Below are 60948 nucleotides of genomic sequence, written 5' to 3'. Positions count from 1 at the left end.
ATTCTGGGGCAATTTGGGATGAGGCAACAAATGCTGGTCTTGCCAGTGGCACTCATGTCCAGTGGGGAGAGAATTCCAGGTCAACCCACTGTTCCTCTCAAATTTGTCCCAATTACATTGGCCCAAGCCCTTCAGCCAATGATAGGGGTCCCAGTGCTGGTGGGGCTGCATAGAGCCCCTGCCCTCCTCGATGCTGCTTCCTCCAATTCCTCCTGAAGAAGGGCTCATGCCTGAAACGTCGATTCTCCTGTCCTTGGATGCTGCCTGACCTGCTGCGCTTTCCCAGCAACACATTTTCAGCTCTGATCTCCAGCATCTGCAGTCCTCACTTTCTCCTAGAAGATTTTAGCCTACTGTGAATCCTCTTGCAAGGATGCCTTCCTTGAAGAAGCTCTCTTCCTCCTTCTACAAGGATTTCAGTGAGTCCCTCTCTCATTGCACACCCCAGGTCATCTCCTCTGCCCAGAAGCTCTTCAGCTACGTTCTCAAACAATTCCTGAGGGAGGGCTCATACCCAACACGTCGATTCTCCTGCTCCTTGGATGCTGCCTGACCTGCTGTGCTTTTCCAGCAACACATTTTCACCTCCAATTTATCCCCCAGCCAAGGTTCAGTTCAGTTCAGTTCTTGACCAATGGGACAGGTAACTCAATGAATGCCTACTTAAGATAAAAAAATTCCTTGAGGTTGTGTTAAAATGTAATTTACTTTTACAAATGTTTTTATTGTAAATGTGAAAATGTGCCTATTATATAATACATAGCATAGTCATAGCATTTGAATAAAAATAGTACAAATCTTTTACACGTATAAAATTCTCTGGATTATTTGAAAATAAAACAGTTCAATATTTACAGAAATCTCACTTTTCAATGCACATCCTTTAACACTGACACCTGCTCCCTCACCTCCCTCAGCATTAACACAAAGAAAGAATAAACAGCAACCTAAATTGCTTTTAGAAAATATTTATAAAAGACATTTGGCAACCTATCTAACAAACAGCCATACCCTCATTACTGATGAATCTTTCTTGGGATCAGGATCTGAATATACAGCATAGCAAAGGATGCTGACAAACAATTCATAAGTAATAGTAAGTTAGAGTATGAGAGAAAGCTAGCTATAATTTTTTAAGAACACCCAAGAGCTTTTATAGATATTTAAAATGGAAACAAGTTAACAAAATGAATAATGGTGAATAAAGAGATGGCAATGAATCAACAAGTATTTGGCATCAGTAACATCCTAGAAATAAATCACAAACTGGAAAGGTGGCATGAACTCTAGAAAATTGCCATCACAAGAGAAGTGAGCAAATCATTGAAGGTGGAGATTGACAAGACCCCAAGTCCTGATAGACTTCATCCCGTGGGCTTTGAAAGAAATGGTTAGTGAGATAATTGGTGCATTTATACCATCCACCATAGGGAAGATACTGGAAGCTATTATTAAATACGTTGTGTCAGAGCACATAGAAAAATTCAAGGTAATCAGGCAAAGGAAACATGGTTCGGAGGAAGAAAAGTTATGTTTAACTAATTCATTAGAGTTCTCGGAGGCAGTAATGTGCAATGGAACAGGGCGCTAGTGGATGTACTATAATTAGAATTCCAAGTGGCATTTGATAAAGTGCCACATCAAAGGTTATTTAAGAAAGAAATGCTCACTATGTAGAGGGTAACATATTGGCATTGATATAAGATTGGCTAGCTAACAGGAAGCAGATATTGGGTATAAATGGGTTATTTTCTGGTTGGTAAGATGTGATGAATGATGTGCCACTGGGGTCAGTGCTGCAAACTCAACTGTTTATAATTTCTATAAATAAACAGATGGAAGAGATTGAATGGAGATAAATTTGTTGATGACACAAAGAACAGGTAAGAAAGAAAACAAAGCTGACATAAGGAGGCTAAAAAGGGGCATTGAGAGGTTAAGTGAGCAGGCAAGGATCTGGCAAATGGAACATGATATGGTTAATGTGAAAGGTCTATTTTAGCAGGAAAAATAAAAAGGAAGCATACTTTCTAAACAGAGATTGCAGAGCTGTGAGGTGTACAGGGATCTGGATGGCCTAGAGCATGAAGTATATTGGTTAGTATGCAGGTACAGCAAGTAAGTATGAAGCTAATAAGAACATTACAATAAGAACATCTTCTCAAAACTCAAGAACATTACAGTTTATTGCAAGACAAATCAAATGCAAAATTAGGAAGATTATGCTTAAGTTATACAGGGCACTGGAGAGTACTGTGTACTGTCAAGGCCTTATTTACAGAAATATGCAAATTTGTTGGCAGTATTTCAGAGAAGGTTTACTAAATTAATGCCCGGAAATGGGTGGGTTACTTTCTGAGGAAAGGTTGGACAGGCTCGGCCTATATCAGTGGAAGTTTGGAAAATATTTTAATGTTGCGTCCTGTGCACTGTGACATGGAATGGCAGGAGGAGGATCCAGTGATTTAGGCTCTGCACAAGGGATGGGAAGCTACAGCAGGGTGAAGAGTCAGAGCAACAAACAATCCTCAGCCAATACCTACCTCCAGAAGAGACTGAGTTGAAGAAAATAAATTGAAAAAAAGAAAATTGGATAGAAAGATGCAGAGGAAGGAAGTGAAAATTTGCTCTTGGTGCAATTCACATCGTGACGAAAATCTCCCAATCTGGAACTTTATAAATAACTAATTCTCAGAATGTGGGTGATAGGCTGCTTTCTTAAACATTGCAGTCCAAATGCAGTTCCTCTATCAGTCAATTGTAGGAGGGGCATCATGAGGGAATCGCATTGGTATAGCTCTGGAGTCATGCATCACCCAGACTGAGTGACATTTGCAGGTTTCCTTCCCTAAAGGACATGAATTGGCAAGTTGGGTTTTTCCAATTGGGTTATTGTTTCACGGTTCCGAGACCAGCTCTTTATTTCCAAATTTACTAAAAGCAAATTAAATTTTTAAACTGACCTGATGGAATTTAACCTTCAGGCCAAAGGGCCTATTTCCACACTGTAGGGATTTGATCTGGATCATAACAACTGCACTCCCTGATTTTCTCCATAGATTTACCAATAAATATTGACAGTCCAAGGTTTACACTCATGTTGAGCTGCTGTAGATTGGGGTTAGACTGTGAAATCTACACAAAATCCAGTGTGTGCAACATCATGAGCTTCATCAAAACAGTAAAGAACAGAAGGGAAATGGAATCTGAAATGCTCTCTCTCTCTACAACAGGTAAAGAGATGTGTGGTTCGGGTTTAGAATTTTGCTTCTTCTCTTGTTAAAATCAAACTTGGTTCAGAAATTGACCTGGAAAGTAAAATAAATTTTAGATTTCACAACAAACAGTCTGACTGAATTGTAGCTTTATTATTGCCTCCAGCACTATCACATTGACCTAGCAACAAACTCTGTTCTCCCATGACAGCAGAATCATAGGAACACCACTCTTCGCATATTCCCCTCCCAAGTCACTCACCATCCTGACTTGGAAATATATCATCATTCTTTCACAGTCTCTGGGTCAAAATGCTAGAATTCCAGCCCTAACAGCACTGTGTGCACTTGTACCTCAAACAATGCAGTGGTTCAAGAAAGGAACTCACCACCACCACCTTCTCAGGGGCAATTAGGGATGACCCCAGCAGCAGTGTCTATTTGATGTGAATCAACATTCTTCACGTTTTCACTCTACACACAACCTTCATGCCTGCACTCATTAGGATTTTCACATCCCTCTCACTTCCTGCTGCTCCAAAGACTAAACTTTCCTTCAAGTTGCCATTTTGCCTGTGAAGGCCAAAACTCCACTCCAACCACAGAATCCAATCTCAGCAACTGGGCAGGAACCGGGAGACGCACCCAAAATAAGTAGCAACGTGGCATTGCCTCAGCACTCAACCTCCGACAGTGCGGCGCTCCCTCAGCGCTGACCCTCCGACAGCGCGGCGCTCCCTCAGCGCTGACCCTCCGACAGTGCGGCGCGCCCTCAGCGCTGACCCTCCGACAGCGCGGCGCGCCCTCAGCGCTGACCCTCCGACAGCGCGGCGCGCCCTCAGCGCTGACCCTCCGACAGCGCGGCGCGCCCTCAGCGCTGACCCTCCGACAGCACGGCGCGCCCTCAGCGCTGACCCTCCGACAGCGCGGCGCTCCCTCAGCGCTGACCCTCCGACAGTGCCCACTCCCTCAGCGCTGACCCTCCGACAGCGCGGCGCTCCCTTTGAAAGTATTAGCCTAAATTTTGTATTTGACTCTCTAGAATGGATCCCGTACCCAGAACCATTCCATCACAGAGTGTACAATGACTGAGTCACATGGAGGGGAATGTTTGTTGCTGGAATGTAGTTTTCACATTGAGTCAGGTACCTTCCTGGTGCGGTTTGTCAGGAGACTGCTGCTGTCTCGGATCCTTCCATCAGAGGCTCTGGTTCATAGTCTGATTTCTGTAGTTCCATCCTGTAACAGAGGGAGATGAAGGTGAGGGTCGGAGAGCTGAGATCCTCATTCATGAAATGACTGTGGCACAGAATACGGAGCTTAGGCTGATGGCTTTGGGGGTCAGTGAGATCACGTTATTTTGAAAGTTCCTTCTCGAGATTTCCCTGAGCACTACTTATCGATTCTCATTCCCATTCCCTTGGTTGTTCACTGACGCAATCATGTAGCAACAGTAGACTCAGAGCTATACAGCATGGAAATAGACCCTTCAGTCCAATTTGCCCACACGGATATCCTAAATTAATCTAGTCTCATTTGCTAGCATTTGGCCCATAACACTCTTAAACTCTTCCAACGCATTGCATCCCAGCAATGATCTTCTACAACCTCTTCCATCAGGCAGAAGATACAGAAGCCTGAACGCACTCACCAGTAGGTTCAGGGACAGCTTCTTCCTGGCCATTATTAGACTATTGAATGGACTGTCTAGCCTCAAATAATACTGACCTTGCTAACGTTGATCTCTTGTACGCCCTGTGCAATGTTACCTGTATGCCTCCGTCAAAATGTTTTGTTCTGTACATCCTTGCTTACTATCATCTGCCTGTAATGCTCATAAACAAAGCTTTTCACTGTACGTCGGTACAAGCGACAATAAATAAATCTATCATACATACATCCAAATGCCTTTTAAATTTTGTAGCTTCTATATTTCTGATGACAGATTGAAATTTGGATACAAATTGAAACCATGTGAGAAGGATTCATCAATATCCTCATTTAGGAGCTTGCTATTAAACCCAAAGCTGCCAATACAAAGAAAACATTATTTTCTCAGACAGCATTATATATAAATTGGTCCAAAAGAACTGACATAAATTAGCAACAAATACTTTAAAGAAAACCCAACATTCACTTTGACACACAAAAAACCAGCTCCAAAACATATACTGGTGAGATTACATTTTAATGTCCACCTCTGACTTAGTCCCTGCATCATTCCATGATTTGGGAAATTGTGATCAGATAACATAAACATAATTTTTAAATTATCCAATCGACAATGTCAACTGCATGTACTGCAAGTAACTGCAGGTAGCAGCTTCTGAACTCCTGCAGACTTAAGCTAGTGATTCTACATTCATTTGTAAACGATTCAGTTGTCCAGTTAACTGATTATTCTGTTGTTTAGACCAGTCTCTCTCCCTTTGCAGCCTCACCCCCTCCAACTCCCAACCCTCCCACTTCACGCTCCTTACACCCAGACTCCCCCCCCCCCCCCCAAGTCACCTCCACCTCTGAGTGGGTCTTTCTGCAGCAAGTAAATGCTCGAACCTGCCTGTGAGTGGTGGAGCCGTCTGTCAGAGATTCTGACAGCCCCACGTTTAGAGGAGATAGATTTCTGATTGGTTGGCCTGGTGATTAAGACCAGAAAGCATAGGATCAGAAATAGGCCATTCGGCCTATTGAGGGAGTAAGTGAGGACTGCAGATGTGTGGTGCTGGAAAAGCACAGCAGGTCAGGCAACATCGAGGAGCAGGAGAATCAACATTTCGGGTACAAGCCCTTCATCAGGAAGGGGGCTTGTCAGCCAAGGGGGTGGAGAGATAAATGGAAAGGGGAGTGAGGCTTGGGGAGGGGAACGTAGCTGACAGCGTAGCTGAAGGTGGGGGAGAAGGTGATAAGTCAGAGAGGAGGACAGAACAGACAAATGGGAAGGAAAATGGACAGGTAGGACAGGTCAAGAGGGTGGTGTTGAGTTGAAAGTTGGATCTAGGATAAGAGGGGGGTGGGGGGGGAGGGGAAATGAGGAAACTGGTGATATCCACAATAATCCCATGTGGTTGGAGGGTCCCAAAGTGGAAGATGAGGTGTTTTTCCTCCAGGCATCGGGTGGTTAGGGTTTGGCGATGGAGGAGGTCCAGGATCTGCATGTCCTCGGCAGAGTGGCAGGGGAAGTTGAAGTGTTCAACCATGGGGTGGTGGGGTTGTTTTGCGCATGTCCCGAAGATGTTCTCTGAAGCACTCTTCAAGGAGGCATCCCTGTCTCCCCAGTGTAGAGGAGATCTCATCAGAAGCGACGGATACAGTAAATGACATGTGGAATGGAAGGCTAAAATTCTGACGGAAGTGGAAGGCTCCTTTGGGTCCTTGGACGGAGGTGAGGTTGGGGTTGGGGGGGGGGGGGGGGGGGGGGTTGCAGGTTTTGCAATTCCTGAGGGTGGCAGGGGAAGGTGCTGAGAGGGGAGGGTGGATTGGTGGGGGGTGTGGATCTGAGAAGGAAGTTGTGGAGGGAATGGTCTTTACGGAATGTGGATAAGAATAGGGAGAGAAATATATCCCTGGTGGTGGGGTCCGTTTGTTAGTGGAGGATGATGCGATGTATCCAGAGGTTGGTGGGGTGGAAGGTAAGGACCGGGGGATTCTGTCCTTGTTGTGATTGGAGGGGTGGGGTTTGAGGGCAGAGGTATGGGAAGTGGAGGAGATGCACTGGAGAGCATCATCAACCACGTGAGAGGGGAAATTGCAGTCTTTAAAGAAGGAGGCTATCAGGTGTGTACTGTGGTGGAACTGGTCCTCCTGGGAACGGATGCGGCAGAGGCGGAGGAAATTGGGAATGCAGGATGGTGTTTTTACTGGAGGGAGCGTGGGGAGGAGATGTAGTCCATTCGGCCTATCGAGCCTGCTCCATCCTTCAATAACATGGTGGCTGAGCTGATGTTCCTAACTCCACTTTCCTGCCTTTCCTCCATAATCCTCAATTTATTTACTGATTACGAACCTATCTCTCTCAGATCTAAATATACTGAATCACCCAGCCTCCACAGCCCTCTGTGGTAAAGATTTCCCCACATTCACTCCCCTCCTCATCGGTCTTAAATTTGCGACCCCTCATTCTGAGATTGTTCCCTCTGGGGAAAACCAGTCTGTCCACACCTATCTTAAAGAATCTTGAACTATGGGATATAGGAGCAGAATTAGGCCATTGAATGACGGAGCAGATTCAATTGTGGTTGATATTTTTTATCATTCTCTTGCTTTCTCCCTGTAACCTTTGATCTCCTCACTCATCAAGAACCTATCTATCTCTGTCATAAATACACACACTGACTTAGCCTCCACTGCTCTCTGTAGCAATGAGTCCAACAGATTCCCCATCCTGTGGCTGAAGAAATTCCCCCTCATCTCAATTCTAAAGGGTTGTCCCTCCACTCTGAAACTGTGCCCTCAGGTCCTAGTCTCTTCTACTCATGGAAACATCTTCCCACGTCCACTTTACCCAGGCCCCTCAGTATTCTGTAAGTTTCAATCAGATTCCATCCACCTCCCCCACCCACCCCACAATATCCTTCTAAACTCCACTGAGTACAGACCTAGAGTCCTCAACCACTCCTCATATGGTAAGCCCTTTATCCCTGGGATCATTCTTACAAACTTCCTCTTAACCCCCTCCAAGGCCATCACATCCTTCCTTAGATACAGGGAACAAAACTGCTCACTGTACACCGAATGCAGCCTAACCAAAGTGGTATGTAGCCTCAGCAGTACATACCTGATCGTGTATTCTAGCCTCCTTGAAATAAATGCCAACATTGTATTTGCCTTCCTGGCTGCCAACTGAAGCTGCATATTAAACTTGAGTGTCCTAAACGAGAACTCCCAAATCTCTTTGTGCTTCAGATTTCCAAAGCCTCACCCCATTTAGAAAATAATCTACACCTTTATTCTTAAGGTTATAAGAGCAGGAATCAGACCATTCGGCCCTTTGAGTCTGTTTTCAATCCCATTCTCCTTGTTTCTCCCTGTAACTTTTGATCCCCTTGACAATCAAGAACCTATCTATCTCAGTCTTAAATATACTCAATGACCTGGCCTCCACAGCCTTCTGAGGCAATGAATCCCATAGATAGATTCACCGCTCTCTGGCTGAAGAACTTTCTCCTTACCTTTGTTCTAAAGGGTTTTCCCTTTACTATGAGGCTGTGCACTTGGGTCCTAATCTTCCTATCAAAGTGTATAATGTCACACTTTCCCATATTATATTCCATCTCTTGTAGTGATCCAATCCTTCTGCAGCCTCCCTCCTCAACACTGTCCCTACATCCTTCTCGTATGTTTAAATCAGATCACCTCACATTCTTCTACATTCTAAAAAGGACAGGTCTAATCTACTCAACCTCTCCTCATCAGAGTATCCCTCCATAACTACTACCAGCCAAGTGAACCTTCTCCAATGCCAGCGTATCTTTCCTTAGGTCAGAGGCCCAAGGGGGAAATTGGGGGAAGTAGGTAGGGTGGAGTGGGGTGGGGAAGGGGTGGTGGGAAGGTGAAGGAGAGGGGCCCCTGCTCTCTCTGAGCTTCACTTCCTTTGGGTAGCTTCCTACCCACAGCAATAAAGAGGTTAAAGTTCCTTCCACAGTACCAACCCCTTACAACATCCCCCCCCCCTTACCCGTTCTGATGTTCGTAATTGAGTTCCTTCTCCTCCACATACTCCATCTCTTCCTCCTCCTGCTGCGCCCGGTTCTTACGGAGAAGTTGAATACCAACCACAGCAATAACAATCAGCACGACCAGGCCAGTGGCACAGCCAATCACAATCCCCAGGATCATCATCTCCGAGTACGTGACTGCAACATGAAACATGGAGAGAGAGAGGTTAAACCCAGCAACTGAGCGATATCTCACTTCCCAACAACACAGAAAGATCCCAGTATCCATCCTCAAATGAAGGGTGGGGTAGCCAAGTGACAGGATGAGCCACGGAAATGGTTGGAGACAGGGATATTGAGGATGTGATCAGTCAGGTCTCCCCAACAGTTCCATAGGTCACTATCACGCCCACACACACACACATTACACCATATAACCAAAAACAACGAGGTTTCACAACACTTTACAATGATCTCCTAGAAAGAGATCCAATCACAGCCAAGGGGGCAGGGATATAGAGAGTGGGGCAGAGGAGAGGGGAAGAGGGTGAGCAGAGAGGCTGGGGAGGGTCTGTAGAGGGGACAAGGAGAGACAGGTCAGGACTCTGGGCTCAGACACATTCACTTTTCATTTCATTAATTGTCCTTATGAGGAAGTGTATAAAGGATCAGGTTTAAGGAAAGGTGCTGGGTGCTCGGTGTTGCTGGACGAGACAATCACTGACCGAGATGGTGATCTAAGTCTCTCCTTCAGAGACTTCAGGACAATAATCTTGGCAGGACAGAGGGAGTGCCGCACTGTCGGAGGGTCAGTGCTGAGGGAGTGCCGCAATGTTGGAGGGTCAGCGCCGAGGGAGCGACGCACTGTCGGAGGGTCAGTGCTGAGGGAGCGACGCATTGTCGGAGGGTCAGTGCTGAGGGAGCGCCGCATTGTTGGAGGGTCAGCGCCGAGGGAGTGCCGCACTGTCGGAGGGTCAATGCTGAGGGAGTGGGCACTGTTGGAGTGTCAGTGCTGAGGGAGTGCCGCACTGTCGGAGGGTCAGTGCTGAGGGAGTGCCGCACTGTCGGAGTGCCGCACTGTCGGAATTATTGTCTTTTTGTTCAGTTGTTAAGTGGAGGACTGAGCTGTCTCCTCAGGTACAATCCAAGATAAAATCTCTATGGTACTGTTCCAAATCTGAGCAGCAGCTTCTTTCTGGAGACCTTGGCCAATATTTAACTCCAAGCAACAATATTAAACCAAGGTTAAAGGTACTTATCACATAATTACTTGTAGGAATATTTTGCCAGTTGTAAATGTCGCTCCCATACAGCAACAGTGGTTACAATGTTAAAATACTCCACTGGATATAAAGCACTTTGGAAGCTCAGAAATGGTGGAAGGTAGTATTTAAATTCCAATTTTCATTTTGTAATTGTGACGTGAATCCCACAGCTGAGATATTGCTGAATAAAACCAGCTGTAGGAGCCCTTCCCCATCTCAACAACTTCAACAAACCTTTATGGACAACACTCAGTTTGATTTCTCCAGCGACACCATGTACATCTGGGGGATTCTTCACACTGCACAAAAACGTTCCATTGTCTGTGAATTGCAGGTTACTGATCGTGATCGATCCATCCTTTTTCCAAATGTTGCCAGACCAGGATATACGATCCTTAAAACGACCTCCAGAAGGTGGAAATGGCTCCTCATGATAGTAAAAGACCTGTGTAAGGGAGAGGGTTTTACAGGATTCACACTTCATTCCATCTTCATGTATGGAGCTGTCCCTGTCCTGGGAGTGTTTGATAAGGACAGTGTATAGGAAGCTTTATTCTGTATCTAACCCTGTGGTGGAAGGACCTTATTGCTCTACAAAAATGTCAGAGGAGATTTACACGAACATTGCCAGATTGAAAGTTGGAAAGATTGGATAGGCTCAGGTTGTTTGTACTGTCATTGAATCCTCCACTACCAACATCCTGGGCTACCACTGTTGAGAAATTGAATTGGACCAGCCAAATAATCATAGTGGCTGTAGGAGCAGGTCAGGAGCTAGGAATTCAAGGCTCAGTGTAGGGACCACAACTTCTCACTTTATACATTAACGATCTAGATGGAGAAACTGAGGGCATTCTGGCTAAGTTTGCAAATGATACAAAAATAGGTAGAGGGACAGGTCATATTGAGTAGGTAGGGAGCTACAGAAGGATTTGGTCAGGTTAGGGGAGTGGGCAAAGAAGTGGCAGATGGAGTACAATGTGAGAAAGTGTGAAGTCATGCACTTTGGAAGGAAGAATACAGGCATGGACTATTTTCTAAATGGGGAGAGAATTCAGAAATCCGAACTGCAAAGTGACTTGGGAGTTCTCGTCCAGGATTCTGTCAAGGTAGACTTGCAGGTTGAGTCAGTAGTTGGGAAGGCAAATACAATGTTGTCATTCATCTCAAGAGGACTAGAATATAAAAGTAGGGATATACTTCTGAGGCTTGAAAAGGCTCTGGTCAGACCATATTTAGGAGAATGGGGGGGTGGGGGGGGGGGGAAAGAGGGGATCTTATAGAAACATATAAAATTATGAAGGGAATGGATAAGATAGAAGTATAGAGGATGTTTCCACTGGTTGGTGAAGCTAGGACAAGAGGGCATGGCCTCAAGATTAGAGGGAGCAGACTTAGGACTGAATTGGGAAGGAAATTCTTCACTCAGAGGGTTGTGAATCCATAGAATTCCTTATCCATGGAAGTGGTTGACGCTACTTCAGTAAATGTTTTTAAAACGAAGGTAGATTTTGTTTGAACAATGAATGAACTAAGGGATACGGTGAGAGGGTGGGTCGGTGGAGCTGAGTCCATGAAAAGATCAGTCACGATCTTATTGAGTGATGGGGAAGGCTCAAAAGGGCCAGACAGCCAATTCCTGCTCCTAGTTCTTACGGTCTTACGTATTGTGTGCAGTTTCGGGTTCCATACCTCAGAAAGAATGTACTGACTCTGGTGCAGGTCCAAAGGAGGTTCACGAGAACGGTACCAGGAATAAAAAGCTTAACTGATGAGAAACATTTGAGGACTCTGGGTCTATACTCAATGGAGTTTAGAAGGATGAGTGGAGATCTAATTGACACATACAGAATACTGAACAGTCTGGACAGAGTAGATGTTGGGAAGATATTTCCATTGGTAAGAGAGACTAGGACCCGAGGACACAGCCTCACAGTAAAGGGAAGAACAGAGATAAGGAAAAACTTCTTCAGCCAGAGTGGTGAAGTTCTTTCATCTGTAAATCGCAAAACTTTTTTTAAAAAAGTTACATTCTCAAATGAACTTTAACAATTGGTCCATGTCAGCCCAGATATTGTATTGAAGGTGTTAGCTCCTTGTGTGAGGCTGTGTGTGCCACAATGGTCAGACTGATTCTAATCTAAAAACGGATTTACAGAGTCTTACAAGGATTCATGCAGTTTTTGAGCACAGTAAAATGTAATTCTCCAAGTACAAATTCACCCCATAAACTTGTAGGTGTGTGTGTGTGTGTGTGTGTGTGGGGAGGGGGATGTGGGGGGAGGGGGATGTGGGGGGGGGGGGTGGGTGGGCATCATGAGTGTAAAGGGGTGTGTGTGTGTGTGTGTGTGTGTGTGTGTGTGAGAGTGAGTGTAAAGGGGTGTGTGTGTGTGTGTGTGTGTGTGAGAGTGAGTGTAAAGGGGTGTGTGTGTGTGTGTGTGTGTGTGTGAGAGTGAGTGTAAAGGGGTGTGTGTGTGTGTGTGTGTGTGTGTGTGTGTGAGTGAGTGTAAAGGGGTGTGTGTGTGTGTGTGTGTGTGTGTGTGTGAGTGAGTGTAAAGGGGTGTGTGTGTGTGTGTGTGTGTGTGTGTGTGTGTGTGTGTGTGTGTGTGTGTGTGTGTGTGTGTGTGTGTGTGTGTGTGTGTGTGTGTGTGTGTGTGTGTGTGTGTGTCTGTCTGTGTGGTGCAGTGGGGTCACCTGTAGTGTGACATGAACCCAAGGTCCCGGTTGAGACCATCCCCATGGGGACCGCACTTGGCTATCAGCCTCTGCTCAGTCACGTTTCGTTGTTGCCGGTCCCGAAATCTGCCTTGGAGGACAGTCATCAGAAGGTCTGAGGTCAAATAGCGGGGTCTGGGGCATTCAACCTCGGACCTTAGGGGTACCATCCTCCAAGGCAGACTTCGGGACAGGCAACAATGAAAAGTGGCCGAGCAGAAGCTGATAGCCAAGTTTGGTCCTCATGGGGATGGTCTCAACCGGGACTTTGGGTTCATGTCACACTACAGGTGACCCCACTATACTACACACGGACACAAATAGACAGACAGACACACACACAAAATCCTACAGACACTCACTCACACTCCACACACATAGACCTCCCCCCCGCCCCGCCCCCACACACACATATACGTTTGTGGGGTGAATTTGTATTTGCAGAATTACATTTTACTTTGCTCAAAAAATGCATGAATCCATGTAAGACTCTGTAAATCCATTTTTTAAGATTAGAATCAGTCTGACCATTGTGGCACAGACAGCCTCACACAGGGAGCTAACACCTTCAATATATTATCTGGGCCGACATGACACGAATTATTAAGTTCATTTGAGAATGTAACTTTTTAAAATGGTTTTGCGATTTACAGATGAAAGAACTGAAACCAACATGATCATTTAAAAAGATGAGAGACTTAACAAACAATCCAGGTCTTTTTCAATATATAATTTCAGTTCTCTCACACTGTAAACTTTTGCTATAAATTCTGTGTCTTACAATCTTATTCTCCACAACCACCTGAAGGAGCAGCGCTCCCAAATAAACTATAAACTGGTGTTGTTTGACTTTTTTTAAACTTTGTAACTCCCCAAGGCCCGTCCACCATCCAGAAGGCACACGTCAGGAATGTGACGCAATAAGCCCACTTGCCTGAATGGGTGCAGTTCCAACAATATTTGAGGAGCTTGACATCATCCAGGAGATAGCAGCCTGCTTAACGGAAACCATGTCCACAAGTATCCACTCCCACCACCACTGATGCTGAGTATTAGTGTGTACCGGTTACAAGATGCACTGCAGAAACTCTGCAAGGCTCCTTCAATAGCACATTCCAAACCCATAACCACTTCCATCCAGAAGGACAAGGGCAGCAGATACATGGGAACACCAGCCAGTTCCTCTCTAAGCCACTCACCACCCTAACTTGGAAAGGTTTTGCTGTTCCTTCACTGTCGCTGGGACAATCCCTGAGGGCATTGTGGGTCAACCCATAGCACATGGACTGTAGTGGTTTAAGAAAGCAGGTCCCAAGGGCAACAAGGAATGGGCAATAAATACTGACCAAACTATACCCACATTTCAGGACAGCAGTAAAAAAGTCAACTTTCCACCTTAAAATGCTTTTCGTGTCCACACAGTGGGTTTTTGCTACTCATAAATAAATCAGTTCTCCTCGGGTCACTGTATTCTTGTGATGTTGATTGATAGTCAATAGGGAGAAATCAAACTCTTCATTTATGTTAATGTCTCTATTCAATCCCGTCTTAACCTTCCCGGCTCAAACTAATCCAACTTCACCAGTCTCTCCACATTCACTGAACTTCCCTATTTTGCTGACTAATGTGCTGCCTGTTCTTCAGGCACTGGCAGGTTTCTCTTTCCGATTTGGGCCTGTTACAGGGCAGGACCACGAACTGGGTCAGGGGCACCAGCCCAACACTATGGTGACTTTCCTCCTCAATGTTTAGTTCAGGCAAGCCCTCGTAGCCCCCGCACCACGTGTCGTCACAGTCAGGATTCAGTGACTTTTGATTGAGAGTGACTGAGGTTCTCCATCTTCATTGGCCACAGATCATGGCAATGTGAAGCCCACATGTTTAAATAAAAACAGCATTGCTGTCCTGCCTCTCAATGTGACAGACAGTGCAGGGGTGAAAGGAATGTAATCGTTTTTCACAGCTGCAGAATGTTGAAATTTACTCAAGAAGAAGCTGAATCATTGCTCGGTGCAAGTTCCAGTTGAACATTTCACCAGCAATGAGCCAATACTGTGAACCCTTTCACATGATCCAGGCATTCTGATATTTAGAGCACTGTCATGGAAACTGTTTCATATCTACATCAATGGGAAATTGGATTTCAAAATAGGGACAAGTGGGTGTTGGTTACTTCTGTGAGGCTTTTTCCATTTAAACAAAGTTCAAAATGTCCTCCTGGATCAGTGATTTGAATCCAGTATTTATTAAAAGGACAGGAAACTTGTGGACCCCTGGGGTATGAATGGAAAGATGTTTATACTTTTGGCTGTACACAGTTATTGGTAGAGTAAACATGTAAAGCTTTGGTTTCAACTCAAAAGAATCTGGGAATAGCTAGTCTTAATTCAGTTCAGAGGACATAAGGGTTGAGTTCAGAAGCAAGAATAGTTTTTCTCAGGGAACAAGACAACTTTAGTTTGCAAAACTTCCAAACTGGGCAAATTCAGTCAGAAATGTCCAAATTATTAGAACTGAGAAAATTCCAGCTCTCAGGTTTATGTAAAGATCATGTTGGAAAGTACTCATCGACCTATCTCCATAGCCCACAGGAAAAATACTGTAATAAATGGAACCTTAAAGGGTTGAGATAGTGATAGAACTTTCCTGAAATTGATCTTTGAAAAGAATATTGATTGGAGACATGTTTTAACTCTGTTTTGTTGTGTGTGTATATTTAGACTACTTTGTTTTCTTATTTCTACCAATCTGCAAATCAAAGAAAACTGTAGCCTTGAGTGAATATGTTTCAGTGACCACTTTAATTGACTAAACAAAAAAGAAAATTTGATTGGTCAAGCCAGGTTTCACTTGGAGATCTGACTTATCTCCCATTGTCTGGGACCCTAACAGCAATGAATGAGTGAGTAATGAGGGTTGAGTGAGTTAGAGTGGTGAGATTCCAGGTTAGGGACTGCTGGTGGGTTTAAGGGAACTTAGTTGGCTTTGTTAAACCTGTGCAAATGCAAGTGACCTGTACCTGACAGGAGAAGCCCAGGGAATTTCACAAGATACTTACAGACTCCTCATTGCTGCTGTCAGGGTGTCGAAAGTGCCAGGTGACAGTAGTTCGCTTGCTGACAGGAGAACTGGACTGAAAGGTGCATTTCAAACGTTTCTCTGTGCCATTCCGAGCTTCAACATTCCCACTGGTGTAAATATCAACAGCAGCAACACCACTGATACCTGCACAGAAACCACTACATTTATTCCTCATTATCTCATTGACGGGTGTTCAGCAGGAGAAATTTGCAGTCTCTAATCAATTCAAAAAGGGTGATATACTGAATAAACTCTGTACAGTTACACTGTGAGTGACCCTGGACCTGCTGAATAAACACTGACTCTGTACATGACTTGGAGGTGCCAGTGTTGGACTGGGGTGGCATAAAGTTAAAAATCACACAACACCAGGTTATAGTCTAACAGTGCTGCTCTGAAAGCTAGTGCTTTCAAATAACAAATGTTGAACTATAATCTGGTGTTGTGTGATTTTTGATTGACTCCGTACAGGTACCCTTATCAATAATGTCAAGAAATACAAAAACCAGCCCGAGAAACTGTGGCAGACATTTATGCAGATATTTCAATGTTCAGCAAAAACTTAGAGGCAAAAAGAAGTCAGTCATCGATGAGAAGAATGAACCAGAACATGACTCCAGACCCAGTCACATGGTCCATTCTTAACGGATTGGCCTCTCAAGTGACCGAGCCAACCCCTCAGCAGTGGGGCAGTTAGGGATGGCAACAATTGCAATGTTTGTTAGAGAACAAGATCCCAAGGAACTGATTTGGCCATTTAGTAGATTTCCTGCACATTCTGCAGCAGTGTGCCCTCTTAGTTTAGTGTCCAATAGGAATGATTAGCCTCAGGGATTGCCATGGTGACAGAATTGTAACATGCACTTATTGTCCTGGTCAGCACTGGTTTTCAGGAAATGAAGACGTTAAACATGGGCAGTTACACAGCAAACAAGGTTCAACCTGAGACCTGCAAAGCTTGATTGACGAAGTTGGCAAACTCTTTCCAGATCTTAGTGTGTTAGTTACTAACGCACTGTTTACCACATCACTGGAAGGTGGGTTAACGGTCAGAACAGTTCCCAGGTTCTTGCTGTCTGTGTGCATGAGACTGGGGACTTAAGGAGGATGGGCAAAGTGACCATGGCATGGAACAAGGAATCATTCAGATGGGGTGAGGAAGTAGGAGGACTGTTGTGGTAGGGGACAGTATAATGATGGGAATAGGGACTGTTCCCGAGGAGTTAATTGTGTGGCTCAGATACTAGTGTGGGTGGAATGGGTTTCAGATAATGGGTCTCTCTGGCACCAGGACTGGGGTAGAAGGGAGCTGTTCTGCTAGGAGGGGCTTCACTTGAACTGTGTCAGGACCAAATTCCTGGTGAATCCAGAACTAGGGACGTAGAGAAGGCTTCAAATTAATTAGAGGGGAGGGTGGGTTTGGGAGAGAAGACTATGGCAGATTTTCAAGGTAGATATTCAAACACTGATACCCAAAGGGACAGAGTGTACAAGCACAGAAAAACAACAATAAATAGGGTCTACAGGGGAAAATGACAAAAGGCAAAATTAATCATTCTTTACTTGAATGCTTATCAAATGCAAAACAAAATAAATGAAGAGTCCAGAGAAAGTATATCCCTGTCAGGGTGAAAGGAAAGAATGGTAGGTATAGGGAATGCTGGATGACTAAAGAAATTGAGGTTTTGGTTAAGGAGGAAGTATGTGTCAGGTACCGACAGGATAGATCGAGTGAATCCTTAGAAGAGTATAAAGGCAGTAGGAGTATACTTAAGACAGACGTCAGAAGGGCAAAAAGGGGACATAAGATAGCTTTGGCAAATAGAATAAAGGAGAATTCAAAGGGTTTTTACAAATACATTGAGGACAAAAGGGTAACTAGGGAGTGAATAGGGCCCCTCAAAGATCAGAGTGGTGGTGGAAAAGTACAGCAGGTCAGGCAGCATCCGAGGAGCAGGAAAATCGACGTTTTGGGCAAAAGCCCTTCATCAGGCATTCCTGATGAAGGGCTTTTACCCGAAACATTGATTTTTCTGCTCAGAAGATGCTGCCTGACCTGCTGTACTTTTCCAGCATCACTCTGATCTAAACTCTGGTTTCCAGCATCTGCAGGCCTCACTTTTGCCCCATAAAGATCAGCAAGGCGGCCTTTGTGTGGAGCCGCAGGAGATGGGAGAAGATATTAAACCGGTATTTTGCATCAGTATTTACTGTAGAAAAGGACATGGAAGACATAGAATGTAAGGAAACAGCTGGTGACATCTTGAAAAATGTCCATATTACAGAGGAGGAAGTGCTGGATGTCTTGAAACACATAAAAGTGGATAAATCCCCAGGACCTGATCAGGTGTACCCTAGAACTCTGTGGGAAGCTAGAGAAGTGGTTGCTGGGCCTCTTGCTGAGATATTTGTATCATCAATAGTCACAGGTGCGGTGCCGGAAGACTGGAGGTTGGCTAATGTGGTGCCACTGTTTAAGAAGGGCAGTAAAGACAAGCCAGGGAACTATAGACCAGGGAGCCTGATGTCAGTGGTGGGCAAGTTGTTGGAGGGAATCCTGAGGGACGGGATGTACACGAATTTGGAAAGGCAAGGACTGATTAGGAATAGTCAACATGGCTTTGTGCGTGGGAAATCATATCTCACAAACTTGACTGAGTTTTTTTGAAGAAGTAACAAGAGGATTGATGAGGGCAGAACAGTGGACATGATCTATATGGAATTCAGTGAGGTATTTGACAAGGTTCCCCATGGGAGACTGGTTAGCAAGATTAGATCTCATGGAATACAGGGAGAACTAGTCATTTGGATACAGAACTGGCTCAATAGGTAGAAGACAGAGGGTGGTGGTGGAGGGTCGTTTTTCAGACTGGAGGCCTATGACCAGTGGAGTGCCACAAGGATCAGTGCTGGGTCCACTACTTTTCATCACTTATATAAATGATTAGGATGTGAGCATAAAAGGTATAGTTAGTAAGTTTGCAGGTGACACCAAAATTGGAGGTGTAGTGGACAGTGAAGAAGGTTACCTCAGGTTACAACAGGATCTTAAATCAGATGGGCCAATGGGCTGCGAAGTGGCAGATGGAGTTTAATTCAGATAAATGTGATGTGCTGCATTTTGGGAAAGCAAATCTTAGCAGGACTTATACACTTAATGGTAAGGTCCTAGGGAGTGTTGCTGAACAAAGAGACCTTGGAGTGCAGGTTCATAGCTCCTTGAAAGTGGAGTTGCAGTAGATAGGATAGTGAAGGTGGTGTTTGGTATGCTTTCCTTTATTGGTCAGAGTATTGAGTACAGGAGTTGGGAGGTCATGTTTCAGCTGTACAGGACATTGGTTAGGCCACTGTTGGAATATTGCGTGCAATTCTGGTCTCCTTCCTATCGGAAAGATGTTGTGAAACTTGAAAGGGTTCAGAAAAGATTTACCAGGATGTTGTCAGGATTGGAGGATATGAGCTACAGGGAGAGGTTGAATAGGCTGGGACTGTTTTCCCTAGCAGCTGAGGGGTGACCTTATAGAGGTTTATAAAGTCATGAGGGGCATGGATAGGATAAATAGACAAAATCTTTTCCCTGGGATGGGGAAGTCCAGAATGAGAGGGCATAGGTTTAGGGTGAGAGGGAAAAGATATAAAAGAGACCAACGGGGCAACCTTTTCACACAGAGGGTGGTATGTGTATGGAATGAGCTGCCAGAGGAAGTGGTGGAGGCTGGTACAATTGCAACATTTAAGAGGCATTTGGATGGGTATATGAATAGGAAGGGTTTGGAGGGATATGGGACAGGTTCTGGCAGGTGGGACTAGATTGGCTTGGGACATCTGGTCAGCATGGACGGGTTGGACCGAAGGGTCTGTTTCCATGCTGTACATCTCTATGACTCTATGACTCTAATTCATGGCAAAAATACAGGTTAGTGGGTATGATCTTATAGCCAGTACAGAGACATGGTTCTAATGAGATCAAATTCGTAGATGGAAAGATAAGTTGTGATAGGGATATAAAGAGATTACAGAGAGATGCTGATTGGTTTAGTGGGCCAAAAGTTGGCAAATGGAGTGGAATATGGGAAAATGTGAAGTTGTTCATCTTGAAAAGAACAATATTCTTTAAAATGAAGAAATACTGCAGAAAACCGCAAGGACACCAAGTTAAGACTCAGAACAGGAGGACTTTTTCCTCTCAGAGTTGAGAGCCTTTGGAACTCCTTGTGACAGAGAGCTGTGGGGGCAGAGTCCTTATGTATATTTAAGACTGAGGTAGATTCTCGATCAGTCAGGGAAATCAATGGTTGCAGGGAAAAGGCAGGAAAGTGGACATGGAGTATCGATCAGCCATGATCCAATTGAATAGCAGAGCAGACTCAAGGGGCTGAAAGGCCTACTCCTTCTTATTGATATGTAATGTTTTGAAAGGATATGCAGGAAAGAAACGGTGGAATAGAAGTCTTGTTAATTCAGGATGGAATATGTATGAAAGCAAGAAATTATCTTGAATTGAAAGATGCAAGAGTCCAAGTGGGTGCAGGGCATAGAGTCATAGAGATGTACAGCATGAAAACAGACCCTTCAGTCCAACTCGTCCATGCCAACCAGATATCCTAACCTATTCCAGTCCCATTTGCCAACACTTGGCCCATATCTTTCCAAACCCTTCCTATCCATATGCTCATCCAGATGCCTTTTAAAATGTTGTAATTGTACCAGCCTCCACCACTTCCTCTGGCGGCTCATTCCATACACGTACCACACTCTGTGTGAAAAAGTTGCCCCTTAGATCGCTTTTATATCTTTCCCCTCTCACCCTAAACCTATGCCCTCTAGTTCTGGACTCCCCAAACCAGGGAAAAGATCTTGTCTATTTACCCTATCCATACCCCTCTTGATTTTATGAACCGCTATAAAGGTCACCCCTCAGCCTCTGACGCTCCAGAGAAAACAGCCCCAGCCTATTCGATCTCTCCCTACAGTTTGAACCTTGTCAACACACTTGTAAATTTTTTCTGAACCCTTTCAAGTTTCACAACATCCTTCCAAAGAAGGAAAACCAGAATTGCATGCAATATTCCAAAAGTGACCTCACCAGTGTCCTGTACAGCCACAACGTGACCTCCTAACTCCTCTACTCAATGCACTGATCAATAAAGGAGACCAGAATTACACGCAATATTCCAACAGTGGCCTAACCAATGTCCTGTACAGCCGCAACATGACCTCCCAACTCCTGTACTCAATACTCTGACCAATAAAGGAAAGTATACCAAACACCACCTTCACTACCCTATCTACCTGCGACTCCACTTTCAAGGAGCTATGAACCTGCACTCCAAGGTCCCTTTGTTCAGCAATACTCCCTAGGACCTTATCATTAAGTGTATACATCCTGCTCTGATTTGCCTTTCCAAAATGCAGCACCTCACATTTATCTGAATTAAACAAGAAATAACAAACAAGACAAAGCTCTTGGTAGGAGTAGACTGGAGGTCCTTCAACAGTAGATATACTGTAAGACAAAGAATAAATCAGGAGATAATGTAGAAAGACAGTACATTAAATATGGGTGAATTTAATCTTCATGTAGTTTGGGAAAATCAAATTGGTGGAGATACAAGGAAGCATACAAGGAATGTTCAGGACAGTTTCCTTAAACAATATGCTATTGATTCAACTAGGGTCAGGCTATTATGAGGTAGGTTTAAAAACAATCTCAGAGTAAAAGACCCCTTGGAAACAGTGACCATAACATGGTGGAATTTAATGTTCAGTTTGAAAGTGAGAAATTTGGGTTGGGAACAACTGTGTTCAGCTTAAATAAGAGCAATTACAAAAGAAGGATGGTAAAGTTGGCCAAAGGGAACTGGGAAAGGAGTTTGGCAGGAAAGGTGGTTGAGGAAAAATGGCAGACATTTAAGAAATTCGTTTATGACTCACAGCAAAGTTATGTTCCAGTGAGGAAGTTTCTACAGAGATAGTAGATGCCCTGGTCATAATTTCCCAGGAATTCTTAGATTCTGGAAATGTCCTGGAGGATTGGAAAACAGCTATTGTAACACGTAAAAATGGGAGGGAGATTGAAAAAAAAAAACACACAGGTAACTATAGACGAGGTAACACAATGTCTATCATTGGGAAAATGGTCAGGTCTATTATAAACAATTAATAGCAGAACATTTAGAAATACAAGATACAATCAATCAGAGACAACTTTGCGTCATAAAGGGGCAATCATGCCTGAAACATTTATTAGAATTCTTTGAGGAACTAACAAGCCAGATAGATAAAGAGGAACAAATACATTTAATGTATTTATATTTCCAAAAGGCATTTGATAAGGTACCACACATTAGGCTGCTTAATAAAGCAAGGCCCAAGGTATGTGTTAGTATATTAGCATGGACAGAGGATTGGCAAACTTATCGGAAATCGGGGTATGGGTTAAAAAGAGGGCATTTTCATGCTGTCAACCTGTAACAATTAGTTACAATATACTGTATATGAATGACTTGGATAAGGAAAGTGAATGTTTTATAGTCAGGTTTGTGGGTGATACAAAAACAGGTGGAGAGGCAAGTGGAGAGGATAACATCAAGTCAACACAGGGATAGAGATAGATTAAGTAAGTGGATAAAAGATTTTAGCAGATGGAATATAATGTGGAAAGTACAAGATTATGAACTTTGGTAGGAAGAATGGAGGCGTAAATAGAGAAAGACTGCAGAAAGCTGTTGCTGTGCATAAATCACAAAAAAACTAGCATACAATTCCAGTTGGTAAGGATAGGTAACTGGAACGTTGGTCTTTATTTCAAAGAGCTTATGCCTGAAGAAGGGCTGATGCCCGAAACGTCGATTCTCCTGCTCCTTGGATGCTGCCTGACCTGCTGCACTTTTCCAGCAACACATTTTCAGCTCTGATCTCCAGCATCTGCAGTCCTCACTTTCTCCTCAAAGAATTTATTTCAAAGAGAATGGATTATAAAAATAGGGACAGCTCACTCAAACACCACGAACAGACCACAGCTGGATTACTGTGAACAGTTTTGGGGGCTCTTACCTAAGGAAAGGTGTCCAGGCATTGGAAGCAGGTCCAGAGAAGGTTTATTCCACTGATCCCAGGTATTGGAGAGACTGTCTAATGAGGAGATGTTAAGTAGATTCAGCTTGTACTCATTGGAGCTTAGAATAATGAGAGACAACCTTATTGGAACATGCAAGATTCTTAGGAGGCCTGATAGGGTAGATATGGACAGGCTGTTTCGCCTCGTGAGAGAGGCTAGAACCAGAGGGCATTGTCTCAGAGTGAGGGGTCATACATTTAAAAAGATGAGGAGGAAAGTCTTCTCTCAAAGAAGTTTGTGAATCTGTGGAATCCTTTACTGCAGAGGGCTTTCAAGGCTGAGTCATTCCAGGCTGATAGAGATGGATGTTTTAATCAGGAAGGGGAATTCAAGGCTTATAGGGAAAAGGCAGGAAAGTGGAGTTGACAATTGTCAGATCAGGCATCACTGAAGACGGAATAGATTTGAGGGGTTGAATGGCCTACTTATGCTCTCACGTCTTGGAGGACACAACATTGAGATTATCACATCTGACCTCATTTGTACCTTTTTCCTGAATCCATACAATTCCTCTCAGCCAGAATCATCCCCACTGTAATTACTGACCATTGACCACACTGCCTTGATATAGTTCAATGTGCTAGCCACTAGCCACAAACACATTGGGTACTGAGTCGATCACATTGCTCTGGGTCTGGAGTCACATAGAGGCCAGACTAGGGAAGAGCAGTAGATTTCCCAAAAAGACATTAGTGAAACAGCTGGGGTTTTACGACAATCCAACAGTTCAGTCACCGAGTTGTTTAGTTGCAGATTTATTTACCAAATCCCCCGATAGAGTTTGTACACTTATCTCTTTATTTGTTTTTGCTACAAGTCTAGACACAACCACTGTCCTGAAGCTCGAACACATGCAATTTAAAACCAAATGCAATGAGATCGTGGTGATCTGCATCTGAACAATACGCCTCCCTTATTTTCTGTAATTCTTTAGATACAAGAAGCAGCTGATGATTTAACTTTCTGGAATGTTAGAGAAATGATTCCCCGGACTGGGAGCTTGGTTTAACACGGCCAGGGAGGGAGAGAATTTTACTGAGTAAGGGCGGGGGTCTCCTTTAACACTCCAGCAAAATCCAGTCAGAGGACCAAAACTTCAACATTCCCTCTCCCTCCAACAGCCAGCTCAATAAAAACCCACCAACTGCTGAGGCACGTTTTAAAGAAACCCTTTACTCATTAGGACTGACTGCCCCCTCCCCTGAAACTGACAGAGAATGGTTCCTGCTGGATCCCAAAATGGAGTAGATTCCTAGCTCCCAGTCCTGGTGCCACCACTTCCTGGTCCCGAACCTGTGCCACACACTCACCTGGGAATATCAGTGCCAAGGCCAGCATCCAGATTGGGTTCTGGGAATACATGGGGAGCTGCAAATCCCGGGCCCCTCTCACGATCAATCCCGGTTAGAGACGTAGAAAACAGCAGGTGAGAGTCAGAACAGGACAGTACATTATAGAGGCTGGTCTCAAGCCTAACTCCAGGGCACTCCGCCAATAGGAGGGACCACCCATTCAAAAGGTTAATACACAACATCACTGCCACCCTCTGTTTCACTACAGACACTGCTCCCTTTACACTGAACTTGGCTTTAAGATCCACGTCATCTTTGATTCCTCTTGTAAAAAAATAAAAATAATGTTGTACGCTATAAATTATAATTAATTTTAATCAGAGAAAAAACATTGAATAAAGAAGAGCAGAACTCAGACTGAACAAATTAAACTGTTAGAAATGAACATGGCGTTAAAGGGACTATGAAAGGAATATATTTTAGCTAGAAATCGATTTCTAGAGACTAATATTGTCGAGAAAGCGGGTAGCATGGTTTGGAGATTAAGGGTCAGCCATGAGACAGACACTGTTGGTTGAATCGGAGTTAAATTCCACTGTTCATCAGGCCAAGTTGAGTTGTGCGTCTTAAAGGGTCAAATTTGGGTTGCTACATGCAATAATGTTGACATTATTGTTTTAGTGCTTGATTGTGAGATTTCTTCATATATCATTGAATTAAAAGGAACTTGTGGTGATTTACCCACAAAAAATCCCACTCTGGCTATGCAAACCCACGCCCACCCTGCCAGCTCTGTGGGTGGGTGTGGGTGTGAGAGTGTCTGAGTGTGTGCCCAGTGCTCTGGATGTGCCCAGTAATGGGTATGATATCTGTATCTTTAAGGCAATAAGAGCATTCACACCCAGAAAGTGCAGTGTCTGAGAGTTGATTGTAAACACAGCGCCTTATGGTGAGTCACCACTTCAATGACTTATCCAAAAGAGTGTGAGAGAAACTTTGTGCATACCAGTGTATAAGTGTATGTGTGTGTCAGCGAGTGAGGGTGTGTGAGGTGTCCCTGTTCAGTTGGAGCTGTCTTTATTTTTAAAAATGCAGCAGTCAGTGTCCCAGTGACAATGACTTGGATTAGAATTTCTTATTCTTCGTCCCCCGTATGATCCAGGGCAACGTCACAACTTGTTACTGACAGAAACACCTCAAAATAAATCAGCAAATACCAAAATACCAGCCCAGGATCCACCCCATATCAATAACCAATATCAGCCCAGGATCCACTCTGATCAATAAGTGATATCATGATGTGAATCTCTGCAGTCAAGTACCTCATTATGTTCAGATTTTGGGACGACGTGTAAATAAAATTTACTGGGATAACGGTATCTGAGGGCCCAAAATCACTTTCTCATCCATACCTCCTCATATGATAAACTATCATATAAATAGTGATTACAAGAACAAGTTAGAGGCTAGGATACTGCAATAGATAATTCACTTCCTGTCTCCCCAAAGCCTGTCTACCATTTACAAGGTGTAAGTCAGGAGTGTGATGGAATACTCCCCACTTGCCTGGACTGGGGCAGCTCTAACAAACACTCAAGAAGCTTGACACCATGCAAGACAAAGCATCCCACTTCATTGACACCACGTCCACCACTTCAACATCCACTCCCTTCACCACCGACACTCAGTAGCAGCAGTGTGCACTCTCTACAAGATGCACTGCAGAAGTTCACCAAAGATCCAACATCATCCAAACCAATGACCACTTCCATCTTGAAGGGCAAGAGCAGCAGATACATGGGAAGACCTGCCACTGCACATTCCACTCCAAGCCACTCCCCATCCTCACTTGGAAATATATTGCCTTTCCTTCACTGTTGCTGGGTCAAAATCCTGGAATTCCCTCCCAAACGGCATTGTGGGTCAACCCACAGCATATGGACTGCAGTGGTTCAAGAAAGCAGCTCACCTCCCACTTTCTCAAGGGCAACTAGGGACGGACAATAAATGCTGACCAGCCAGCAATGCCCACATTCACAAACAAATAAAAAGGAAACCTCTAGCTCTGCGGACCCTGCTCCCCCATCCCTATTCACCCTTCCTCCTGCTCACTGTTGGGATATGTCACCTCAATTCAGTCTTCAGCCACACTCTATATGAGCTGTTGGAATCTTGGCCAAAGTGAGTTACTGCCAGCTCTGTCCTTCAAAATGAAGGTTGTAATAAGACCAGCACATAAAGACCAGTCCATACACCTCAGTGGTGGAGAAGCTTCTAGGAACGATTATTTGGGATAGAATTAATTGTCACAAAGAAGAAAAGCTTAGTTGATTAAAGGGAAATCACATTTTAATGAACAGGCTGAAGGTTTTTGGGGAGGCATCAGAAAGGCTCGATGAGGGTAATGCAGTTGATGTGGACGTAGACTATCACAAAGTGTTTGTTACAATACCGTACAATCATTATTGAGGCTCTGGTCAAGAAAGAGAAGGAGATAGATGTCAGGTATACGCAGCTGGGATGAAGTGAATCTCTTGTCGAGTATGGGGGGGGGGCGTGCAGGAACAGACTTAAGAGGGAAATCAGGAGGGCAAAAAGGGGGCAAAAAGAGAATCCAAAGAGATTCTACAAGTACATTAAGGACAAAAGATCCACGAGACCAAGTTTAAGGGCATTTAACTGGTCATTGGATAAACATATGGATGAAAATGGACTAGTGTAGGTCAGATGGGCTTCAGATGGGGTTCACAGGTCGGCGCAACATCAAGGGCCGAAGGGCCTGTACTGTGCTATAGTGTTCTGTTTCTATAACTTTACACCCTTATTCTGTGCCCCCACACACTTGTCCTGAGGTGTGACCTTATAAAGGGGTGACGGGAAAACTATGTGTGGATGAAACCAAACTTGGTGGTATAGTGGACAATGAAGAAGGTTATCTAAGAGTACAATGGTATCTTGATCAAAATACACGGTTAATGGTAGGACCCTGGGAGGTGTTGTTGAACAAAGAGATCTAGGGGTGTAAGAACACAGTTCCCTGAAAGTGGTGTCCCAGGGAGACATTTGGCACACTTGCCTTCATCAGTCAGAGCATTGAGTACAGGAGCTGGGGCATCATGTTTTGCCTGTACAAGATACCGGCAAGTTACATTTGGAGTACCCTGCTCTAGGAAGGATGTAATTAAACTGCAAAAGATGCAAAAAAAAGATTTACAAGGATGTTACCGAGACAGAAGGGTTTGAGTTATACAGTCATAGAGTTATACAGCATGGAAACAGACCCTTCAGTCAAACTTGTCCATGCCAACCAGAAATCCTAAACTAATTGAGTCCCGTTTGCCAGCATTTGGCCCATATCCCTTTAAACCCTTTCTATTCACATCCCCATTCAGATGCCTTTTAAATGCTGTAATTGTACCAGCCTCCACCACTTCCTCTGGCGGCTCATTCCATACACGCACCACCCTCTGTGTGAAAAAGTTGCCCCTTAGGTCCCTTTTATATCTTTCCCCTCTCACCCGCAACCTATGCCCTCTAGTTCTGGATTCCCCCATCTACCCCAGCGAAAAGAGCTTGTCTATTTACCCTATCCATGCCCCTCATGATTTTATAAACCTCTATAAGATCACCACTTAGCCTCCCGTCACCCCTCTATAAGGTCACGCCTCAGGACAAGTGTGTGGGGGCACAGAATAAAGGTGTAAAGTTATAGAAACAGAACACTATAGCACAGTACAGGCCCTTTGGCCCTCGACATTGTGCCAACCTGTGAACCCAATCTGAAGCCCATCTAACCCACACTGTTCCCATTCTCATCCATGTGTTTATCCAATGACCATTTAAATGCCCTTAAAATTGGTGAGTCTACTACTGTTGCAGGCAGGGTGTTCCTCACCCCTACTGCTCTCTGATTAAAGAAACTACCTCTGACATCTGTCCTATATCTATTGTCTCTCAATTTAAAGCTATGCCTCTTATGCTAGCCATCACCATCTGTGGAAACAGGCTCTCCCTGTCCACCCTATCTAACCCTCTGATTATCTTATATGTCTCTATTAAGTCACCTCTCAACCTCCTTCTCTCTAACAAAAACAGTCTCAAGTCCCTCAACTTTTCCTCATAAGACCTTCCCTCCATACCAGGCAACATCCTGGGAAATCTCCTCTGAACTCTTTCCAGTGCTTCCACCTCCTTCCTATAATGCGGTGACCAGAACTGTACACAATACTCCAAGTGCGGCTGCACCAGAGTTTTGTACAGCTCCAACATGACCTCATGGTTCTGAAATTCAGTCCCTCTACCAATAAAAGCTAACACACCATATGCCTTTTTAACAACCCTATCAACCTGGATGGCAACTTTGAGGGGTCCATGTACATGGACTCTGTTATTAAACTCAATATTGAGTCCAGAAGACTGCAGGGTCCCAAAGTGGATAATGAGGTGTTTTTTTTTTCAAGCTTTTACTGCCCTTCAGTGGAGGACTGCAGCAACAGGGAACAGGACGGGGTGTTACAGTGGCCGGCCAGGGAACAGGACGGGGTGTTACAGTGGCCGGCCAGGGAACAGGACAGGGTGTTACTGTGGCCGGCAACTGGAAGCTCAGGGTATTATTTGCAGACAGAATGAATGTGGTCTGCAAAGTATTCACCCAGTCTGTATTTCATCTCCCTACTGTGGAGGAGATCACACTGTGAACAGCGAATGCAGTAGACGGGATTGTGAGAAGTGCAGGTAAACCGCTGTTCCACCTGGAAGGTATGTTTGGGGCCTTGGATATTGAGGAGGGAGGAGGGAAATAGGCAGGTTATACACTTTCAGTAGTTGCAGGGGAAGGTGCTATGGGGCTCTCAGGGTGGGGATGGGGGTGGGGGGGAGTGGTTTTGGGAGTGAAGGAAGAGTGGGCCAGGTTGTTCCAAAGGAAAGAGTCCTTGCAGAAGGCTGTCAAGGGAGGGGAGGGGATTATGTGTCTGGTGATGGCATCCTGCTGGAGGTGATGGAATGGTAACTAATGATCCTCTGGATGTGAATGCTGGTGGGATGGTAGGTGAGGACAAAAGGGAACCCTATCACTGTCGTGGGAGGAAGAGGAGGAGAAAGTAAGGACTTCAGATGCTGGAGATCAGAGTCGAGAGTGTGGTACTGGAAAAACACAGCAGGTCAGGCAGCATCCGAGGAGCAGGAGAGTCCAAGTTTTGGGTAGGAAGGAAGAGACAGGTGAGGGCTGAAGTGTGGGTGATGACCCTGTCAACTACAGTGCTGGGGAGTCCCTTTTTGATGAAGGAAGTCGACATTTTATAGGTTCCCTTGGTGAATTATTTTTTAGTGGGACATGTGCATAGCTGGCTGGCTAGCATTTATTGCCCATCCTTATTTCCCCCCCGGAGAAGGTGAGGGTGAGCTGCCTTCTAGAATCGCTACAGTCCATGTGCTGTGGGTAGATCCACAATGCCCTTAGGGAGGGTATTCCAGGAGTTTGACTCAGTGACAGTGAAGGAATGATGATCTATTTCCAAGTCAGGATAGTCAGTGGCTTAGAGGGAAACTTTTGGGAATGGTGTTCCCATGTATTTACTGTCCTTGTTCTTCTAGATGGAAGTGGTCATGGGTTTGGAAGGTGTTGGATCTTTGGTGAATTACTGCAGTGCATCTTGTAGATGGTACACACTGTTGCTACTGAGTGTTGGTGGTGGAGGGAGTGGATGTCAGTGAATGTGGTGCCAATAAAGCTTTATCCTGGATAGTGTCAAGCTTCTTGAGTGTCAGCATTATTAGAACAGATTTGATGTAGACAGAGGAACTGGAGAATGGAATAGAGTCTTTACAGGAAGCAGTATGTGAAGATGTACAGTCTAGGTAACTGTGGGAGTCAGTGCGTTTGTAGTGGATATTGATGGTCAGCCTATCCCCGGAAATAAAAACACAGATGTCAAGGAGGGGAAGGGAGGAGTCAGAGAGAGACCAGGTGAAGGTGAGAGCGGAGTGGAAATTGGAAGCAAAATTGATAAACTTCCAACTTTAGATGAGAGAGGGATGCAGCACTAGTGATATTGATATACTAGTGAAAAAGTTGTGAGTGGAGGGCAGAATAGGACTGGAACAAGGAATGTTCCATGTACCCCATAAAGAGACAGCCATAACTGCGCCCATGTGGGTACCCACGGCTATCCCTTTGACCTGAGGAAAGTGAGAGGACTTAAAAGAGAAGTTGTTCAGTGTGAGGATGAGCTGGATGGGGTGATTCAGGCCTTTTTTCTAGGAAGAAGGAAAGAACCCTGAGATCATCCTGATGGGGCACAGATGTATAAAGGGATTGCTCATCCCTTGGTCAAGAGGAGGTCGCTGGAGGGAGCCCACAAACTGGAAATTCTGAAACTGAAGCAAAGCACAGGGAGTGACTGGACAAAGAGAGAAAAAAAAACGAGTTGAGATAGGAAGAGAAGAGTTCTATGGGCCACCTACCAGAAGCATCAATGTGTCTGGGCAGGCCTGTTTGTGGATTTTGGGAAGGAGGTAGAAGTGAGCTATGTGGAGTTGAGAGACTATATGGAGGCAGTGGGGTGTGGTGAGATTACCAGATGAAGTGAAGTTAGTGACTGTTGTGGACAAGGTAGCCTGATGTTCCATTGTGTGTTCAGGGTCCAGGAGGAAATAAGAGGAAGTATCTGAGAGTTAGCACTCAGCCTCTGCAATGTAGAGGTCAGTCCCTCAGACTACAACAGCACCACTCTTATCAGCAAGCTTAATGACAAAATCAGGGTTGGATCTGAAAGCACAGAGTGTAGACACTTCATACAATTAGCTTCAATCTACAATTCGAGAGGGAGAGGGTACAATCGGAAGTGACAATATTTCTGTTGAATAAAGGGAACTATGGAGCTATGAGGGAGGAGCTGGCCAAAGTTCAATGGTGCAATACCTTAGCAGAGATGACAGTGGAGGAACAATGGCGGATATTTCTGGGTATAATGCAGAAGATGCAGGATCAGTTCATTCCAAAAAGGAAGAAAGATCCTATGAGGAGACAGGGGTGGCTGTGGCTGACGAGGGAAGTTAAGAAACATATAAAGTCAAAAGAGAAAAAGTAAAACATAGCAAAGAAACGTAGGAAAACGGAGGACTGGGAAGCTTTTAAAGAACAACAGAGGATTACTAAGAAGGAAATACGCAGAGAAAAAAATGAGGTACGAAGGTAAACTGGCCAAAAATATAAAGGAGGATAGTAAAAGCTTTTTTAGGTCTGTGAAAGGCAAAAAAATGGTTAAGACTAAAATTGGGCCCTTGAAGACAGAAACAGGGGAATATATTACAGGAAACAAAGAAATGGCAGAAGAATTGAATTGGTACTTCAGATCTGTGTTCATTGGGGAAGACACAAGCAATCTCCCTGAGGTAACAGTGGCTGAAGGACCTGAACTGAAGGGAATTTATATTTGCCAGGAATTGGTGTTGGAGAGACTGTTAGGTCTGAAGGTTGATAAGTCCCCGGGGCCTGATGGTCTACATCCCAGGTTACTGAAGGAGGTGGCTCGGGAAATCGTGGATGCGTTGGTGATTATTTTCCAGAGTTCGATAGATTCAGGATCAGTTCCTGCGGATTGGAGGGTGGCTAATGTTGTACCACCTTTTAAGAAAGTTGGGAGAGAGAAAGCAATCAGGCAGGAAAGAAATGGTCGTGTGAGGGAGCCTTGGTTGACGAGGGAGGTTGAATGTCTAGTAAAGAGGAAGAAGGAGGCTTACATAAGGTTGAGGAAACAAGGTTCAGACAGAGCAGTGGAGGGATACAGGATAGCCAGAAGGGACCTGAAGAAAGGGATTAGGAGAGCTAAGAGAGGGCATGAAAAATCCCTGGCGGATAGGATCAAGGATAACCCCAAGGCATTCTATGCGTATGTGAGAAACCTGAGAATGACGAGAACGAGGGTAGGTCCGATCAAGGACAGTGGTGGGAGACTGTGTATTGAGTCGGAAGAGATAGGAGAGGTCTTGAACAAGTACTTCTCTTCAGTATTTACGAACGAGAGGGACTGTATTGTTGAAGAGGAGAGTGTGAAACGGACTGATAAGCTAGAAGAGATATCTGTTAGGAAGGAAGATGTGTTGGACATTTTGAACAACTTGAGGATAGACAAGTCCCCCGGGCCTGACGGGATATATCCTAGGATTATGTGGGAAGCAAGAGAGGAAATTGCAGTACCGTTGGCAATGATCTTCTCGTCTTCACTGGCAACGGGGGTGGTACCAGGGGACTGGAGAGTAGCGAATGTTGTGCCCCTGTTCAAAAAAGGGAATAGGGATAACCCCGGGAATTACAGGCCAGTTAGTCTTACTTCTGTGGTAGGCAAAGTAATGGAAAGGGTACTGAGGGATAGGATTTACGAGTATCTGGAACGGCACTGCTTGATTAGGGACAGCCAGCACGGATTTGTGAAGGGTAGGTCTTGCCTTACAAGTCTTATTGAATTCTTCGAGGAGGTGACCAAGCATGTGGATGAGGGTAGAGCAGTGGATGTAGTGTACATGGATTTTAGTAAGGCATTTGATAAGGTTCCCCATGGTAGGCTTATGCGGAAAGTCAGGAGGCATGGGATAGAGGGAAATTTGGCCAATTGGATAGAAAACTGGCTAACCGGTCGAAGTCAGAGAGTGGTGGTAGATGGTAAATATTCAGCATGGAGTCCAGTTACAAGTGGAGTTCCGCAGGGATCAGTTCTGGGCCCTCTGCTGTTTGTAATTTTTATTAATGACTTAGATGAGGGAGTCGAAGGGTGGGTCAGTAAATTTGCAGATGATACAAAGATAGGTGGAGTTGTGGACAGTGAGGAGGGCTGTTGTCGGCTGCAGAGGGACTTAGATATGATGCAGAGCTGGGCTGAGGAGTGGCAGATGGAGTTCAACCCTGCCAAGTGTGAAGTTGTCCATTTTGGAAGAACAAATAAGAATGCGGAATACAGGGTTAATGGTAGGGTTCTTGGTCAGGTGGAGGAACAGAGGGATCTTGGGGTCTATGTACATAGATCTTTGAAGGTTGCCACTCAGGTGGATAGAGTTTGTAAGAAGGCCTATGGAGTATTATCGTTCATTAGCAGAGGGATTGAATTCAAGAGTCGTGAGGTGATGTTGCAGCTGTACAGGACTTTGGTTAGGCCACATTTGGAGTACTGTGTGCAGTTCTGGTCGCCTCACTTTAGGAAAGATGTGGAAGCTTTGGAGAGGGTGCAGAGAAGATTTACCAGGATGTTGCCTGGAATGGAGAGTAGGTCATACGAGGATAGGTTGAGAGTTCTCGGCCTTTTCTCGTTGGAACGGCGAAGGATGAGGGGTGACTTGATAGAGGTTTATAAGATGATCAGAGGAATAGATAGAGTAGACAGTCAGAAACTTTTTCCACGGGTTCAACAGAGTGTTACAAGGGGACATAAATTTAAGGTGAAGGGTGGAAGGTATAGGGGAGATGTCAGGGGTGGGTTCTTCACCCAGAGAGTGGTGGGGGCATGGAATGCGCTGCCCGTGGGAGTGGTAGAGTCAGATTCATTGGCGACCTTTAAGCGGCATTTGGATAGGTACATGGATGGGTGCTTAATCTAGGATAGAAGTTCGGCACAACATCGTGGGCCGAAGGGCCTGTTCTGTGCTGTATTGTTCTATGTTCTATGTTCTAAAGCAGGAAATTATAGACCAGTTAGTCTGACCTCAGTGGTGGGAAAGATGCTGGAGTCAATTATAAAGGATGAAATTACGACACATCTGGATAGTAGTAACAGGATAGGTCAGAGTCAGCATGGATTTATGAAGGGGAAATCATGCTTGACTAATCTTCTGCAATTTTTTGAGGATGTAACTCTGAAGATGGACGAGGGAGATCCAGTAGATGTAGTGTACCTGGACTTTCAGAAAGCTTTTGATGAAGTCCCACATAGGAGGTTAGTGAGCAAAATTAGGGTGCATGTTATTGGGGGCAAAGTACTAACTTGGATTGAAAGTTGGTTGGCTGATAGGAAACAAAGAGTAGTGATAAACGGCTCCATTTCAGAATACCAGTGGGGTACCACAGGGATCAGGGCTGGGACCGCAGCATTTTACAATATATGTTAATGATATAGAAGATGGTATCAGCAATAACATTAGCAAATTTGCTGATGATACTAAGCTGGGTGGCAGGGTGAAATGTGAGGAGGATGTTAGGAGATTATAGGGTGACCTGGACAGGTTAGGTGAGTGGTCAGATGCATGGCAGATGCAGTTTAATGTGGATAAATGTATGATTATCCACTTTGGTGGCAAGAACAGGAAGGCAGATTACTACCTAAATGGAATCAATTTAGGTAAAGGGGCAGTACAAAGAGATCTGGGTGTTCTTGTACACCAGTCAATGAAGGTAAACATGCAGGTACAGCAGATAGTGAAGAAGGCTAATAGCATGCTGGCCTTCATAACAAGAGGGATTGAGTAGAGAAGCAAAGAGGTTCTTCTGCAGCTGTACAGGGCCCTGGTGAGATCACACCTGAGTACTGTGTGCAGTTCTGGTCTCCAAATTTGAGGAAAGACATTCTGGCTATTGAGGGAGTGCAGCGTAGGTTCACGAGGTCAATTCCTGGAATGGCGGGACTACCTTACGCTGAAAGACTGGAGCGACTGGGCTTGTATACCCTTGAGTTTAGAAGACTGAGAGGGGATCTGATTGAGACATATAAGATTATTAAAGGATTGGACACTCTGGAGGTAGGAAACATGTTTCCGCTGATGGGTGAGTGCCGAACCAGAGGACACAGAGGACCACCAGGGGTGGTACAGTTGCTCAGTAGTTAGCACTGCAGCCTCACAGCGCCAGGAATCCAGGTTCGGTTCCACCCTCGGGCAACTGTCTGTGTGCAGCTTGTACCTTCGCACTGTGTCTGTGTGGGTTTCCTCCCACAGTCCGAACACGTGCAGGTTAGGGTGCATTGCCACTGGGAAATGCAGGGTTATAGGGTAGGTAGGGGGGTGGGTTTGGTTAGGGTGATCTCATCGATGCACATTGACGCATTTAGGGCGGCACGGTGGCACAGTGGTTAGCACTGCTGCCTCACAGCGCCAGAAACCTGGGTTCAATTCCCGCCTCAGGCGACTGACTGTGTGGAGTTTGCACATTCTCCCCGTGTCTGTGTGGGTTTCCTCCGGGTGCTCCGGTTTCCTCCCACAGTCACAAAGATGTGCAGGTCAGGTGAATTGGCCATGCTAAATTGCCCGTAGTATTAGGTAAGGGGTAGATGTAGGGGTATGGGTGGGTTGCGCTTCGGCTGGGCGGTGTGGACTTGTTGGGCCGAAGGGCCTGTTTCCACACTGTAAGTAATCTAATCTAATCACAGCTTAAAAATACAGGGTAGACCATTTAGGACAGAGATGAGGAGAAACTTCTTCACCCAGAGAGTGGTGGCTGTGTGGAATGCTCTGCCCCAGAGGGCAGTGGAGGCCCAGTCTCTGGATTCATTTAAAAAAGAGTTGGATAGAGCTCTCAAGGATAGTGGAGTCAAGGGTTATGGAGATAAGGCAGGAACAAGATACTGATTAAGGATGATCAGCCATGATCATAATGAATGGTGGTGCAGGCTCAAAGGGCAGAATGGCCTACTCCTGCACCAATTGTCTATTGTCCATTGTCTATTGAGATAGATTGGAATGGATGAGGGGGGCACAGAAATTGAGGTGACCAATGTCAGTTCAAAGTTGTTGATGAACAGGTTGACTGCAGGTAAACAGCCAGAGGGAAGGGTCCAGGTGGGGGGACAGTGTTGGAGGTGGGCGAAGGACTCTATGGGATGGGTTGAGGACTCTTGTCCAAAGAAACGGGCATAGAGGCAAAGGCAATTAAAGAAGAGATCAATGTCATGAGGTGCTGAAATTTCATTAAGGTGGGAACGTAGATGGATAAAGCTGAGACCTTTACCGAGTACAAAACAGTGGAGAGATGTGGAATACCCGAAGGAGGAAGGTTCCAGAGGGACATGAATATCTCTGAATTGCTGAGCTTATTCACTCATTGAGTAGTTAGGGTCTGCAATGCACTGCCTGGAAATATGATGGAGACAGGTTCAAGGGGGACATTCAAAGAGGGCATGTATGGTAATTTGGATCAAAATAGTGTTCCTTTCCCCTTACAACACCATCACCCAGGTGGAGACTGGGGCAATCTTTCATATTAACCCTTTCAGAGCTGTCCCGTCAACCAATCCCACAGCTGCCAGTCCCCGACCCCAGTCAATACCCTCACCTTCCTCTAATCTTTCAGACTGGCCAAACATCCAGGAGTTAGGAATTAATCTCTAAATTTTATCATGTTCAGCTCCAGAAATAAATCAGTAGATATTAAAATATTTTTGCATTGGTCTTTCACATTTTAGGTTATTAATTATAAAAATATCAGCGAATACAGAAAGGCCACTGAATTGATTGAAAAGGTTTTAAAAGGACCTGGCACTTCAGTTGTTACTGCCAGCAGGAGGCAGTATTGTCTGCCTCACCATTTAATGCAGTTTAAAGCCACACCCTGCTGTCTCCTCATTGCATCTGCAATTAACTATTTTAAGTTAAAAATTACACATCAGTTTATAGTCCAACAGGTTTACAGTATTTGGAAGTACAAGCTTTTTGGAGCGCTGCTCCTTCATCAGATAGCTTGTGGGGCAGGATCACAGGACACAGAATTTATAGTAAAAGATCAAAGTATGCGATGTATTGAACAAACCTAGATTACTAGGTGAAAGTGAGGAGTGCAGATGCTGGGGATTAGAGTAAAGAGTGTGATGCTGGAAAAGCACAGCAGGCCAGGCAGTATCTGAGGAGCAGGAGAATCGATGTTTTGGGCAAAAGCCCTTTATCAGGAAGGGCTTAAACCTAGATTGCTGTAAATCACTTTAATCACTTAGAATGGGTTGCAAATTTCGATTCATTAACATGTAAATCCCAGAATTTCTTTCAAGTCACATTCCCGAGATAGTTTAAAGTTTTATAAAAAAGTGACATCTCAGTTCAGACAATCAAGAAGCCACCTTTTTGAAGGCATCTTTGATATTTTATGAGGACACATTGACAGCATTCTTGATGGAGGTGGGGTGAAACAAACAGGTTTAGATGATAATCAAGAAGCTACATTATTATTACGAAGACTTATGTTTTATTCCAGGACTAATTGACTCCTCCACAGTAATTCACTATAAGCCCAAACCCCTCGATTAGATTCCAGTCTGTAATTCACTCCTGGGTATGTGTTGTTCTATATATAAACCAACTGAACCCCTCGATTAGATTCCAGTCTGTAATTCACTCCTGGGTATGTGTTATTCTATATATAAACCAACTGAACCCCTCGATTAGATTCCAGTCTGTAATTCACTCCTGGGTATGTGTTATTCTATATATAAACCAACTGAACCCCTCGATTAGATTCCAGTCTGTAATTCACTCCTGGGTATGTGTTATTCTATATATAAACCAACTGAACCCCTCGATTAGATTCCAGTCCCTATCTCTTCTGTGTATCTGATATTTCAGAATGTTTGTGTTGACTGGAACATGTTGAATGAGTTATCATGGAAATTGTGTTTTGTGGAGGATGTCTATTGCAGGTTTCTGTGTCTGAGGTAAGATGTTAGTGATAAGTCTGTGGTCTGCACTCAGCCCTGCTGCTGCTGCTGCTGCTGCTGTTTTATTTCCTGTTCAATACTCAGAGCTCCATCAACAGCAGCTATCAAACCTGCAAGCACATCATAAGCCCCACTGAGCGAGAGTTGCAGATTGATTCACACTGAGGCTTCAGTTAATCTCCTGCTGTCACCGACACCTCACCTCATGCTTCATTTCCTCTTTCTGGACATTTCTCAAAGAAACTTGCAGCAGCAATCTCGCCATTTTTAAACAAGTCTGTCCTGCTGCCTACTTGACTGTGAAGATGCAAGGACAATGCTCCATAACTGTATTGGCTGTGGTCATTCTGCTGTTTGGTGAGTTTAGCTCATGGTCAGTACAAACTTTGATGAAAAGGTGGTTATGGAACTTTACATTAGTTTTTATTAATCTTCCACATCGTCTTCAAAACAGTTCCACCATTCGGTAACATGATTGACTCTGCAACAGCACTTGATCCCATAATCCCAGGTTTGACAGCTCATTGTAGTACTGAGGGAGTGCTGCACTGTCGGAGGGTCAGTACTGAGGGAGTGCCGCACTGTCGGAGGGTCAGTACTGAGGGAGTGCCGCACTGTCGGAGGGTCAGTACTGAGGGAGTACCGGACTGTCGGAGGGTCAGTGCTGAGGGAGCGCCGCACTGTCAGAGGGTCAGTGCTGAGGGAGTGCCGCACTGTCGGAGGGTCAGTGCTGAGGGAGTGCCACACTGTCGGAGGGTCAGTGCTGAGGGAGTGCCGCACTGTCGGAGGGTCAGTGCTGAGGGAATGCCGCATTGTCGGAGGGTCAGTGCTGAGGGAGTGTTTCTTTTGGATGAGATGTTAAATTGAGGGCCTGACATCCCTCAGTGATGTGAAAGATCCAATGACAGTATTTTAATGAAAAGCAGGAATGTGTGTCCCTGACTTTGCCAATTATTTAACCTTCAAACAGCATCAAAAATGGATAAAGCTAATTCGAAATCCCACATCCAAAATTCAAATTAGGTTCAGCGTTAGACAGCTTTCATTAAAAAACTGGCACCAACACAGTGTTAATGGGTTAATAGATTATTGGGTTAATGGGTTAATGGATTATTGGGTTAATGGATTAATGGATTAAACAGTTTCAGCCTGTCTTTGTGGGGCCATCCTCTTTTTGCGATGCTGATTTGTCACATTATGACTAACTGCTTGGGAATGGACTGACAACTACTTGGAATCAATACTGGCAGAACTTCCCTGACTGTTAGATATTTAACTGATTGAGTTATTAAGATTTTGCAGCTGTGAAAGAGCCTCTTCCATCAATCATGTCTGTGCTAATCATCAGGCAATGATCTATTCTCATTCCATTTCCCAGCACTTTACCCACAACCTTGTGCTATTTCAAGTGTTCGTCTAAACAATTCTCAAATGTCACGAAAGCTTCTGCCTCTACCTTCCTTTTAGGCAATGAGTTCTAAAAGTCCACCACCCTCTGTGTGAAAAATATCTTTCCTCAAATCTTCTTTAAACCTCCTGCTCCTCATCTTAAAATTGTGCCTGCCTTGTTACTGACCACTTTACTCTGGGGAAATGTTTCTGTTCTATCTGCATCCTCAGAACTTTGGACACTGCCAACCGTCTCTGTTCTGAGGAAAACAGCCCCAGACTATCCAGTTTCTCTTCATAGTTAAATTGTTCCAGATCAGGTAACATCCTGGTGAATCTCCTCTGTACATTCTTTAGTGCAATCCCATCCTTCCTATAGTGTTGCAAACAGAACTGCATACAGTACTACAACTGTGGCCTCACTAATGTTTTATACATTTCCATATACTGGTTTGATAAAGACATTCTTAACCAGTTTATCTACCTGTCTTGCTGCTCTCAAGATCTATGAATCTGTACACTAAGGTAAATCTGATCCTCTCTACATCCTTGGGTCCTATTATTCCACATGTTCCCCTTGCCTTGTTAGTTCACCCACAATGCATCACTTTTCAGCATTAAACTCCAATTACTGCTGTTAAACCTATCTGACCAGGCCACCTCTATCATCCGTTAATCCAAGGCATTCCTCCTCACTATTTGCCACTGCACCAAATTTCATATTATCTGTAAATTTATTGATCATACTTTCTAACATTAGTTTCTAGATTATTAATGTACACAACAAACCGCAGGTATATTACCAGATATAAACTTCTAGTCACAAAAACACCTGACCACCATCAACCTCTACTTCCTGCTACTAAGGCAATTTTGGATCCAACATGTCAAATTGTCCTGGATCCCATGGGCTCTTAGCTTCTTAACCAGTCTGCCATGTGACACCTTATCAAAAGCTTTACTAAAGTTAATGTTAATGACATTAACTGCACCATCCTCACCCAGAAAAATTCAATCAAATTTATGAGACATAATCACCCCCTGCCAGTCATGCTGACTAGTCTTGACTAATCCTTGCCTCTCCAAGTGGAGGTTAATTTTGTTCCTCAGACTTTCTCCAGTTGTTCCCCTACCATATATTGTAGATTCACTGCCTATATTTTCCTGATTTATCCCTACCAGCCTCTTGAATGATGGCACTACATTAGATGCCCTCCAGTTCTTTGGAATCTCTCCTGAGGCCAGAGAGAATTTGAAAATTAATGTCAGAGCCCCTGAAATTCCGTTTCTTGTCTCCCACAGCATTTTTGGATGCACCTCCTCTGGGTTTGGGCCTTTATCCACTTTCAAGCCTGCTAAAACTGCTAAAGCTCCTCCCTCCCAGTGCTAATTTGTCCAAGTCTTTCACAGTCCCTCTCTCTGATTTCTATACCTTTATCATCCTTTTTCATGGTGTTTTCAGACAAAAACTACTTATTTAAAACCTGAGATCTGACTTGCTGGCTCCACACACAGATTGTCACTTTGATCTGTCACGGGCTCTGCTCTTTCCCCGATAATTCTCTTGCTCGAAGTTTACTTATAAAACACTTTGGATTTCCTAATGCTCCCCACAGTATTATTTTTCACATCCCTTCTTCATTTCTTAGTCATAAATAAACAAAATTGAGTTACATTTTCTGAGAAATGTTTAATTTAATTGACATTTCACTTTCAGGTTTAGTGTTTTTAGCTTTGAGATTTTATTAATGGAGGATTTCTGTTGAAATATGGAATGTCCAGCAACAGCCATTCAGCCAAATTCCTCTGCTCCTAACCTCATTCATCCTTGCAGGTGTCATCAGTAAATGTTGTTATTCATTTCTACACTATTTTAATTTTAAGCTAAGAAATATTTCCTGACATTATTGGAATTTTTCAGAAGACAGCTGAAAAGCAAAACAGGATTAGAAATAAAACTGACAAATGAATAGAACAAATCACTTTGTGGCATTTTCATTTTATTGAATTGTTTAAGGTTTTGCTGCTCTTCCTGGAGCTGCTCTGTAGATTGTTCTGTTGGTTTGATGATGGACACAGTGCAGGTAATGTCCTTTGTGCTAACCTCAGCCAGCGCAGGAATAGAACTCATGTCTTGGTATCCAGCCAACCATCTAACCAGACCCTCCCATGTGTACAACACCCTGGGGTACACACACCCTAGCAGATCCCCTGTCGCCCAAACCAGGGGAGAATCCCCACAGCAACTTTCATTCAAAATGGACAGTAACAAGAACAGAAATTAAACTGAAGGAATAGCTATTAAAGACTGACTATGTAAGTGTGACTGGAATATAAGAATGCAACTGAGTTTGTTTCTGTCTCTTACAGGGATCTCAGAAGGGGAACATGGTGAGAAAACTTCACAACTTTTCATCCTGATTTCTGAAATTAAACAAATTCGTAACGTGCTTAACAACAGGCTAATGTTACAGGTTTCTACAACATTTCTGACTGAGACTCTACTTCTTCTCATAGATTCCGTGACAGTGAATGAGAACTCAGTGACTTTAACCTGCCCATTGGATGAACCTGTTTCCTGGTACGAAGGGACCAGCACAAGTGAATTGGGAAAGGAAAAATCTCACACTTTATCAGCCAACAATGGCATTTCAAAAGGCTATTTCCGTTGTGAAGCTAACAACAAAAAAAGTTACTTTTATGTCAATGTGAGAGGTAACTGCACAAAAATATTCAGAAGAATGATTTGGAGGGAGTGGGCGAGGGGATTGAAAGTGTTAACACAAGTGTCTTGTTGGGGAAACAAAATTTCAGGTCTAATTAAATTTGAACTCTATTAACGTTCCTGATCCTCATCGGCCCCTGAATGAAATGTTCAGAGTTCTCAGATCATGTATCTCAGGGTAATGCAGACATTGCTACAATCCAGCTGGTTCTGGTCTCTGCTGAGTGCAAGTGTTAGTTAAAAAGAGGCAGGAAGGAAATGGTACCTCAGTGAGAGAGGGAACACTGTGAGGAACCTGGACAGTTTGGCTAAATGGCTGGTTGCTGTGTTAATTCCAGCGTATCCAACAGGTGAAGTCTATTCTGGTGAAGTGTAAACAGCCTTGTGATGAAACTGTCTCTCTCTCTCTCTCTCCTTCTCCCAGTTTGTGGAGACTGTATCGACCTCGGCATGGGCACAGTGATTGGAATCATTTGTGGAGATCTGTTGTTTACCCTCTTGGTGGTCATGGGTGTTTATTGTTTTGCCAAGAAGCGAGGAGGACACTCGAAAGGTGGGATTTTTAAACATTTGTTGTCAATCCAGCTGCTGGTTGTGCTATTCTGAACTAAGCTGCAATATTTGCCAGCAGAGTTTGAAACAGAAAGAATCATTCAGTGAAGCTGACGAGGGACCTGCAGGAGCAATTATCAGCTCATCCAATCAGAGAAACCCGCCCCATAACCCCCACCCCATAACAATTGCCCCATAACCCCTGCCCCATTATCCCTGCCCCATTATCCCTGCCCCATAACCCCCGCCCAATAACCCCCGCCCCGTAACCCCCGCCCCGTAACCCTTGCCCCATAACCCCGCCCCATAACCCCCACCCCATAAACACTGCACCTGCTCAGACAGGAACCAACCACCAACAGAATTCAACCTGTCCCAAAACTGCAAGAGATCCTCATGGCATCATACTGTCTGTGCCTGGGAGCGTTTGATGGGGATGATGTAGAGAGAGCTTCACTCTGTATCTAACTCCATGCTGTCCCTGCCCTGGGAGTGATTGATGGGGGGAGACAGTGTAGGAGATTGATGAAGACTCCTCTTTTGTTGGAGAAAGTGAGGACTGCAGATGCTGGAGATCAGAGCTGAAAATGTGTTGCTGGAAAAGTGCAGCAGGTCAGGCAGCATCCAAGGAACAGGAGAATCAACGTTTCGGGCATGAGAGGGCTCATACCTGAAACGTCGATTCTCCTGTTCCTTGGATGCTGCTTGACCTGCTGCGCTTTTCCAGCAACACATTTTCAGCTCCTCTTTTGTTGGCCATGATAGATGGTAGGTCGGTGAGGGTCTGTCCCTGTGTGATTGACAGTGGGTTGTATCTCTGTGGTGAATGGTTGTTAAGCTAACCATGAGCATGGGTTTGCTATATAGCTGCCTGTTGATGTGTCCATGCCCCGTTTTCTGAATTGCTTCTGTTCTGTTTACAGAATTCCGCCACCCACAGTTTGAACCCATGGAGACTCCGGGAGGTCGAAGCACCAACACGCCAGCTTCCCATGAACAATCCCATTACGCGGTAAAGACTGTGAACCATGCTCCCTAGTTCCTATCATTATAGAAGTGTCTAATCCTGAACCATCCCCTGATTTCTGTTGCTCCCGATGCGGTCTCCTTTTCATTGGGGAGACTGGATGCCTCCTAGCAGAGCACTTTAGGGAACATCTCTGGGACACCCGCACCAATCAACCACACCGCCCCGTGGCCCAACATTTCAACTCCCCCTCCCACTCTGCCGAGGACATGGAGGTCCTAGGCCTCCTCCACCGCCGCTCCCTCACCACCAGACGCCTGGAGGAAGAACGCCTCATCTTCTGCCTCGGAACACTTCAACCTCAGGGCATCAATGTGGACTTCACCAGTTTCCTCATTTTCCCTCGTCCTGCCTTACCCCAGTTCCAACCTTCCAGCTCAGCACTGTCCCCATGACCTGTCCCACCTGCCAATCTCCCTTCCCACCTATCCACTCCACTGTCCTCTCTGACCTTTCACCTTCATCCCCACCCCCATTCACCTATTGTACTTTTTGCTACCTTCTCCCCAGCCCCACCCCCTCCCATTTATCTCTCCACCCTGGAGGCTCCCTGCCTTATTCCTGATGAAGGGCCTTTGCCCAAAACATCGATTTTCCTGCTCCTTGGATGCTGCCTGACCTGCTGTGCTTTTCCAGCACCACTCTGATCTCCAGCATCTGCAGTCCTCACTTTCATCATCCCATGATCCTGCCCAGTATCATCTTCCTGATCATTATCAAACCCTGCTCCCTCACTGTCCTCCATCAATCCCCTAGACCACACTCTGCCCAAGCCCTTTCTGTGGTTACACTACCATCGAACAGTGTCAGTCAGTTTTCATGCTCCCACTCCACCCCAACAGTTCAGTCTCTTGGAATAGTGTTGAATGCATTGCTGTTCCCAGCCCGAATAGTGAATTTAAGGAATTCTGGATCCGCAATTGGGCAAACTTGATGGGCCAAAGGGCCTCTTCTGGACTGGTTGGTTTTATGAATAGTCATAGATGAGGTGGAAGTTTTGAGAGGGACCTGAGGGAATTTCTCAGTTAAAGGGCTCAGTGGATGGTACCATTAAACCAGCAAGCCAGAGCACCCCATGGGTCTTGATGGGATTACATAGATCAAGAGGGATTTGAAAACAAAAATGAGAATTTTAGAACCACAGTCTTGCTGGGCTGGGAGTCACAGAGTGTCACAGGGTCATACAGCATGGAAACAGACCCTTCAATCCAACTCTTCAGACCAACCAGATATCCCAATCTGACCAAGTCCCATTTGCCAGCACTTGGCCCATATCCCTCCAAACCCTTCCTATTCATATACCCATCCCGATTCCTTTTCAATGTTATAATTGTACCAGCCTTCACCACTTCCTCTGGCAGGTCATTCCATACATGTACCACCCTCTGCATGAAAACGATGCCCCTTAGGTCCCTTGTAACTCTTTCCCCTCTCACCATAAACCTATGGCCTCTAGATTTCAGTGGGCAGTGGGACAATGTACCTTATTGAGAGGTGATGGTGAATGGGGCACCATGCAGTCAAGTTTCCAGATATTAGAAATATACTGAGCACCCAGGGGTGTTCTGGAAAGAGGGAGAGCACCCAGGGTTGTTCTGGGCTGAGGCGAGATTGCCTGTAACAAAGATGTGAGCCCCCACAGATTTTCCATTATGCTTCCTACATCGATCACCTCTTCAGAGCACCCCACACCCATCCTCTCACTGTCTCACTCTCTGTCATGGTTTACATTCAGTGTTATTTATAAAACTGATTCCCTTTCCTCTTCTGACATTTTTGTTTTTCAGCCAATCAAAAGTGGACAGCGAGATGTTTACGACAAGTTGCAGCGATAAATCAGAGTGAGAAATGGATCTCCTACACCTCCTTGATCTCCTAGGCCTCGTTGATCTCCTGGATTTCTCTCACTGTCCTTCCCACAAGTAACCCAACAATATAAACATACATCTGTCCTAAACAGCTTGATTCTCCCTCCTGGAGTGAGTGCTATGTACTTCACCAGGGCTGTAGTAAATCATTCGACCATGGGAGGCATCACTGATGCTGGTACATTTGCACTAAGAATGAGAGACATTATTGAGAAACTCGCATGCTACTAGATTTCTCAATTAAATTTCCTCTTACTCCTCTCTTCTCCAGGGAGAACAATCCCAGCTTCTCCAGTGTCTACACATTCCCTGATGTCCCTCCTCACCCTGAAACCATCTTTATAAATATCCCTGATCCACGTGTGGTTCCCAGGATAGAGTCTCCCAGCTGGACTCTAACCAGTGATTGCACAGGTTCAAGTTAAAAATGCCTTTGATTTTGTCCTTTAAATGCCAAAACTCCATTTGCTTTCTTAAAAAAGTAGCCAACACTGTCAAGGAATCTGAGCTTGTGGAGTTCCCTCCTGTGAGTGTTCAAGTTTTACTCAAGGTCCCAGCCCCAATGTGCTCACTGGGAGAAACATGAAGGTGCGCATTCAGAATCTTCCCTATTAGACACAGACCTTCAACCAGCGGTATGTGCCCAAGTCAAACCTGGTTCACAGAAACCAACCTGTTTTAATAAACTAAAGAACTGCAGATGTTGGGAATCTGGAACAATGACCAGAATTACGAAAGAAACTCAGCCAGCCTGGCAGGACTTGAAATGTTAACTCTGTTTCTTTCTGCACAGATGCTGCCAGACCTGCTGAGTTTTTCCAGCAATTTCTCATTGTTTAAGCTTTCTGTGTGTTTGTTTAAAAGTGATTTTTCGATGTTCAGTTGCCTAGCCTATCAGCTGTGTCCTTTAGTTAACAATGTTTCAACAATTCGTTGAAGGAATGACCAATCAGCAGAGTTATTATTGTTAATGGAGTGAGAAGGTGTCAGGTGACTCTGAACAATGGGAAGTCTGTTCACTTCTTGTCCACTTGTGGCCACCAATCAGCATGTTCCATCTTCCATCATTGAGGATGGGGATATTTGTGGAGCCTCCTCCTCAGTGAGTTGTTTAATTGTCCACCACCATTCACAACTGGATGTGGCTGGACTGCGGAGCTTAGATCTGATCTATCATTTGCTGTTTATGCTGTTGGCATCCTAATCGTCATCACTGACCATGGGTTTAACAGGATCAACGTCGCTGGGGATTAGTTCAGATGCTGGAGACACTAATGAGTGCCCCAGTCATTGACACTTCAAAGCCTTCCATCAGGTGACAAGCCCTGAGTCAGGGGGAGGGGACACAATCTTGAATTGCTAGATCTGTTCATAGTCTGTTCGATTCAGCACAGTGATAGTGCCACACAACACGATGGAGGGTATCCCCAGTGTGAAGGTGGGATTTTGTCTACACAAGGACTGTACAGTGGTCAATTTTACCTATACTGTAGGTATACACCTGCAGTCAGCAGGTTAGTGAGGATGAAGTCAAGAATGTTTTTTCCTCTTGTTGCTTCCCTCACCACCTGCCGCAGACCCAGTCTAGCAGTTACGTCCTTTAGGACCCGACCAGCTCGAACAGTAGTACTGCTGTTGAGCCTCTTGGTGGTGGGCATTGAAGTCTCCCACCCAGAGTTCACTTTGTCCCCTTGCTATCCTCAGTGCTTCCTCTAAGTGTTGTTCCACATGGAGGATACAAATTCATCAGCTGAGCCAGGACGGTACATGGTAATCAGCAGGAGATTCCTTGCCCGTGTTTGATCTGAAACCACAAGACTTTATGTGGCCCACAATGAATGTTGAGGACTCCCAGGGCAACCCCATCCTGACTGTACCATTGTCTGCTGGGGCTGTCCTGTCGGTGGGACAGAGTATATCCAGGAATGGTGATCGTGGGGTCTGGGACATTGTCTGGAAGGTATAATTCCGTTAGTATGTCAAGGTGTTGAATGCTTCATCTGAAAAGCAGCTGTTTCACTTTTAGCATGAAATTTCAGTAAAGAAAGACTTTGCATGGTCAACTCGGCTGGTTTGATATCATCATAACGTGTGGCTGAGTTAATGTCAGGTGGTTCACCCAGTTTTCATCCTATTTCAGGCTTCTTGGGGACTTTATATAACTAAGCAGCTTGCTAGACCATTTCAGAGGGTGTTTCAGAGTTAACCACATCGCTGTGGATCTGACTCACATGTAGGCCAGAACATGTAAAGAGGCAGATTTCCTTCCCCAAAGAAGCAGGGCTTTGACAATCATTGATAACAGTTCTGTGGTCACAATTAGACAAGTGTTTAATTTCAGGTTTTATTAACTGAAGTTGATTTCTCTATCTGCTGTGATGGGATTAGAACCCTGTCCCAAGAACATTCACCTGGGTCTCAGGATTACTTGCCCAGTGATGTTATTCATACAGCATGGATCATAATCCATGTCTGAGATTGAGAGCATGATGGGAGAAAAGAGAGCATTCTGGGTAAGAATCAGGTTCCTGTTGTCCCCTTTCAAGTATGTACCAGGACAGGTCTTTGTGTGCCAGTAGTCTGAGGTGCTCATGTGCTAATGGGCTGTATTACCCATCTGTAGCTGCATGGAGGGTATTATTCTCTCACTCCGAGTGATAGAAGCCAGTTGAAAGAAAACCAGACAAAAGAAGTTTGACTGACCTGCAAGCCAGGAAAATCCAAATCAACTGATCAACTATCAATGTTCCACCATTTACTCTTTATGAACAAACCTGAGACTGATCTGTACAACTTTAGGTTTTATCTTTTTTGGACACATTTCTCATGTTTAATTTGTATGTTGCATTATTATTATACATTGCCTTTGCTAATTAAAAATGATTTTTTTCACGAACTCAAGAAATCCTGGTTAAATTTATTTCTATTAAAATATAAATTAATTGAGTCTGAGGAAAAGTATCCTCAAGTTAAGGGATCCATCTTTTAACTAAACTTTTTGCAACTAACTCAGAGAGCAAATGAATAAAGAAGAGGAACCACTTGATCCCTCCTTGCTGAGAGATTGATTTTTTGGGCTGTCCCATTTGAGACCAGAATACATTGGGGACGTTTCACTGGGGTCTGGCCATCTTACCTAATAATTCCTTCAGGAGGTTTGAGAAGTTAGCTCATCACCAGCCTCTCCAGGGTAATTAGGAATGCCAATAAATGCCTAGCCAGAGATACTCATGTCCTGAAAATTGCATTTATGCAATTTCTGGTTTCCAGTTACTGGGGAGGATGTTGTATTAGGGTTAGTGTTGGTGACTGCATTAAGCTGCACTCAATTTGATTTTGTCATAAATCCTGGCTTGGGAAATTGGGGAAATCACTCTGGATCTCAGAGGGGCCAGATGTGTCTCCCAAAAGTCTCAACATCAATGTGTAACCAGTTCATTACGTTATTCCTAATGTAATATACTAAACTAATGTAACATACTAATATATAATATAATTTATACTAATATAACTAATATAATATACTAAACTTGTTAAAATTCATTTGTCATTATTCCTCTATCATTGTAAATCAAATAGGTGCTTAGACCAGGAACAAGGATTGGTAGCAAGACTTATATAAACCACAGTGTGATATTAACAGTCCCCCCAGATTGGGAGCAATCCCAATCACTGAGTGACAGCCTGAGAGATTGCTACACATCACTGCGTGCAGTCACCCATTGCAAAAACAGAAAGAGGCTACCATCATATCCAGGTGGGTTTGAGCTTCTCAAGGGCCTGTCTACTCTGAGCTGTTTCCCAGCTGGTGTCACAAACTGCAGTTTACTGAGTGTTCACTCACTGTATCATCTTTCACAAGTGTTGAAATAATTCACATGACCTGCAACAAGCATTTCTCTGAACCTCTGCTCTTCATTCTCCCATGAGGCTAGGCAGTGACATTTATTGTCAATAAAACATTGGAATAATAAGCTAGCTGAGTGACAACTGTGTAACCATTGTCAATTGTCATAAAAACCCATCTGGTTCAGTATCGTCCTTTAGTTAAGTACATCTGCTGTCTTTGCCTGGTCTGGCCACAAACCCATAAAGATGTGGTTGACTTTTAACTGCCCTCTGGGCAATTAGGGACAGGCAATAAGACAGTGATCCCTTATCCTGGAATAAATAACAAAAATAGAACACACGCACTAACAGAACAAACTACATGATGCAATGAAATTAGTCAATGATCTGCAAAGATTTGTTTTCAAAGTGGAATGCAAGCCACATCCCAGGATGAATCTGTCTGATCCACTGTCCAGATTTACACATCCCACACAAAGACCAAGATAATCCTGTTGATCTGCTTTGGTGATCTCCAGGTTAGAAAATCAAGAGCTTTCTCAAGGCTGATTTGTTACATTTTGGCCAGAGCCTGTGTTACAGTCAGCAACTGTTGAAGGTGATCAACTACAAGAATTTGCAAAAGCCTATTATCCAGCTATGGTGAGACAGAATTGAAGAGGTGCTGAGAAGATTTATTCATTTTGGCCAGAGAGGGAAAGACAGAGACAGAGTAACCTGGCAGGTTCCAGCTCGTTGTTTTCAAGGGCAAAAAAGCCCTGATATCGAAAGCATTCTGCCAAGATATTGTGTTCATGTTACATCAGGGATGCTGAACCCACAGACAACTAGCCTGTGGATCTGAGCAAGGACCAGAGATGATATTTAGATTAGATTAGATTAGATTCCCTATAATATGGAAACAGGCCCTTCAGACCAACAAGTCCACACTGATCCTCCAAAGAGTAACCCACTCAGATCTATTCCTGTAGCTTATATTTATCCTTGACTAATGCACCAATCACTACGGGCAATTTAGCATGACCAATTCACCTGACCTGCACATCTTTGTGACTGGGAGAAAACCGGAGCACCCTGAGGAAACCCACACAGACACGGGGAGAATGTGCAAACTCCACACAGACAGTCACCCAAGGCTGGAATCAAACCTGGGTCCCTGGCACTGTGAGGCAGCAGTGCTAACCACTGAGACCCACCATGCTCCCCCTGAGTGGTGAATGTTTGTGAGATACAGCAAATACCTGAACCCCTGAGCCCTACATCCACATGATGTTCCATCCACTCCTAGCACCACAATCATTACGGACCCAATCAGAGTGCCCGGGGAGAATTATAGACATGGCATTGATTATTTCTCTATGTTTCTCACTGTTTAACAACTTAGCCCAACAAGCTCAATTATTGCTGACCTGATGAGCACTTCTTTAAACAGAATCAGAAATAGCTAGAAAAACTCAGCAGGTCTGGCAGCAGCTGTGGAAAGAAATCAAGAGTTAACGTTTCGGGTTCAGTGACCTTTCCTCAGAACGGATGGTAGCTAGGAAAAAGGATAGTATTTATACAGAAGGTGGGGTGGGTCGGGGAGGGGCAGGAGGTGATTTGGGAGGGAGCAAACAATAAGTGGAGATAGAGTCCGCAGAGAGCAAACACCGATGATTGAGTGGCAGCTATGAGTTCCCCAGACTGATAGTTACCCATTCCTTTGCCTGTCTAACTGTTGTTCTCTCTCTCGCTGGGAGGCAACTCATATCAAATGCAGATTAAAGCTCCCACTACACTGTCCCCACTTCAAACACTCCCAGAACAGGGACAGTATGGGGTTAGATTCAGAGTGCAGTATCTTGTGTTGAAATGGATGGCCTGGCAGCAATAGGTTAATTCTGCATTGCTCTCGACGTTGCTGTGTGTATTTGTAGTGTGTAGGCTGCAGAGTATTTGCAGAGAGCAGGGTGCGGACTGTGTTGTGGTTTGTTGCTGTGATGTTTACAGTAAGATGCTTGTTCTCTGAGCTTTGTGACTTGTCCCACAGAGTTATCAGTCACATTGCTCAATGTTGCAGGCCCAGCACCAGTCTCAGCTGCTGCTGCTAATGTGCTGCAGTCATGGCCTTGGATTCCTCTCACAAGGCCCACAGACAGGAGCTCTGAGTCAGAGAATGAGGGTCACTGAGGCAGTGAGTGTCAGAGAGAGTGAGGGTCATGAGGTCAAGTGGACCCCCACCTATACTGTCTGGTGGGCAATTAACCTACTCTGACCCCAGCCCATGTCATTTTCCCAGATACCAATCCTGGTATGATGTGGTATTTGTCACCTCCTACAGGTGAGGGCTATTTGAGCAGAAATTGCTGGAGAAGCTCAGTAGGTCTTGCAGTACTTGTGGATAGAAGCCAGAGTTAATATTTCAAGTCCAGTTACCCTGCAACTCCACAGATGCTTTCAGAACTGCTGAGCTTTGCCAACCATTTCTGGTTTTGTGTCAGATCTCCAGTATCTGCAGTTCACTGTTTGCGATCATTTGCTGTCCCCAGTCATCCTTTCCGTTTGCTTTGCTTTGGCCCCTATGCAGTGATTAGTGACAGAGGTGACAACATTTATCCTGAGATAACAAGAGAATTATTGTAGAGTTGTGATATGAACAGTTACATTTGGAAAGGCAGAATCAGTGGGACCTGATGGAGCGATGATAAATCCATCTGCCCCCTCTGAAAGCTTAGTTAGAACTTCCTATGTCCACCAAGGGACCGTGTATGTCATCCGGAGAATGGGTGGAGCCAATAGAACATGAATATTAACCCCTGAGGGGGTTTTATCCAGTTGGTGCTCAATGTAGAAGAACACTGGTTCATCAGCCGAGGACGGGGAGGATGGAACATGGTAATCAGCGGGAGATTCCCTGTCTGTGGTTGATGCCATGACTCCATGAGACTTCATGGGGTCCAGAGTCAATGTTGAGGACTCCCAGGGCCACTTCCTCCCAACTGTATCCCACGGTGCTGCCACCTCTGCTGGGTCTGTCCTGCTGGTGGGATAGGACACAGCCAGAGATGGCAATGGTGGTTTCTGCGACATTGTCTGTAAGGTATGATTGTGTGAGTATGACCGTGTGAGGCTGTTGCTTGACTAGTCTGTGAGACAGCTCTCCCAATTTTGACACTAGCCCTCAGCTGTTAGTGAGGAGGACTTTGCACGATCGACAGGGCTGTTGTCTTTTCCGGTGCCCACGTGATCCAACAGGTTTCATGTCTTTGAGCCTTTGTAGTGATTTGTACAATCAAGTGTCTTGCTCAGCTGTTTCTGAGGCAACGATGAGTCAGCCTCATTGCCCTGGCTCTGGAGCTACCTGTCGGCCCAGACCAGGTGAAAATCACAGATTTCCTTCTCTAAAAGACATTAACCAGACACGCTTCTCCTATGCTTATATTGTTTTTCTGCATTACGACAGTGAAAGCCTTTGAAAGGATCTCATCGGCTGTGACACACTTTGGGATGTCCTGAGGTGGTTATGGGTGCAAGGGTTCAGTGAACAGATGTTAAATATTTGGTTTTTGAAATTTTTTAATTTCAAATTTACTAACTGCTAACAGACAAGTAAACATCAATAAACCCAATAATTAAATAGAGTCTTTCATACAAACCTATTTAATGATGAGAACAAAGGACAGTTTCTGGCATTAACTAATGGCCATGCCTCACACTCCCATCACTCTGTACTCTGTCATAGGCCCGATGTTTCCCAGTGTCGAGAACAGACTCAAACACATTCCTCACATGGCCTGACCCTCCCGGGGCTGCCTCAGCAATCTGGCAGCTTGTACACCAATCATGAATGCAAAATGAAAGGGGATTAGAAAAATTAAAAATGGATTTCACAGACAAATATTCAACAAACTATTTATTTTAAAGTTCTAAAGCACAGATTGGTTGTTGAAGCTCCATGATTCGGTTGCTAAGTGGATAAAGCCTTTATGCTGCAGGGTGTGGATTCCTTCAGTGCCTGGCCCTTCTCCCCAGCTCACTGTACATAGCTCGGTTATCGCTGTTAAGATGCTGCAAAAAACCCCACAAATCATTCATCATAGCATCAATAATTAGAAGTTAATTAACTTATTCACTTTAATGCAGCAATATGATAGCTAATTATGTAATCCCTTCCCATTTCTTCAATCCATTTGGCTTTTATTCCAAAAGTTTTCCTCAGACCCTTCTGAGAGAAACTAGGCTCTTGTTGTCATGGCAACAGGAATAGACCACCACTACCCCAATGAAGAACTGAGTCTGTCACTTACAGATGGAGAAATGTTCCTAAAGGCATTTGAGGCCAAATCAGGACTAGATGGGCATTCTGGGAGATTGAACTGTGAACAATTAGGTCTGAGTGTGAACAAAAGCTTCAAGCACCAAGGCCTTAACAATTTGGCACAATCTCTCTGACTGGCCTTTAGATGAAATTCCATCTTTTTTTTCCCCTAAATGCCACTGTTTCCAAAATATCATCTGAGTCAGTAAATCTCACTTCCAGCCTCTTGACGTGCATTGTCTCACTATTGGTCAACACTGAGGGAGTGCGAGAACAATAGGACTCACACTCTCAGTCAGTTTAACAGTTTAACTTCATAATAGAGTTCTGGAGTGATTGTTGTGAAACAAATCAGGGAAAGGATCTGGGAATTGGTCAGAGTGGGGAAACGATCAGTAAGCTGATTCCTCCCTCTCACTGAACTCTCATCCCAGACCACCACAGCTCAGAGTCAGCCATTCTGACAGGCCCTTCTCCTGGGCTCAGGCTCCCTCAAGTCTTTGGGAAAGATAAACTTTGAATTGGAATCTTGTGTTCGGTGGGTTTGAGATGTTTGCCACTTACCGAATACACTGCCTCATTAACATCATTGCGCATCAGTGGGTGTCTGTCAGAGGCTGCCGAAGAAAACATTCATGAAATATGAGGAAGCTTACGGGATCTTAGACTTTACAAATGCACAGAGAGAATATAAAAGTAATTCAATTATTCTTCACCTTACAAGCACCCTCTGTAAACTTGAGGTCATCCAAAACTCTGCAATACCCATGGATTCAGTCCTGTGTACTTTTTCACCCACACCACCTCCTGGTTAACATCACCTCCATTTTTATCAGGCTTATAAACTCTCCATGGTTTTACAAATCCCTCCTCCTCCTGACCTCTGTAATCCCCTCTAGCCCCAAAGCCCCCTTGAGATATCCATTGACGGCCAGATCTTCAGCTGACTGGGCTGCAGGGCCTGGAGTTCTCTCCTTCCCCCCTTTTCTCCTCCCACTCCCTCTCCTCTGTCTTCCCTCTCCCTCTCCCCTCCTCCTTCCTGCCCCCCTCCCCTCCCATTTCCTCTCCTCTCTCCCCCTCCCTCCTTCTCCCTCTCCCCTCACTCCCCAACCCCCTGCATTCAGCCACTCCTTTAAAGCCTATCTCACTGACAACAAGATTTGGGTCATCTGACTTAATGTCTCCTTATAAAAACTAAAAACGAAAAGCTGCAGATGTGGGGAAATCGAAAACAGAAACTAGAAATGCTAGAATTACTCAGCAGCAACTCTGGAGAAAACCATTGTTTCAGATCAGGGACCCTCATCAGAGCTGAAGATAACTCAGAAAGTGAGAGATCTTAAATGAGAAGAACTACAAAGGACAAAGAAGAGCTAAAGGAATAATCTGTGATAGAGTAAAGCACCAATAAAAATTTCAAGATGCAACAGCCAACCTGAATGATCATGGGTGTGGTAGCTGCACATGTCCTTCTATACTCAGTGGTGAAGAAAGCATTTACCATGCTCGTCTTCATCACTCAGACCATTGAGTATGGGTTGGGACATTACCTTGGGGTTATACAGGATGTTGGTGAGGCCTCTTGTTCAGTACTATGTACAGTTTTGGTGTTCCTATTATAGGAAGGATATTATTAAATTGAAAAGGGTGCAGATAAGATTTCCAAGGATTTTGCTGGGATGGGCAGTTGGGGGCTTGAGTTATAATGAGAAGCTGGATATGCTGGGACTTTGTTTAACTGGGGCATCAGAGGTTGAGAGGTGACCTTATAGAGGTTTATAAAATTATGAGGGGTATCAGAACATAGAACATAGAACAGTACAGCACAGAACAGGCCCTTCAGCCCACGATGTTGTGCCGACCATTGATCCTCATGTATGCACCCTCAAATTTCTGTGACCATATGCATGTCCAGCGGTCTCTTAAATGTCCCCAATGACCTTGCTTCCACAACTGCTGCTGGCATCGCATTCCATGTTCTCACAACTCTCTGTGTAAAGAACCCGCCTCTGACATATCCTCTATACTTTCCTCCAACCAGCTTAAAACTATGACCCCTCGTGTTAGTCATTTCTGCCCTGGGAAATAGTCTCTGGCTATCGACTCTATCTATGCCTCTCATTATCTTGTATACCTCAATTAGGTCCCCTCTTCTCCTCCTTTTCTCCAATGAAAAATGTCTGAGCTCAGTTAACCTCTCCTCATAAGATAAACCCTTCAGTCCAGGCAGCATCCTGGTAAACCTCCTCTGAACCCTCTCTAAAGCATCCTCATTTTTCCTATAATAGGGCGACCAGAACTGGACGCAGTATTCCAAGTGCGGTCCAACCAAAGTTTTATAGAGCTGCAACAAGATCTCACGACTCTTAAACTCAATCCCCCTGTTAATGAAAGCCAAAACACCATATGCTTTCTTAACAACCCTGTCCACTTGGGTGGCCATTTTAAGGGATCTATGTACCTGCACACCAAGATCCCTCTGTTCCTCCACACTGCCAAGAATCCGATCCTTAATCCTGTACTCAGCTTTCAAATTCGACCTTCCAAAATGCATCACCTCACATTTATCCAGGTTGAACTCCATCTGCCACCTCGCAGCCCATCTCTGCATCCTGTCAATATCACACTGCAGCTTATAACAGCCCTCTATACTGTCAACGACTCCTCCAACCTTTATGTCATCTGCAAACTTGCTGACCCATCCTTCAATCCCCTCATCCAAGTCATTAATAAAAATTACAAACAATAGAGGCCCAAGGACAGAGCCCTGTGGAACACCACTCACCACAGACTTCCAGGCAGAATATTTTCCTTCTGCTACCACTCGCTGTCTTCTGTTGGCCAGCCAATTCTGTATCCAGTCAGCTAAGTTCCCCTGTATACCATTCATCCTGACCTTCTGAATAAGCCTACCATGGGGAACCTTATCAAATGCCTTGCTGATGTCCATATACACCACATCCACAGCTTGACCCTCATCAACTTTTCTAGTCACATCCTCAAAGAACTCGATAAGGTTTGTGAGGCATGACCTGCCCCTCACAAAGCCATGTTGACTGCATTTAATCAATCCATGCTCTTCCAGATGGTCATAAATCCCATCCCTCAGAATCCTTTCTAACTCCTTGCAGACGACAGACGTGAGACTGACTGGTCTATAATTGCCGGGGATTTCCCTATTTCCTTTCTTGAAGAGAGGAATTACATTTGCCTCTCTCCAGTCCTCAGGTACGACTCCAGTGGAGAGTGAGGATGAAAAGATCTTCGCAAGTGGTGAAGCAATGGCATTTCTCGTTTCCCAAAGCAGCCGAGGACAAATCTTAATGTTTGACAAAATTTTCAGCACATCAGCTTCCTCTACCTCTATCCATTCCAGCATGCACACCTGCTCTTCAAAGGTTTCATTCACTACAAAGTTTGTTTATTTCGTAAAGGCAGAAGCAAAAAACTCATTTAGGGCTTCCCCTCCCTCCTCAGACTCCACACACAAGTTCCCTATGCTATCCCTGATCAGCCCTACTCTTTCTTTGACCATTCTCTTATTCCTCACGTAAGTGTAAAATACCTTTGTGTTCTCCCTAATCCGTTCTGCCAAGCCTTTCTCGTGCCCCCTCCTGTCTCTCCTCAGACCATTTTTAAGCTCCTTCCTTGCCTGCCTGTAATCCTGTAGAGCTGAGCCTGACCCTAGCTTCCTCCACCTTATGTAAGCTACCTTCTTCCTTTTGACGAGAAGCTTCACCGCTCTCGTCATCCAAGGTTCCTTTATCTTACCACTTCTTGCCTGTCTCAGAGGGACATATTTATTCATCACTCGCAACAAGTGTTCCTTAAACAGTCTCCACATGTCTATAGTGCCTTTACCATGGAACAAATGCTCCCAATCCATGCTTCCTAACTCACGTCTAATCGCATCACAGTTTCCTCTTCCCCAATTAAATATCCTCCCATTTTGCCTAATCCTCTCCTTCTCCATAGCTATGTAGAATGTGAGGCAGTTGTGGTCACTATCACCAAAATGCTCTCCCACCACAAGATCTGATACCTGCCCCGGCTCGTTTCTGAGCACCAAGTCTAGAATGGCCTCTCCCCTCGTCGGCCTGTCAACGTACTGAGTTAGGAAACCCTCCTGAACACACCTTACAAAAACAGCTCCATTCAAATCTTCTGCTCGAAGGAGGTTCCAATCAATATTGGGAAAGTTAAAGTCACCCATTACAACAACCCTACTACGTCCACACTTTTCCAAAATCTGCTGACCTATGCTTTCTTCAACCTCCCTGCTGCTATTGGGGGGCCTGTAGTAAACCCCTAACGAGGTGACTGCTCCCTTGCTGTTCCTAATTTCCACCCATACTGACTCGGTAGGCAGACCTTCCTCGACAATGGAAGCTTCTGTAGCTGTGATACCCTCTCTGATTAGTAGTGCTACACCCCCTCCTCTTTTTCCCCCCTCCCTATTCTTTTTAAATGCTCTAAACCCTGGAACATCCAGCAACCATTCCTGCCCCTGAGAAACCCATGTCTCTGTTATGGCCACAACATCATAGCACCAGGTACTGATCCATGCTCTAAGTTCATCACTTTTATTCCTGATACTCCTTGCGTTAAAGCAAACACACTTTAACTGATACCTTGGTTCCTTCCCAGGAAAATCCTTCCCACTAGCTGGTCTACCTCTTGTTATTGCCTCATCTGCATCAACTCTCACCTCTGGTATATAGCTCAGGTTTCCACCCCCCCTGCCATACTAGATTAAACCCTCTCGAACTACTCGAGCAAACCTTCCACCCAGGACATTGGTCCCCTTCCAGTTCAGATGCAACCCGTCCTTCTTGTACAGGTCCCACCTTCCCCAGAAGGCATCCCAATTATCTACATATCTGAAGCCCTCCCTCCTACACCAGCCACGTGTTAAGCTGCGCCCGCTCCCTGTTCCTCGCCTCGCTATCTCGTGGCACCGGTAGTAAATTAGAGAACACTATTCTGTCCATCCTGCTTTCATATTGATAAAGTAATAGCAATGTCTTTTCCCTAGAGTTGAGGTGTTCAAAACTCGGGGAATATTTTAAGGTGAGGCGAGAAAGATTTCAAGGGGACCTGAAGGGTGACTCTTTCACACAGAGGGTGCTTTGTGAATGAACTGCCAGAGGAAGTGGTCAATGCAGTACAGTTACAACACTGAAAACACACTTGGATAGGTACATGAACGGGGAAGGTTTAGAGGGATATGACTAGGTGAAGGCAAGTGAGTCTAGTTTAGTTTGGCAAATTTGGTTGGTATGGACCAGTTTATTGAAGGGTCCGTTGCTGTGCTGAATGTGCTCATTCCTGATGAAGGGCTTATGCCCAAAATGCTGATTCTCCTGCTCCTCGGATGCTGCCTGACCTGCTGTGCTTTTCCAGCACCACACTCTCGACTCTGATCTCCAGCATCTGCAGAACTCACTTTCCCCTGTGCTGCATGACTCTATGAAACACTCTGGGATGTTTTAACGTGTTAAAGAAACCATATAAATACAATGTGCTGTTGTTTTATAAACGTTTGTAAACATTGATGTGACTTCAGCTGGAGCTGGTGTCCAATTCTGAGTGACCTATTTCAGGAAGGATCTTGAAGAAAGGGTGTGGAGGAGATTGATGAGAACAGTCTGAGGGATGAGGGTCTCTGTCATTAAGAGAGAGGCTGGAGAAACAGAGACCAGTCTCATCAGAGTAGAGAGGGGGACGTGGAGATTTAACTGACATGTTCAATCATGAAGGGCTTTTGACAGGACCAGTAGGAACTATATCCAGTGCAGGAAGGTTAGTTACCAGAGAGACATAGGAATGAGAAGGAGAGATGAGAAGAGTTTTTCTTTAATAGAGTGAATTCTTCAGATCTGGAATGTGCTGCCTGATTGCGAGATTCAATTACAACTTCCAAAGGAATAGGCAGCGTGACTGTGGATAATGAAGAGGGGCAGAGAAACTATTCAAACAGGCCTCCCATGCAACAGCGCTGGCTTAAAGGGCCAACTGGTCACACTGCTGATAACTTCATTTTTAATTTGGCCAATGGGATCTGTGCTGGAATTTCCACTCCACCTGAATCTCCTGCTCCTTTTTCAGCCTATCGATTTATTCCTTTCTCTGTCTCTCATTTATTCAGCTATCATTCAAACGCATTGATTCCATTCACACAAACAGTCCCACATCAGGAGTTTAAAGCAAATCCTTTTGATACTGGAACTTTAAACAAACACAGAAATTGCTGGAGAAACTCAGCAGGTCTGGCATCATCATTGGAGAGAGAAACAGAGTTAATGCTCCAATCCACTGTTTGGACTCAAAACATTGATTGGCTTATAGACCAATGAGCCTTATTTCTGTTGTAGAAAAGGTTTTGGAAAGGATTATAAGACATAAGATTTACAATCATCTAGTAAGGAACAATTTGATTTCAGATAATCAACATGGTTTCGTCAAGGGCAGGTTGTGTCTCACAAACCCCACTGAGTTTTTTGAGAAGGTGACCAAGCATGTAGATGAGGGTAGGGCAGTTGATGTGGTGTTCATGGACTTCAGGAAAGCCTTTGATAAGGTTCCACATGGTAGGCTGCTTGAGAAAATGCTCTCTCAATAACAGAGTCCCTCATCCCTCAGACTGTTCTCATCAATCTCCTCCACACCCTTTCTTCAAGATCCTTCCTGAAATAGGTCACTCAGAATTGGACACCAGGAGAAAATGGGATTGAGGGTGATTTAGCTGTTTGGATTCGAAACTGGCTTTCTGAAAGAAGGCAGCGAGTGGTGGTTGATGGAAAATATTCAGCCTGGAGTCTGGTTACTAGTGGTGTGCCACAAGGATCTGACTTAGACACAGGCATAGGTGGATGGGTTAGTAAATTTGCAGATGACACTAAAGTCGGTGGAGTGGTGGACAGTGTGGAAGAATGTTACAGGTTGCAGGGGGACTTGGATAAACTGCAGAATTGGACTGAGAGGTGGCAAATGGAGTTCAATGCAGTTAAATGTGAGGTGATGCACTTTGGAAAGAATAGCAGGAAGGCAGAGTACTGGGTCGATGGAAAGATTCTTGGTACTGTGGATGTGCAGAGGGATCGAGGAGTCCATGTACATAGATCCCTGAAAGTTGCCACCCAGGTGGATAGTTCTGTTTAGGTGGCATACGGTGTGTTAGGTTTCATTCACAGAGGGATTGAGTTCCGGAGCCGCAATATCATACTGCACCTATACAAAATACTGGTGCAGCCACACTTGGAATATTGTGTACAGTT

At 44.6% G+C, this 60948-nt stretch overlaps 2 protein-coding genes across 2 annotated transcripts; one reads left to right on the top strand and one right to left on the bottom strand.

The window, feature by feature from the left end:
- Positions 1-703: 703 nt before the first annotated feature.
- On the bottom strand, positions 704-24531 carry LOC140494270 (myelin protein zero-like protein 2). The gene is made up of 6 exons (XM_072593540.1): positions 24361-24531; positions 15908-16074; positions 10369-10579; positions 8890-9067; positions 4365-4454; positions 704-3308 (listed from the first exon to the last, which is right to left on the bottom strand). Exons 1-5 carry the CDS (start codon positions 24410-24412, stop codon positions 4382-4384), a joined length of 681 nt encoding a protein of 226 aa, XP_072449641.1. The 5' UTR covers positions 24413-24531; the 3' UTR covers positions 704-3308; positions 4365-4381.
- A 13586-nt stretch (positions 24532-38117) lies between these two features.
- On the top strand, positions 38118-48390 carry LOC140494269 (T-cell surface glycoprotein CD3 epsilon chain-like). Its single transcript, XM_072593539.1, has 6 exons — positions 38118-38321; positions 41724-41744; positions 41871-42068; positions 42503-42631; positions 43554-43642; positions 45445-48390. Exons 1-6 carry the CDS (start codon positions 38270-38272, stop codon positions 45490-45492), a joined length of 537 nt encoding a protein of 178 aa, XP_072449640.1. The 5' UTR covers positions 38118-38269; the 3' UTR covers positions 45493-48390.
- Positions 48391-60948: the final 12558 nt, after the last annotated feature.

This window comes from Chiloscyllium punctatum, chromosome 23 (assembly GCF_047496795.1).
Source record: "Chiloscyllium punctatum isolate Juve2018m chromosome 23, sChiPun1.3, whole genome shotgun sequence".
NCBI lineage: Eukaryota > Metazoa > Chordata > Chondrichthyes > Orectolobiformes > Hemiscylliidae > Chiloscyllium > Chiloscyllium punctatum.
Note: the sequence above shows the minus strand (reverse complement) of the source record. Positions and strands in the feature narration are given on the sequence as shown.

Coding starts and splice junctions, on each gene's coding strand:
- LOC140494270 (XM_072593540.1), bottom strand. CDS start 24,412: ATGTATTCCCAGAACCCAATCTGGATGCTGGCCTTGGCACTGATATTC. Junction 10,580..15,907: donor ACAGCAGCAATGAGGAGTCT/GTAAGTATCTTG, acceptor TCCCTTACACAG/GTCTTTTACTATCATGAGGA. Junction 9,068..10,368: donor ACTGAGTGTTGTCCATAAAG/GTTTGTTGAAGT, acceptor TTCATGTTGCAG/TCACGTACTCGGAGATGATG.
- LOC140494269 (XM_072593539.1), top strand. CDS start 38,270: ATGCAAGGACAATGCTCCATAACTGTATTGGCTGTGGTCATTCTGCTG. Junction 41,745..41,870: donor GATCTCAGAAGGGGAACATG/GTGAGAAAACTT, acceptor TTCTTCTCATAG/ATTCCGTGACAGTGAATGAG. Junction 42,632..43,553: donor GCGAGGAGGACACTCGAAAG/GTGGGATTTTTA, acceptor TTCTGTTTACAG/AATTCCGCCACCCACAGTTT.